Source organism: Salvelinus sp. IW2-2015, linkage group LG37, assembly GCF_002910315.2.
Source record: "Salvelinus sp. IW2-2015 linkage group LG37, ASM291031v2, whole genome shotgun sequence".
Lineage (NCBI taxonomy): Eukaryota > Metazoa > Chordata > Actinopteri > Salmoniformes > Salmonidae > Salvelinus > Salvelinus sp. IW2-2015.
In genome coordinates, this window is record NC_036876.1 from 2,595,113 (window position 1) to 2,667,201 (window position 72,089).

The 72,089-nt window shown below is 42.5% G+C and overlaps 1 protein-coding gene across 2 annotated transcripts; it reads right to left on the reverse strand.

Annotated features, from left to right (window-relative positions):
• Positions 1 to 5,760: 5,760 nt before the first annotated feature.
• On the reverse strand, positions 5,761 to 54,875 carry LOC111960233 (asialoglycoprotein receptor 1-like). 2 transcript variants are annotated; one of them, XM_070437832.1, is made up of 10 exons: positions 54,559 to 54,875; positions 44,794 to 44,880; positions 22,255 to 22,401; positions 21,911 to 21,979; positions 21,576 to 21,618; positions 21,162 to 21,181; positions 13,903 to 13,986; positions 7,161 to 7,330; positions 6,735 to 6,862; positions 5,761 to 6,534 (listed from the first exon to the last, which is right to left on the reverse strand). In XM_070437832.1, the coding sequence occupies exons 1-10, from the start codon at positions 54,641 to 54,643 to the stop codon at positions 6,342 to 6,344; spliced, it is 1,026 nt and encodes a 341-aa protein (XP_070293933.1). In that variant the 5' UTR covers positions 54,644 to 54,875; the 3' UTR covers positions 5,761 to 6,341. The 2 variants fall into 2 exon arrangements, with proteins under 2 accessions (XP_070293933.1, XP_070293934.1); XM_070437833.1 differs by lacking the exon at positions 21,162 to 21,181 and adding an exon at positions 21,399 to 21,418.
• Positions 54,876 to 72,089: the final 17,214 nt, after the last annotated feature.

A 72,089-nucleotide genomic window follows, 5' to 3' on the forward strand; every position in this document is an offset into this window, starting at 1 on the left:
CACCCCTGGATCTGAGGTGACATCTATCTACGTTACTGCAGGGAGACCAGAACCACAGAACACCCCTGGATCTGAGGTGACATCTATCTACGTTACTGCAGGGAGACCAGGAGCAGTACCAGCAGCAGCAGAAGGAGAAGAGGGGCATCCAGGGGACAAGGAGTACACTTCACCAGAAGAGAGGAAAGAACCACAGTCCCCCCCACAGGCAGAGACATTCTACAACACCCTACAGATACCAGCTGCAGCACAGCGCCACCCAGTGGGCAAAGGAAATAATCTAAAGAAACCAGACACGGTGTACTGGACAAAAGGAGATAAACTACCCTACTAAACTACCCCTCCATCCCTCTCAGAGACCCCTGATGTTACATTGACTAAGACTTGACCCATAGACTCAGATACCGAACAGCAAACACAGGGGAAGTTACAAAGAAGAGAGAATTATGATAATTTATTGTTTATTTTGTTTTGGTCTAATTTCATCCATGTTTGAAGTGGCAATTTGCGATTGCTACATACTTTTAAATGAGTGGTATATAACTATTGATTCATGTAGAATACAACATATGCTTGTTTAACTCTATTGTTTGTAAACATTGCAATTGTAAAAACAAAATGGTGGCAGGGTGGAGGCATTGTTATTATTTGAACAGCAGATTTCCCCTTTAGCGGTAGAACGTTTTGCATACTGTCCTATTTTCTGTAAATGAATGTGAAAACATGCAGATGAATACAGTAGCACTGTACATGCTTTAAAATAAAATGTGTAAACAAAACAGCTGAATTGAAAATGGGAAACCCATCCAATCAATCAAATTGACCAATCAATAAGTAAATACATAAACCAATCATTCAATTAATAAATAAATCAAGCAAGCAAGCAACAACCAACAGTATGTAATAATGTTTCTTTTTTTTATACATACTGTATGTCAAATTATTAATACGCTGAGAATTCATATTTCCAAATATAACTATAAAACGTATCTGTCACTTCCAGCTGGTTATGTGGAGGAACTACAGAGATTTGGCAGTCAATTATGGCTAAAAGCAAAAGAGTTTGACCTCTGGAAAAAAGCTCAAATATTGGAGTGGCTGCAGTTCTGGATTTTCTGGAAACCCGATTTGCCATGGCTAAAGATTTCTGTGCATGTGAAGATTTGTGAAGATTTTTATTTAGCTGCCCGCTCCACTGCCTACGTAGCTGCTGCTCAGCACTCCACCTCCTTGGTTGGCCACGATTGCCTTTGTCTGGTATAGCCATAGAGATAGATATAGTGCTTCCTCCTTTAAAGGTTGTGTCATACTGCGGCACACCTTGCGGGTTGCTGCAGCATTCTGTGGCACGTAATCTATTTGTCAGCCATTTTATCTGTTAATACAAGTTATTGCTAATGTAACAGTGTAGCTTCCGTCCCTCTCCTCGCTGGGCTTGAACCAGGGACCCTCTGCACACATCAACAACTGCCTCCAACGAAGCATCGTTACCCATCTCTCCACAAAAGCCAGGGCCCTTGCAGAGCAAGGGAAACAACTAGTTCAAGGTCTCAGAGCGAGTGACGTCACTGATTGGAACGCAATTAGCGCGCACCCCGCTAACTAGCTAGCAATTTCACACCGGTTACACTAGTTTGACCACCAGAGGGCATCTTTGAGAAGCATTTGATAGTATTCCATATTGGCATTACCAGATAATTTAAAACCTTATTTGTAATAACATAGTATATGGGATTGATTTTAAGAAATGTGGCTTAATTAATTTGATTAATATTATGGTGTTTCTATTCATAGAAAAAGAAAATTGAAACCCTCAGGGTTTCCGTTCGGAAGGAGTGGAACAACGTAACGGTCGGGAGTAGGCTACAGGATTAGAGGATTGGCCACCCTGCCACTTGTTGTGGTATACAGCTGAGGAATGTTGCTATCCCCAGGGGAATTCATTCATGTACATTGTTTGTTTACACTGACATTGTTAACAAACACTGTCATAAAATAACAGTATATTTTGTGTTATTTTTTGTGTTTATTTAGCGCTTTTCTACCAACTGAGGTAGTCAAAGCACTTTACATAGTAGGGGGAAACTCACCTCTTCCACCAGCAATGTGTTGCACCCACCTGAGTGATGCAAGACAACCAGTTGTGTGTCAGAACGCTCACCACACATCAGCTATTAGGTGGAGAGGTGAGGAGTGATAGAGTGCCTTCAGAAAGTATTCATACCCCTTGACTAATTCCACATTTTGTTGTGTTACAGCCTGAATTCAAAATGTATTAAAATATGAATTTTTCCTCCCCATCTACACACAATACCCATAATGAGAAAGTGAAAACGTTTTTAGAAGTGTTTGCAAGTGTATTGAGAATTAAAAGTATTCACACCCCTGAGTCATTACTATAGAATCAACTTTGATAGTGATAACAGCTGTGAGTTTTTCTTGGTAAGTCTCTAAGAGCTTTCCACACCTGGACTGCGCAATATTTGCCCATTATTATTTTTTTAAATGAGTCAAGCTCTGTCAAATTGGTTGTTGATCATTGCTAGACAACCATTTTCAGGTCTTGCCATTTATTTTCAAGTAAAGTCAAAACTGTATCTCAGCCAATCAAGAACATTGACTATCCTCGTGGTAAGCAACTCCATTGTAGATTTGGCCTTGTGTTTTAGGTTATTGTCCTGCTGGAAGGTGAATTTCTCTCCCAGTGTCTGATGGAAAGCAGACAACCAGGTTTTCTCTAGGATTTTGCCTGTGCTTAACTCTGTTTCTTTTTTATCCAGAAAAAATCCCCAGTCCTCGATTGCAAGCATACCCATAACATGATGCTGTCACCACCTGAAAATATGAAGAGTGGTACTCATTATTAATGTATTGTATTGTATTTGCTTCAACCATAACACTCTGTATTCAGTACAAAAAGTGTATTGCTTTGCCATACTTCAGTGCGTTGTTGCAAACAGGATGCATGTTTTGGAATATTTGTATTCTGTACAGGCTTCCTTCTTTTCACTCTGTCAATTAGGTTAGTATTGTGGAGTAACTACAATGTTGTTGATCGATCCTCAGTTTTCTCCTATCACAGCCATTTAACTCCAACTGTTTTAAAAAGTCTCCATTGGCATGGTGAAATCCCTGAGAAGTTTTCTTCCTCTCAGGCAGTTAGTGAGGAGGGACACTGTGACGCACTTAAGCATAGTGGGTGCGGGGTCAGGCGCAGGAGGCAGAAAGTACTGAGTAGTGCTTTATTTAGGCACGGGAAAAATCGTGCGCGCCAAAAACTCACGGGCGCAACAAACACGATACCCAAAACCAGGACGTAACAAGTCCAGAGTGTAAACCCCAAACGAAATACGCTACCAATACACTACCACACACAAACACAGTGGGAAAAATAAGCCCACACAAAGAGCAGGCGGGCCGACCAGCTTAAATAGCCTAACTCAGCTTAAACAAGAAACAGGTGTAACTAATTAGACAAAACCAACAGAAAAGGGAAAAGGGATCGTGGCAGCTAGTAGACCGGTGACGACAACCGCCGAGCACCGCCCGAACAGGAAGAGGAGCCACCTTCGTTAGGAGTCGTGACAGACACCTGTATCATTCTAGTGACTGGGAATATTGATACACCATCCAAGGTGTAGTTACCAACTTCACCAAGCTCAAACCGATACTCAAGTCTGCTTCTTTTTATTTTGCCTACCAATGGGTGCCCATCTTTGAGAGTCATTGGAAACCTGGTCTTTCGGGTTGAATCTGTGTTTGAAATTCACTTCTCAATTGAGGGACCTTGGAGATAATTGTTTATCGGGGTACAGAGATGAGGTAGTCATTCAAAAATCATGTTAAAAACTATCATTGCACACAGAGTGAGTCCATGCAATGTATTACTTGTTAAGCACAATTCACTCCTGAACTTATTAAGCTTGCCATAACAAAGGGGTTGACTCAAGAAATGTCTGCTTTCCATTTTATATTAATTTGTAAACATTTTGAAAAACATAATTCCATTTTACATTATGGGGTATTGTGTTTAGGCCAGTGACAAAGTGACAAAGCATCTCAATTTAATCAATTTGAAGTTCAGACTGTAATGCAACAGAATGTGGAAAAGTCAAGGGGTGTGAATACTTTCTGAAGACACTGTATTATGCCAATTAGTAATGAGGGGGATATGATGGAAGGGGGACAGGTTGGGAATGTTGCCATGACACCAGGGTTAACATCCCTAGTCTTACAATAGGTGCCATTGGATTTTTAATAACCACTGTTTAACTTCCTATCCAAAAGACAGCACCCTAAGCAGGGAATTGTCACCTAGACTGCCCTGGGATCTCCTTAGACCAGAGGGAAGAGTGGCCCCTACTGACCCTCCAACACCACTTCCAGCAGTCTCCCATCCAGAGACAGACCAGGCCCGACCCTGCTCAGCTTCAGAGGCAAGCCAGCAGTGGGATGAAGGGTGGTATGCTGCTGGCATGTGACAACATGTAAAAGCGACATGTGATAACATTCAACTAGACATGTGAAACTATTTTAGCATGTGAAAACATGATCTTGTGAAATAAATGTGACAACATGGGGATACAACATTTCAATGTGATACCATGAAACTACACGTGAAAACATTTTCACAACTAAAACAGCATATTTTGAAATGTGTTTTTTTTTTCAAGTGTGAAAATGCAATTCTATTTTCACGTGAGGTGGAACCGTGATTTTTGTGAAAAGGTAGTGTTAACGTGCATTTAATACATGTGAACATATGGGTTCAAGATGTGAWAATGTCAGCTTAACATGTGAAAACAGCTATTTCACATGTGAAAATGTGATTTTCATGTGAAATCGCACATTTCACATGACTCTTTTTTGCAAGGGATGTAATTAAATGGTGTAAGAGTTTTAAGGTGAGTGACATGCTGTATATTTGACGTGATCACTTCAATATGACCCCACCTGGGATTTGAAACTCACAACCTCTACATTTGGGGTACGCTGATCTTTCTGCTGCGCCAACAAGTCTGTACAGTCGCATTCTCAGAAGTCCCCCACAGATGAATTACCTATACATCTACGCACATTGCAAAATAATGCCATCTGCACTTCTATTTTAGTTATCAGTTAATCTGACTATTCTGTCATCATTGATTTCATTTACTGGATTCAGCAATTTGAGTGTTTTCTGTATAATTGTCTAATGTTGGTAGGGCATATTATTCTGTTTTAATGTTACTCCTGAATATCTGAATATAACTGAATAACTTAGCACTTAATGGCCGGCGAGTTGAGGACTTGTGAAGCGTCTGTTTCTCAAACTAGACACTAATGTACTTGTCCTCTTTCTCAGTTGTGCACTGGGGTCTCCCACTCTTCTCTTTCTATTCTGGTTAGGGCCCGTTTGCACTGTTCTGTGAAGGGAGTAGTACACTGCGTTGTACGAGATCTTCAGTTTCTTGGCATTTTCTCGCATGGAATAGCCTCCTTAAAATCCTTAAGAACTTTTAAATAGTATGCGCGAAACACCAGTCTTAACGTCAAAAGTGAAGAGGTGACTCCGGGATGCTGGCCTTCCAGGCAGAGTTCCTCTGTCCAGTGTCTGTGTTTTTTTGCCTATTTTAATCTTTTATTTTTAATTGGCAAGTCTGAGATATGTTTTTTTCTTTGCAACTCTATGATTTCTTTTTGATGTCACTTCGTAAAACCACTTCATTTAGTGTAGATAAAGAGGAGGAGACAGGTTAAAGAAGGATTTTTAAGCCTTGAGACAATTGAGACATGGATTGTTTATGTGTGCCATTCAGAGGGTGAATGGGCAAGACAAAATGTTTAAGTGTCTTTTAACAGGGTATGGTAGTACGTGCCAGGCACACTGGATTGTGTCAGGAAATGCAAAGCTGCTGTTTTTTTTCTTGTTTGTATTAACAATGGTCCACCACCCAATGGACATCCAGCCAACTTGACACAACTTTGGGAAGCTTTGTAGTCAACATGGGCCAACATCCCTGTGGAACGCTTTCGACACCTTGTAGAGTCCACACCCTGATGAATTGAGGCTGTTCTGAGGGCAAAAGGGGGGATGGGGGGTGCAACTCCAGTGCTTGGTATATTCATTGTATGGCTAGTACTCTCCATGAATCCAAATGAGACATTACAGGTCGGTTTCCTGGACACATATTAATCGCTAGTCCTGGACTAAGAAACACTTTGAATGGAGAATCTCTATTGAATATGCTTCTTAGTCCAGGACTAGGTTTAATCTGTGTCTGGGAAACTGGCCCTTTATACTGCCCAACAATGCAGTACCTTGTGCTGGTTACTAATTCAATACATTCCATTTGGCAGCACTATGAAGTGGCTGCAGGTCTCTCACAGACTGCACGACTCTCACAAATTCTCCTACATGGTTGGTCACATGCAAAGTCAAACCAACATCTGTTTCGACTGGAACAGCTTTGACCCATTCGGGCACAGTCTTCACCTGGGTTCCAGTCATTTGGTTCTGGAGGATTCAATGATCCAGTGTTCTGGTCCCAGAACCTAGAACAGGGAGGAGGGAAACCATTACTCCATACTGTATGTCCCCAAAGAAGGAAACACATGGCTTGCAAAACCATATAGACTATTATTCTATGGTCCCGAAAATGTTTTTGTTATAGTGTACTTGAGTATACAACTGTGTGTGTAGATGTGTGTGTGTGTGTGTGCGTGTGTGTGTTGTACATGTTGTATGTCCTTACTTAATGCTGTCATCAAGAGTTGCATTGTCCATCCAGACCCACACTCCCTCTTGCTTCTTGTCTGTCAGTCCAATCCAGGGGCTGTTATCAAAATCAGTGCTTCTCACAATTTTTTCTATTATAAACTCCTATGAAGGAGACAACTTATGTTAGTCAAACAATAGACTGAGATGATGCAGAAAGAGACACACCAGTAGAATATCTTTCAAATATTAGATCTAGATAATTAAAACTACAGCTGGATCTTTAACTCCAAGCTTAAAGGGGAATGGAAACACTTTAGAACACCAGCTAACTGTAAATCTCCATATTTGCAAGTCTGCTTAATCTGTAGGCTTATTTATCACACAAAACTATGTCCTAACCTGAAGTCTGCACTTTATTTGAGAGTCATGTAGCAATTCATTACTGCACCTCCAATCTTACCTGCTCCTGCTGACTCTCTATGATGACCAGGTGTCCTCCGTCACGGATGCAGGTATACTGACTCTGTTCCCAGGTCCGTTTGCCTTGAGAGAAGTAGTAGCATGATCCATTGTAGAACTCCCAGCCAGCAGAACATGGTTTTGTATCAGCATTACATTCCTTCGGATTGCCTAGAAGAGAGAAGCGATAACATCATTGAAATGTGATAACGTCACTTCTATATCCTGTGATGTTCTTGTTAAATGTGTGTGTGCCCCTTTAAGAGAGCACAAGAGTTGTGAGCTAAAGGGAGAGTTAACCAAAAGAGAAAGGAGATAACTGGAATGAGAATCAATGACATACTGCGTTTACACAGTCAGCCCAATTATTATCTTTTGCCCAATTATTGGTATTTATGAGCAATCAGATCTTTGACAGCAATTTAGCTTAATATCAGAATTGGGCTGCCTGTATAAACATGGCCTTAGAGACAGAAGTGAATAAATGAACCCAGAGTTCACATATTCCACTGGAATCCCCTCTTTCACACAGGCTGTATTTACACAGGCAGCACATTTCTGATCTTCTGCCCAATTATCAGCAAAAGAGCTGATCTGATTGGTCAAAAGCAGTGGAAGCTGCTGAGGGGAGGATGGCTCATAATAATGGCTGGAACGGAGTAAATGGAATGACATCAAACACGTGGTCCATGTGTTTGATGCCATTCCATTCCATTCATTCTTTCTCTTTCTGATGAAATATCAGTATACTGTTGCTGGTATGCATAGACGCTGCTTCACAATGCTAGCCAAATCAATATGTAGGTACACAAACAGTAGTGTATAATGTATGTAATAATATACATCCTATCCTATCATGTAATCGTGCTTCCCACATTCTGGTGGAGATACAGTAGGAAATAAACTACATTATACAACGGGTGGGTCTAATCCTGATTGGTTAAAACCACATTCCAGCCGATGTCTATTCAACAAGTTAAAACTGGCTAAATCTATGACGTTAAAATACCTATTTACTCTGTTCCATCTGACTGCGCAATCCACTGTCTCATCAGCCCAGCCAACCAATTGATAAACTTGATCTCCACTATCTAAATCATCTAGACATTATCTCACATTTCCTTTAGACTGAAATGTTGTTTTCAACAGCTGAGATTTATATAAACCTTGCTGTCTGTCTCTCCAACATTTGCAACATTGTTTCAATAAAATAAATGTATCTCCAGCTGTCCCATAGTAATGAAAGTGTCGGGACAAGACAGACAGGCAGGCAGGCAACGTTTCTCAGCCTGTCGAAATCATGAATCCGCTGGCATAATTGTTATGGATATATACAAAGAAATGTCAATTGAAAAAATGTAAAACAAAACAAAGTGCAGTCTATCCAGCTTCAGTTGGAAATTGTGTTAGCTGTGATTGTGTTAGCTATGTTGTTGGCTAGCGCCTCTGAACAAATCACTAGTGATCACATTTTCTATGCCAGGTGAAATCACGCCTAATTATTTAATTGTTATGAATGTATCCAAATGCATGTCTCTAGAAAACAGCTTAAACATATACAAATGTATCTACTTTGCTGTTATTCTGGCTTTTTGACGTGACTGTAAGTTAGCCATAATTGGCTTGCTAGCAAGCAAGGGATAAGAACGTTGCCAGGCAGTATGGCAATGGAACATTTAGAACGAACGACTGACTGACTGACTGGGTAGTATCTATGGAAACACTGGGTAGTGTTTCCATAGATACAGAAACAAAAGACTGAACGACCGAATGACTGGGTAGTGTCTCTAGCAACTGAACCAATATAACGAACAGCCAGCCGACTTGGGTAGCAACCCCAGGTTTGTGTCGAGACTATATCTTGTGGAAGGATGAAATGGTATGAATAATAGTTAAAATAATGTTTTTTATGAAAATCTGTCAATCATTATTTGAATATGTTGGTAACCCGTTGTATGAAGGAAAAGGAAACCGCACACTGCTCTTGATAGTATCACCGATATTTAATAAGCTTACGTATCGGCCACACGGCCTTCGTCAGAGCTTTTGGGATTTTTTGAAAGTTGCACCCTTATGTAGACCTGGCTCCACCCACATCCGTTCTACACATCGAAGGGGGTTGGAGGCAAAGGAAAATAAATAAGTGCTACCAAATATAACAATGTGCATTTCATAAATATTACAAAAGTGTATAAATAAGGCGTATTGAACACTTCTGTATAATCTCAATGAGGACATAGCAAGTTCATTAGTCATTGGGTACATCATATGAAAAACGTCAGAATAATCTACAAGAGAAACACATTTCATGTTCCAATTCACAGCATAACATACAAAGGCATTTCATCATTAAGTCCTTTTGGAAACAATGTCTGGAGGGTGAAAATCCCAAAACATTCTCTTTTACTCAGAGTATTATTAATATCACCTCCCCTGTCTGATATCTTAACTTTCTCTATGCCACAAAATCTAAAGGTGGAAATGTCATGCTTCATGTCATTGAAATGTACAGCGACTGGATAATCCCTGTCGTTTCTCCTGATTGAACTTTTATGTTCACTAATTCTCTGTTTGAGAGAGCGGGTGGTTTTACCGACATAACAGAGCCCACATGGACATTTAATAATGTAAATAACATGGGTGGTGGAACACGTAATAATGTCATTTATTTTGAACCTTTTTCCTGTGTGTGGGTGACAGAAATATTGACACTTCATCATATTGTTGCACTGTGCGCATCCTCTGCATTTATAGCTACCATTTGGTAGAGGGCGTAAAAGTGCTTGGCTAATTTTCTTAAGTGGCTGGCAGTTGGCATGAACCAATTTATCGCGTAAATTGCGACCTCTCCTATACACAATACGTGGTGGATATTTAAATTCAGCCGGCAAAGCTGGGTCCGATGATAAAATATGCCAGTGTTTCTTGACCACCTCTCCCACTTTTCGCGAATTCAAAGTATATGTAGTTGTGAACATTACGGAATGTTCTGTAGCTTTAGCGGGTCTTTTTTGTAGCAGTTCATCTAGTGTTTTTTCCAATGCCAAGTTATGAGCTTCATCCACACATTGTGACGAATAGCCTCTTTTTAGAAACCTCATGCGCATCTCCGCTGCTTTTTCTAGATAATCATCTGTGGAGTGGCATATACGGCGCAGTCTAAAAAATTGGCTTCTTGGAAGTCCTCTTTTTAATGGCTCAGGGTGGAAGCTGTCACCCTGTAATAGAGTATTTCTGTCCGTTTCTTTTCTATATAGACTTGTAAACAAGGTTCCATTTGATTTCTCAATCCACATATCGAGATAATGAACACGTTTAGTGTCAGTTTCAATAGTGAATTTGAGATTGGGTGCAATGTCATTGAGTAGTGCCATAAAATCTGACAGTTCTTCTTCAGTTCCTACCCATATACAAAAAATGTCATCAATATATCGATACCACTTAAGGACTTTATTCAAAAATGGATTCTCGTTTTCATTATTAACAAAACGTTCTTCAAAAAGACCCATATAGAGGTTGGCATAGCTCGGAGCAAATGTAGAGCCCATCGATGTTCCATTCGTTTGGAGATAGTATTCATCATCAAACCTGAAATAGTTGTACGTCAAAACATATTCAGCCAACTCTAGAATGAAGTTTGTTGGTGGATATTCATTAGTATCTCTGTCTCCCAAATAGTGTGCTAGTGCTGCCAGCCCCCCCACATGGGGAATGCTGGTATAAAGACTCTCGACATCTAATGTGACCAAAATACAGTCTTCTTTTAAACCCGTTATTGGTGAGATCTTGTTTAGAAGTCTATAGAGTCCTTTACATATGATGGCAATGATTGCACATGAGATTTAATAAAAAAGTCTACAAAGTTTGACAATGGCTCTAGCATTGAGCCTATTCCTGCAACCACTGGTCTGCCTGGATAGTTGCCTTGTTGTGTTTTAAGTTTGTGTAATTTCGGTAAATGTATAAGCATGACGTATGGCACATTTGCAAACAAAGATATTCATATTCAGGTTTTGAGATAAGGTTGTTTAATAGGGCTTGCTCCAAATTAGAGCAAAATACCTTTGGAACACCTGTGTGGGATCAACACCAGTTTCTATTGAAACGTTCATTGCTGAGTTGTCTCTGAATTTCTTCTTTATATTTGTCATAGTCTAAAACAACACAGCACCACCCTTGTCTGCAGGTTTTATAACCAAAGATGAATCTTTCATTAATTCTTTGAGTGCCAGTTCTTCTGTTCTCTGAGATTCTTCTGAATATGTTTGTTTGTCTTGTATATACTGACATGGCTTCTTGTTCGACTAACCTACAATAGGTATTAATCGAGGAGTTGTTAACCATAGGACAGAATTTGCTTTTGGGCTAAAATGGGTGCCAGTTCCTTGATGTGTTACTAGGCCCGAATCAGTGTTTTGCGAAAACACATGCTTAAGTTTAATCTTGCGAAAGAATTTAAACAGATCTACTTTCGTATCGAATGGTTTATCTGTACATGTAGGTACAAAAGAGAGGCCCTTAGATAAGACTGAGACTTGAGCGTCAGTAAGGTCTTTTTTGGAGAGGTTAATTACCGCGTCCGCTGTAGCTCCGTGTCCACGGCCTGTGTTCCTGGTCTCCTCTTCGACCGTTACCTCTCCTGCATCGTTTCTTTTCTTTCGTGGAGCCCTCTGTTGCTTCCGGGCTAAAAAAACGGACTGTGCCATGGAAGCTGAGTCACTGTCTGTAGGAATTCGCTCTCGGTGGATGCCTCTGTGTCCAAGTTTCCATGTCCTCCCGCTGCTGCGTATCTGTGTCCCCCGATCAGCGGTGCGTCCCTCCGTCGGCCTCTGCGTGCTCCTGTCCTTGGGCCTTCCCATGCGTACACCTGGTTGAGCTGGTAATCCTCTGTGTCTCGCTGGTATTCCTGATTTTTGTTGCTTGTAGAGAGTCTCTGTATTTCCCAATGGACTGCTTGATCGTGTCGTCTATGGTTGAAAAATTAGGGCCTAGAATCTCCTTCATTATTGCCTCATGTTCGCTAATCTTAACTTCAACTTCTTTCACTTCCTTCGACACATGTTCCACGATAAGTAGCATTAAATCTAATGAGCATTTATTGAGTATTTCACCCCATTGCTGAACGAAAGTTTTGTCGTTATTACCTATAGTAGGCTCCTTCTGTATTCTCAGTCCTCTTGGAATGCGCTTGTTGCGCCAATACTCACTAAGAGTGGTGCCATGCAGGAACAAACGTGTTTCTTCTCTCGAAGTCCTGAAGTTGGATTTTGAGTTCGACAGTCGAGCGTGGAACTGGGTTGTCCATGTTAGAGGTAGGAAAAAGAATCTTGTTTGCGTCTTCTTGTGTGAATGAAAGGGTACTCGCACAATGCGTGGTAAGTGAGTTGATCTCTCGTAGTGGATCCATTGTAACTTGGTACGTCTTTAACTAGTGTGTATACTTACAGATTTAAGAGTGCGGAGTGAAAGATAGTTATACAAATACAAAAAGGCACTCGCACATCTGAGCAATCTTATTTGCAGGTGCATGGCATCAATTGAACAAGATGAAGGAAAAGGAAACCGCACACTGCTCTTGATAGTATCACCGATATTTAATAAGCTTACGTATCGGCCACACGGCCTTCGTCAGAGCGAGAAAGTTAGAGAAAGTTAAGATATCAGACAGGGGAGGTGATATTAATAATACTCTGAGTAAAAGAGAATGTTTTTGGATTTTCACCCTCCAGACATTGTTTCCAAAAGGACTTAATGATGAAATGCCTTTGTATGTTATGCTGTGAATTGGAACATGAAATGTGTGTCTCTTGTAGATTATTCTGACGTTTTTCATATGATGTACCCAATGACTAATGAACTTGCTATGTCCTCATTGAGATTATACAGAAGTGTTCAATACGCCTTATTTATACACTTTTGTAATATTTATGAAATGCACATTGTTATATTTGGTAGCACTTATTTATTTTCCTTTGCCTCCAACCCCCTTCGATGTGTAGAACGGATGTGGGTGGAGCCAGGTCTACATAAGGGTGCAACTTTCAAAAAATCCCAAAAGTTCTGACGAAGGCCGTGTGGCCGATACGTAAGCTTATTAAATATCGGTGATACTATCAAGAGCAGTGTGCGGTTTCCTTTTCCTTCATCTTGTTCAATTGATGCCATGCACCTGCAAATAAGATTGCTCAGATGTGCGAGTGCCTTTTTGTATTTGGTAACCCGTTGTATAAAAGTGATAATGTCCTCAAAGTCAATGATTGGAGGATATATTGGCAAAGTTTGCTAGCCCTCGAATTCGTCTCAGGCCTCACAACACCAGTGCCAATATATCCCCCAAACACCGGCTTCCCGGACATTAGCACTTAAATGTATAAAATGAATTGCCAGAGCACAGATACAACAAAACCAAGCCAATTTGTCACGCTAAATGCCAATGCATCCAAAATGTGGTCTTTTCCAATTAAAACTCTGTACCTATTGACCACCCGCTATCGGCACATTGCTTTCCTACCTTTAGCTAGCCTCTAGCTAGCCATCACATAGCAACAAAAAGTTAGGTCTGAATCTGAGTCACATCTGGCTTCAAAACCTAAGTCGAAACTCTTGCAGTAGTTCAATGGTATTCCATGAATCCATGATTCATTCTATTCTACGATTACATTCTTATTTTTTATGGGTAAATCTCATTGGTAGCTGTAATCCATCTAGTCACAACCACAGTACATGGGAATGATTGAACTGACCTTGGATGGTTGCCAGGAGATCTTTGACCCTAGTCAGGTTGGCCTTACAGTCTCGAAGACCTGAGGAGAACAGCTCTTCCTGGACTAAGAACAGAAGAGATTTACATCAAATTAGAAGACAGTGTATTACTGTTGAATTAAGGCCATATTACAAAGGAATGAAATGGCAAACAAAACATTTGAAGTACAAAATTACTTTCCAAGGCACTTCACCAAACTCATATGACAAATTTTCCATTAGGGCCAGGACTTTTTCCTGGTCAAGAAAAGGCCCTGTCCTTCCTCATATACAGTACAATGATAGCACATACAATATTCAAACAACATGTTTTGGGGAACAATACTACTGCAGTGTAAATCCTAATCTTGATAACGTTTATATTGAAATGAGAAGTTTGAGTTAAAACTTCCCATTTAACACTTCACATTAGTTTGTCAAATGAAATCAAATGTTATGTGTCACATGTGCCGAATACAACTGGTGCAGACGTTACCATGAAATGCTTGCTTAGGAGCCCTTCCCTGAAATGCAGAGTTTAAATAGCAGCACAAGAGGAATAAAATAAAATACACAAGAATGGAGCTATATACAAGGAGTACCAGTACCAGATCAATGTGAGGCTATATACAAGGAGTACCAGTACCAGATCAATGTGAGGCTATATACAAGGAGTACCAGTACCAGAGCAATGTGAGGCTATATACAGGGAGTACCAGTACCAGATCAATGTGAGGCTATATACAGGGAGTACCAGTACCAGATCAATGTGAGGCTATATACAGGGACTACCAGTACCAGATCAATGTGAGGCTGTATACAGGGAGTACCAGTACCAGATCACTGTGAGGCTGTATACAGGGAGTACCAGTACCAGATCAATGTGCAGAGGTATTTGAGGTAGATAGGAAGGCAGGGTAAAGTGACTAGGCATCGGGATAGATCATAATAAGAGTTAAATAAAGGACAGAGTAACAGTAGCAAATTATTAGAATAAAAGTGTGTGTGTGTGTGTGTGTGTGTGTGTGTGTGTGTGTGTCACGATCGTCTTGTGAAGAGAGAGAGGACCAAAACGCAGCATGTGAAAAATAAGACATCTTCTTTTTATTTTAAGAAGGAAAAACAAAACAAAACACTTTACAAACTAACAAAACAACAAACGAGCGTGAAGCTACAAAACGAAAGTGCACACACAAGCTACTAACGTTTAGACATAGACAATTACCCACAAACACCTAAAGCCTATGGCTACCTTAAATATGGCTCCCAATCAGAGACAACAATAACTCAGCTTGTCTCTGATTGAGAACCAAATCAGGCAACCATAGACTTTCCTAAACAACTACACTCAACCATAGACAATTCAAAACACCTACACTGAACACAACCCCATCTACGCTATGAAACCCCCTCAACCATACAAACCACACTAGACAATACAAAAACACATACTAACCCATGTCACACCCTGACCTAACTAAAATACTAATGAAAACAAAGATAACTAAGGCCAGGGTGTGACATAACCCCCCCTTAAGGTGCGAACTCCGGACGCACCAGCATAAAGTCTTGGGGGGGTCTGGGTGGGCGTCTGTCCATGGTGGCGGCTCTGGTACTGGTCGTGGTCCCCACCCACACTAGTCACTACCCGCTTTCGTAGCCTCCAAATGACCACCCTCCAACTTAACCCCACTGGATTCAGGGCAGCACCGGACTAAGTGGCAGCACGGACTAAGAGCAGCACCGGACTAAGGGCAGCACAGGATAAGGGGCAGCACCAGGATAAGGGCAGCACCAGGAATAAGGGGCAGCACCAGGATAAGGGGCAGCTCCGGACTGAGGAACGGATCCTGGCTGGACGGCTCTGGCGGATCCTGGCTGTACGGCTCATGGCTGGCTGACGGATCTGGCTGCTCATGGCAGGCTGACGGATCTGGCTGCTCATGGCTGGCTAACGGATCTGGCTGCTCATGGCTGGCTGACGGATCTGGCTGCTCATGGCTGGCTGACGGCTCTGGACGCTCATGGCTGGCTGACGGCTCTGGACGCTCATGGTGGCTGACGGCTCTGGACGGCTCATGGCTGGCTGACGGCTCTGGACGATCTGTCTGGTTGGCGGCTCTGGCAGTCCTGTCTGGTTGGCGGCTCTGGCAGATCCTGTCTGGTTGGCGGCTCTGGCAGATCCTGTCTGGTTGGCGGCTCTGGCAGATCCTGTCTGGTTGGGCGGCTCTGGCAGATCCTGTCTGGTTGGCGGCTCTGGCAGATCCTGTCTGGTTGGCGGCTCTGGCAGATCCTGTCTGGTTGGCGGCTCTGGCAGATCCTGTCTGGTTGAGGCTCTGGCAGATCCTGTCTGGTTGGCGGCTCTGTCAGATCCTGACTGACGAATGCTCTAGCGGCTCTGACTGACGATCGGCTCTGACGGCTCGGGACAGACGGGCGGCTCTAATGGCACTGGGCAACGGATGGCTCAGATGGCGCTGGGGAGACGGATGGCTCAGATGGCGCTGGGAGACGGATGGCTCAGATGGCGCTGGGGAGACGGATGGCTCAGATGGCGCTGGGGAGACGGATGGCTCAGATGGCGCTGGGGAGACGGATGGCTCAGAAGGCGCTGGAGAGACGGATGGCTCAGATGGCGCTGGAGAGACGGATGGCTCTGACCGATAAGGCGCACTGTAGACCTGGTGCGTGGTGCCGGAACTGGAGAGGCACCGGGCTAAGGACACGCACCTTCAGGCTAGTGCGGGGGAGAAGGAACAGGGCATACTGGACCCTGGATACGCACATTAGGCCTAGTGCGTGGTGCCGGCACTGGTGGTACCGGGCTGGGGACACGCACTTCAAGGCTAGTGCGGGGAGCAGGAACAGGGCATACTGGACCCTGGATACGCACATTAGGCCTAGTGCGTGTGCCGGCACTGGTGTACCGGGCTGGGGACACGCACTTCAAGGCTAGTGCGGGGAGCAGCAACAGACGCACAGGACTCTGGGGACACACAGGAGGCTTGGTGCGTGGTGTAGGCACTGGTGGTATGGGCTGGAGACACGCACCATTGGACGAGTGCGTGGAGGAGGAACAGGGCTCTGGAGACACACTGGAAGCCTGGTGCGTGGTGTTGGCACTGGTGGAACAGGACTGGGGCGGGAGGTGGCGCCGGAAATACCGGACCGTGCAGGCGTACTGGCTCCTTGAGCACCGAGCCTGCCCAACCTTACCTGGTTGAATGCTCCCCGTCGCCCGACCAGTGCGGGGAGGTGGAATAACCGCACCGGGCTATGTAGGCGACCGGGGACACCATGCGTAAGGCTGGTGCCATGTAAGCCGGCCCGAGGAGACGCACTGGTGGCCAGATAGGTAGAGCCGGCTTCATGGCACTTGGCTCAATGCTCAATCTAGCCCTACCAGTGCGGGGAGGTGGAATACCCGCACTGGGCTATGCACACGTACAGGAGACACCGTGCGCTCTACTGCGTAACACGGTGTCTGCCCGTACTCTCGCTCTCCACGGTAAGTACAGGGTATGCGCAGGTCTCCTACCTGACTTCGCCACACTCCCTTTAAGCCCCCCCCCAAGAATTTTTTTGGGCTGACTCACAGGCTTCCTACCGCATCGTTTAGCTGCCTCCATTCGCCGGTATCCCTCCTCGCACTGCGCCAGAGAATCCCAGGCGGGCTCCGGCATTCGCCCTGGGTCGATCGCCCACCTGTCAATCTCCTCCCACGTAGTGTAGTCCAGATACGCTCCCATTGCCATTCCCTCTTGCGTTGCTCCTGTTGCCGCTGATCACGCTGCTTGATCCGTTGGTGGGTAATTCTGTCACGATCGTCTTGTGAAGAGAGAGAGGACCAAAACACAGCATGTGAAAAATAAGACACTCTTCTTTTTATTTTAAGAAGGAAAAACAAACAAAACACTTTACAAACTAAACAAAACAACAAACGACCGTGAAGCTACAAAACGAAAGTGCGCACACACAAGCTACTAACGTTAGACATAGACAATTACCCACAAACACCTAAAGCCTATGGCTACCTTATATGGCTCCCAATCAGAGACAACAATAACCAGCTGTCTCTGATTGAGAACCAAATCAGGCAACCATAGACTTTCCTAAACAACTACACTCAACCATAGACAATTCTAAACACTCACTGACACAACCCATCTACTCTATGAAACCCCTCAACCATACAAACCACACTAGACAATACAAAAACACATACTAACCCATGTCACACCCTGACCTAACTAAAAATACTAATGAAAACAAAGATAACTAAGGCCAGGGTGTGACAGTGTGTGTGTGTGTGGTGTGTGTGGTGTGTGTGTGTGTGTGTGTGTGTGTGTGTGTGTGGTGTGTGTGTGTGTGTGTGTGTGGTGTGGTGTGTGTGGTGTGTGTGTGTGTGTGTGTGTGTGTGTGTGTGTGTGTGTGGTGTGTTGTGTGTGTGTATATGTAGCGTATGTGAATGTGTGTGGGTTTTGTGTAGGAGTGTCAATGTAGTATGTGTGAGTGGTGTGTGTATATGATATGTATATATAGTCTGGTGAGTGTATATATGGTTGTATATATAGTCTGGTGAGTGTGCGTAGGGTCAGTGCAAGATATAGTCAGTGCAGATAGCTTTGGGTACCATTAAGTGACTATTTAGCAGTCAGACTATTTATCAGTCTTTGGCCGATGCTCCGGTACCGTTTGCGAGATTGTAGAGGAGAAGACATGGCTTGGGTGGCTGGAGTCTTTGGCATTTTTTGGGGCCATTCTCTGACCGACTGATATAAAGGTCCTGGATGGCAGGGAGCTCTGCCCCAATGATGTACTGGGCTGTCCGCAACACCTCTGTAGCGCTTTGCGGTAAAGGGTGGTGTAACGGCGTTCCTCCTCCTCTTCATCCGAAGAGGAGGAGCGGGATTGAACCAAAACTGCAGCGTTGTGATATGACATAATTTATTTAAAGAAAAGACGAAAACACGAACTTCACTTGAAACTAAACAAAACAACAAACGGAGTAGACAAACCTGAACAAAAGAACTTACATAACACGAAGAACTCACGACAGGAAAATGACTACAACAAAACGACGACCGAACAAAACAGTCCCGTATGGTGCAAACAGACACTGACACAGGAGACAACCACCCACAAACAAACAATGTGCCACCACCTACCTTAATATGATTCTCAATCAGAGGAGATGAAAACCACCTGCCTCTAATTGAGAACCATACTAGGTACCCATTAACCAACATAGAAACAGAAACATAGACTGCCACACCACACTCACGTCCTGACCAACTAACCAATACAAACTAACAGAAAACAGGTCAGGAACGTACATAACCCCCCTTTAAGGTGCGAACTCCGGGCGCACCAGCACAAAGTCTAGGGGAGGGTCTGGGTGGGCATCTGACCACGGTGGTGGCTCAGGCTCTGGGCGAGGTCCCCACCCACCACCTAGTCAATCCCAGCTTACGTCTCCCCTCAGAATGACCACCCTCTTACTCACCCACACCTAATATACCGGGTAACATCAAAATAAGGGACAGCTCCGGGACAAGGTAGCTCAGGACAGATAGGTAGGTCAGGATAGAGAGGTAGCTCAGGATAGGAGGTAGCTCAGGATAGAGAGGTAGCTCAGGATAGAGGGGCAACTCCGGACTGAAGGGCAGCTCCGGACAGAGAGACAGCTCTGGACTGAGGGGCAGTTCTGGATACATGGCAGCTCTGGGCTGAGGGCAGCTCATGGTTGGCTGACGGCTCTGGACGCTCAAGGCTAGCTGACGGCTCTGGACGCTCATGGCTAGCTGACGGCTCTGGACGCTCATGGCTCGCTGACGGCTCTGGACGCTCATGGCTTCTGACGGCTCTGGCTGCTCATGGCTGGCTGACGGCGCTGGACGCTCATGGCTGGCTGACGGCTCTGGACGCTCATGGCTCGCTGACGGCTCTGGACGCTCATGGCTCTCTGGCGGCTCTAGCAGATCCTGTCTGGTTGGCGGCTCTGGCAGATCCTGTCTGGTTGGCGGCTCTGGCAGATCCTGTCTGGTTGGCGCTCTGGCAGATCCTGTCTGGTTGGCGGCTCTGGCAGATCCTGACTGGCGAATGGCTCTAGCGGCTCCTGACTGACTATCGGCTCTGACGGCTCGGGACAGACGGGGCGGCTCTAATGGCTCGGGACAGACGGATGGCTCAGACGGCACTGGGCAGACGGATGGCGCTGGGGAGACGGATGGCTCAGATGGCGCTGGGGATACGGATGGCTCAGATGGCGCTGGGAGACGGATGGCTCAGATGGCGCTGGGGAGACGGATGGCTCAGATGGCGCTGGGAGACGATGGCTCTGTCGGATAAGGCAATAAAAACAGGTCAGGAACGTGACAGGTGGTGCATTTGCCATGCCAAGTGGTGATCCAGTAAGTCAAGATGCTCTCTGGTGCAGCTGTAGAACTTTTCGAGGATCCGAGGGACCATGAAAAATCTTTTCAAGCTCAAGAGGGGGAAGAGGCGCTGCCTTGCCATCCTCACAACTGTGCTGAGGTGTGTGGACCATGTTAAATCCTTAGTGATGTGGACGCCAAGGAACTTGGAGCTCTCGACCAACTCCACAACAGCCCTGTCGATGTTGATGGGGGCGTGCTCTCCCCTCTTTCACCTATAGCCCACGATCAGCTCACTGGTCTTACGGATGTTAAGGGAGAGGTTGTTGTCCTGGCACCACACTGCTATGTCCTCTGACCTCCTCCCTCCCTGAGGCCTAGCACCGTCGTTTCATCAGCAAACTTGATGATGGTGTTGAAGTCGTGCATGGCCACGCAGTCGTGGGTGAACAGGGAGTACACGAGGGGACTAAGCACACACCCCTGAGGGGCCTACGTGTTGAATGTCAGCGTGTAAAGGATCCGGTTGCAGAGAGAGGTGTTCAGACCCAGGGTCCTTAGCTTGGTGATGATCTTGGAGGGGACTATGGTGTTGAACGCTGAGCTGTAGTCTATGTATAGCAATTTCACCTACTTATTTCACCTCTTGTCAAGGTGGGAGAGGGCAGTGTGAAATGCATTTGAGTTGTGTCATCTGTGATCTGCAGTTTATGTGAATTGGAGAGGGTCTAGGCTGTCTGGGATGATGGTGTTGATGTGTGTCATGACCAGCCTTTCAAAGCACTTCAATAATTACAGACATGTTATGACCTTATTCTGATATGAATAGGAGTACAGCAGCCAGTCAGTCCCAGTTCAGTTGAGTCCTGCTCTATACTACCTACCTGTTATGATGTGGGTCTCATTCTGTAGTCTGTTATAGCTGTCTTGTAGTTCAGTTGAGTTCTGTTCTAGACTACCTACCTGTTATGATGAGGGTCTCATTCTGTAGTCTCTTTATAGCTGTCTTGTAGTTCAGTTGAGTCCTGTTCTAGACTACCTACTGTTATGATGAGGGTCTCATTCTGTAGTCTCTTATAGCTGTCTTGTAGTTCAGTTGAGTCCTGTTCTAGACTACCTACCTGTTATGATGTGGGTCTCATTCTGTAGTCTCTTTAGCTGTCTTGTAGTTCAGTTGAGTCCTGTTCTAGACTACCTACCTGTATGATGTGGGTCTCATTCTGTAGTCTCTTATAGCTGTCTTGTAGTTCAGTTGAGTCCTGTTCTAGACTACCTACCTGTTATGATGAGGGTCCTCCTTCTGTAGTCTCTTATAGCTGTCTTGCAGGTCATGCAGTTTCCCTGTTATTAAAGAGCAAATAATATGGAGGAATAACATGAATGTATTTACATATCTAACCATAAAGTAAGTAAGTAAACCTTGTCCAATCTAGAATGACCTATTATCTAACCATAGTCCTATTAAAATTAAACAACATTTTATTCATCTATTACAATGGAACTGCAGTATTTTAATCTGAGCCATTCCCCCATATGCAAACTGCATCTTAATGATTTATATGACGGATTCTCTGCAATATTTTTTATAAGGTGTTGATCATGGTGAAGATCTCTGGATCATTGATATTCTCACCTGTTAGATTCTCTTTCATCTGGGCAAAGCGAGCCCCTTCAGCTTGAAGACTAGTCATGTTGGAAGCATCTGGAACAGAGACAAGGAGACAAGATGGAGGGTTGTTGTTTTTCTCTGGTGTTTGTCACTATCGTACCAACCTTAAATGTACTGGTCTGGGCTGGAATGGATATTTTCTTTGCACATTGTCATTTTCAGCAAAGGGTTCAGTAGTGTACAAGGGTTCAGTAGTGTACAAGGGTTCAGTAGTGTACAAGGGTTCAGTAGTGGAAAAGGGTTCAGTAGTGGAAAAGGGTTCAGTAGTGTACAAGGGTCAGGGTTCAGTATAATGGTTCTATACTCACAGAGGACTCCCAGAGTGATAGCCAGGCCCAGCAGTAGAACACAGAGACACACCAGGGTCGCCACGGGAACTCTCCCAGACCCTCCATCAGGGATTGTAGCCTTTGACCCCACTGGGGGAGTGGGGTCACTATTGCCAGGGTCCCTTCCTGTAAAAGGAGTGGGTTTCAGAGGTTAAAAGGTCAAAAGGTTTGTTAGATTCTGGGTAAACTTTGAACATTGAGATATTAAAGACATGATCAGATCAGACACATAGTGTATAAGGAGTGAAAGCGACTGGGTTTTATGTCAGGAGGTAGTGGGTCTCTGTAGAAAGACAGATGGCTTTGGAATGTGTTGGGTGGATGGGAGGAGATCACAGGATTGCTATAGGGGAAGCAGATGGACATCTGTGGATTAGGCAAGTAGGGGTTGAGGTCAGGTCAGGTCAGATCCCCTGAAGTGAGAAATAAGGGTTTATTATCCTAGTACCCTCTTCCTGTGGAAGCATAAGATGTACTGTAAGTTTTTTTTTTTTTTTAATTCCAAGGGGTGGATCAGCTTAATATTGTGGAAAGATTGTTGCTTCCATCAATGTAATTGTCTGCATCATTTCCAATCCCAAATATATATTTTTGATTGCAAATCAATTTATAATATAATCAATTTATGCAAATCAATTTATAACATTTTTGACATGTGTTTTTCTGGATTTTTTTGTTGTTATTCTGTCTCTCACTGTTCAAATAAACCTACCATTAAAATTATAGACTGATAATTTCTTTGTTAGTGGGCAAACGTACAAAATCAGCAGGGGATCAAATACTTTTTTCCCTCACTGTATAAACATACCTACTTCTTTTCGAAAATACCTTTATTATTCCCCGCAAACCCTACCACCCTTCCCCCAATTGGAGTAAACTAAATAATAACACTTAGGCTTCTACCTTCAGTTTTTACATCTTATACACATTTTACAGACACAATCTATTTTACAATAGGTACATTTGTTTTGTTTTTAGTCGTTCCTCTATTTCTGATGTCCATCCAGTTGGATTTCTATTTGTAACTGTGCTATTTCACAACATTTCTGAACCTATATACATTTTACAGACCCTGTATGTTTTACATTGGTTATCTTGTTATTAGTCCTACCCTTCAGCTCCATTCAACCCCTCCCATCTATCTCTCAACATCATCCATTTTGGATTTCTATTTGCCATATATTTTTTAACTGTGCTGTGATGCTTGACAAAAGTACTGAACCTTTCTATTCTCATAGCTTCTACAGATTGTAAATTAAAAATAAACATTTTTGCTAAAATAATCATTATATTATTGATTGATTGACTATGGCTTTTCAAATCACGCCAGTATTGCTATCTGCAGCGTTAGTTCTAGGCAAATGTTGCAATTCTTCAGCCATTCCTGGATCTGTGACCAAAAATGAGCTACATATGGACAATACCAAAATAAATGATCTAATGACTCTGCCTCCTCACAGCAGAATCTGCAGAGCTGGGAAGATTGTATCCCCCATATACTGTATATAACATTCTATTGGTTGCAAGAATTTTGTATAGTACTTTAAATTGAAAAATGTGAAGTTTTGAATCCGGCGTTGTTTTGTGTATCAATTCATAAATCATGTGCCATGGAATGGGTACATCAAAAATCTCTTCCCAACTATTTTGCAATTTATATGGCACAGCTGACAGTTTTTTGGTCCTTAAATCAAATTGGCATATGTTTTTATTTATCACACTTTTCTTTAATCATTTATGTTCTTTAATATAAGTTCCTTAGTTTTTCCCCTTCTACTTGCCTCTTCCATTTTTGTGGTAATGCTGCAAACAGTTGGTTGTAATTTTGGGTAGAGTAGACATTTCCATATGTCTGTGTTAGCTGCATGTGTGACCTAACTCTGAAAGAATAAAACAATTATTCGAAAAATACGTTTTTTTTAATCAATTAGTATATTTGTGTTTAACCACAATATTTGTTGTATTATTTGTTCTATCTTTTCAGGTGGATTAAACTGAAATTGCAAACAACTTTCTAAGGCTTGTTTAAAAAATAACTATATTTTGGAGATTATTTCCTTTTCAATCAACCGAAAGTGAGCAGGTGTAATCTGAATAAAGGGAAAAAGGCCATTCTTGAACATAGGATGAGACATTCCTACCAATTTACTAGAGAACCAGTTTGGATTTAAGTATAACTTTTGTATGATTGATGCCTTTAGTGAGAGGTCTAATGCTTTAACTTCTCTGGGATAGGTGGCAGTGTTTTCACGTGCGGATGAAAAGCGTGTCCAAAGTAAACTGCCTGCTACTCAGGCCCAGAAGCTAAGATATACATATTATTAGTAGATTTGGATAGAAAACACTCTGAAGTTTCTAAAACTGTTTGAATCATGTCTGTGAGCATAACATAACTTATTTGGCAGGCGAAACCCCGAGGACAAACCATTAGGATTTTTTCTCTTTTCAATGGTTTTCATTGGGAATCCAGATTTCTAAGGGACCTTCTTGCRGTTCCTATCGCTTTCACTGGATGTCAACAGTCTTTAGAAATTGGTTGAGGTTTTTCCTTTGAGAAATGAAGAAGTAGCACTGTTCAGAATGAGGGTAGAGAGAAGTGTACTCTTTGTTAGAGGCGCGTGACCTGAAAGCTCGCTACACTTTGTTTTCCTCCGGTATTGAACACAGATCATCCTGTTTTAAATTTTATCGATTATTTACGTAAAAAAATACCTAAAGTTGTATTAGGAAAGTAGTTTAAAATGTTTGGACAAAGCTTACAGGTAACTTATGAGATATTTTGTAGTCACGTTGCGCGAGTTGGAACCAGTGTTTTTCTGGATCAAACGCGCCAAACAAATGGACATTTTGGATATATATCGATTGAATTAATCGAACAAAAGGACCATTTGTGATGTTTATGGGACATATTGGAGTGCCAACAGAAGAGGCTCGTAAAAGGTAAGGCATGAATTATATCTTTATTTCTGCGTTTTGTATCGCGCCTGGAGGGTTGAAATAGGATTGTCTGTGTTTGTTTGCTGGGGTGCTATCCTCAGATAATAGCATCGTTTGCTTTCGCCGTAAAGCCTTTTTGAAATCTGACACATTGGCTGGATTCACAACAAGTGTAGCTTTAATTTGGTGTATTGCATGTGTGATTTCATGAAAGTTACATTTTTATAGTAATTTATTTGAATTTGGCGCTCCTCATTTTCACTGGATGTTGGCCGGTGGGACGCTAGTCCCACATATCCCAGATAGGTTAATATTTAATCATTTTTGCCCCCGCCGAATTAATATTCGTCATATAAATAGGCCTTTTTAATTTTGTCTGGCTTGTCATTCCAAATAAAATGGAATATTTTTTGTTCATATAATTTAAAAAGCAAGGTTTAGGCAAAACCATAAGCAAATAGGTCAACTTTGATATGACTAAAGAGTTAATCAGGGTGGTTTTTCCACAAATAGACAGGTATTTTCCTTTCTATGGTAACAAGATCTTATCTGTTTTTGCCAACTTTCTCTAAAAATGTATTGGAGTGAGATCATTTCTTTCTTTTGGGATTTGAATACAGAGTATGTCCACATCTCCGTCAGACCATTTAATTGGTAAACTACACGGTAATGTAAAATGTGCTTTTTTTTGTGATCCAATACGTAATATGGTACACTTATCATAATTTGGTTTTAACCCAGTGAGGATACCAAAAGTATCTAGATCCTCTATAAGGCCGTGGAGAGATTCTAATTGTGGTTTTAAAAGAAAACATGAATCATCAGCGTACAATGACACCTTAGTTTTTAAGGCACGGATTTCTAATCCCTTAATATTATTGTTTGATCTAGTTTTAACATCTAACATTTCGATGGCAATAAAAATAGATATGCAGATAGTGGACAACCTTGTTTACTCTTCTAGATAGTTTAAAACTTTCTGAGATGTAGCCATTATTTACTTTTTTACACTTAGGGTTACTATACATAACTTTAACCCATTTTATAAGAGATTCCCCAAACTGGAAATATTCTAGGCATTTGTATACAATCTCCAGTCGTACTTTATCAAAAGCCTTTTCAAAATCAGCTATGAAAACCAGGCCTGGTGTCCCCGATATTTCATAGTATTCTATTGTTTCCAGTACTTGTCTTATATTATCTCCAATGTATCGTCAATGTAAAAAACCTGTCTGATGAGGATGAATAATATCTGACAATCATTTTTGTATTCTATGCGCTAAGCATTTTGCTACGATTTTTGCATCACAATACTGAAGTGTAAGAGGTCTCCCATTTTTTAAATGGTCTGGATCTTTATATATACCACTTGGGTCCTGTTTCAGTAATATTGATATCAGACCTTCGTGTTGCGTGTCTGATAATCTACCATTTATATAGGAGTGGTAAAAAATTGCTAATAATGGTCCACTGACTAAATCAAAAAAAGTTTTGTATACTTCCACTGGTTTGCCATCCAACCCTGGAGTTTTCCCAGCCTTAATAACCTGTTGAGGACCAGGGGGTGCTATTTTCACTTTTGGGGAAAATCGTATGATATTTAAACGGCCTCGTACTCAGTTCTTGCTAGTACAATATGCATATTATTATTACTATTGGATAGAAAACAGTCTCTAGTTTCTAAAAACGTTTGAATTATTTCTCTAAGTGAAACAGAACTCTTTTTACAGACCATTTCCTAACCGGAAGTGAGATTTCCAAAAGCGAAGTCTCTCTTCAAGAGCTTGTCTATAAAAGGGCATGTCACTTATGACTGTAGAAACACGTCATACGCCTTCCCCTGGGTGTCATGCGGAAGTGAGAGAAGAAATCACTTGATTATCTCGTCCTGGGATTGAACACAACCTCTTGGACTGAGACGTGCGCACTTTATATCTTTTTCCTGGGCGCGAAGTTGGACCTGTATCTCGGCTCCATGAAGAACTTGTAAAGGTGAATATGATCTCTGGCTTCGATTTTATTTGATACATGTCACAATATCATCCTAAAGTATGTTTTTTCAATATAGTTAATTATTATTGAAATTTATTCTGGACTTTAGACGTGATGCGACGCAAGAATTGGTTCAAGAATGAGAGGTTAGCATCGCACGGCCAGTGTGCTTGCTAATTCAGAGAGGGAAATTGTTCGTTCTGGATCGAAATAAAGACGTTTCTGAACAAGGACCCTTGGAGAACATTCTGATGGAAGATCAACAAAGATAAGGACCCAATTTGGGTGCTTTTTCATATATCTGTCGAACTGTGCTATCGCTACCGTTTGACTAGAATCAATGCTGCTGTGTGCTAGCTATTGTAGTAAGCTAATATACCGATATATTGTGTTTTCGCTGTAAAACACTTCAACAATCGGAAATATTGTCTGTATTCACAAGATATTTGTCTTTCATTAGCTATCCACCATATATTTGTCTGAAATGTTTATGATGAGTAATTAGGTAGTTGACGTTGGTGTCTGTATTTTCTCTGGCTACCCGTGCGATTTCTGACTGTAGCTGTGATTGTGGCTATGATGGTAGCAGTAATGTAAAACTGATTTATAGCTAAAATATCAAATTTTCGAACAAAACATAGATTTATTGTGTACATGTTATAGGACTGTCATCTGAGGGAGTTTTTTCTAGGTTATTTAGGTTGGTTCTAGGTTGGTTCTAGGTTAGTTAGGTTAGCTACTTGCATGCTACCGTTGCTGTGAAAAATGTCTGTCTGTCTTTTGTATTTGGTGGTGAACTAACATAAATATATGTGGTGTTTTCGCTGTATAAACACTTCAACAATCGGAAATATTGTCTGTATTTCACAAGATATTTGTCTTTCATTAGCTATCCACCATATATTTTTCTGAATGTTTTATGATGTGTAATTAGGTAGTTGACGTTGGTGTCTGTATTTTCTCTGGCTACTCCCGTGCGATTTCTGACTGTAGCTATGATGGTAGCAGTAATGTAAAACTAGCAGCATACCACCCTGCATACCACTGCTGCTTGCTTCTGAAGCAAGCAGGGTTGGTCTGGTCATCCTGGATGGGAGACCAGGTGCTGCTGGAAGTGGTGTTGGAGGCCAGTAGGAGGCACTCTTTCCTCTGGTCTAAACAAAGATCCCAATGCCCAGGGCAGTGATTGGGGCACTGCTCTGTGTAGGGGTGCCGTCTTTCGGATGGGATGTAAACGGGTGTCCTGACTCTCTGAGGTCATTAAAGATCCCATGGCACTTATCGTAAGAGTAGGGTGTTAACCCCGGTGTCCTGGCTAAATTCCCAATCTGGCCCTCAACCATCACGGTCACCTAATAATCCCCATTTTACAAATTGCTCATTCATCCCCCTCCTCTCCCTGTAACTATTCCCCAGGTTGTTGCTGCAAATGAGAACGTGTTCTCAGTCAACTTACCTGGTAAAATAACGGTAAAATAACTAAAATAAATAAATAAAAAACTGATTTATAGCTAAAATATGCAAATTTTTTGACAAAACATAGATTTATTGTGAACATGTTATGAACGGACTGTCATCTGAGGTAGTTTTTTCTTGGTTATTTAGGTTGGTTCTAGGTTAGTTAGGTTGGCTTGTGCATGATGCAGGTGCATGCTACCTGCTGTGAAAAATGTCTGTCTGTCTTTTTTTATTTGGTGGTGACCTAACATAAATATATGTGGTGTTTTCTCTGTAAAACATTTAAAAAATCGGACATGTTGGCTGGATTCACAAGATGTTTATCTTTCAAATGCTGTATTGGACTTGTTAATGTGTGAAAGTTAAATATTTCAAAAAATAATAATTTGGATTTTGCCGCTCTGCCTTTTCAGTGGAATGTGGGAGGAGTTCCGCTAGCGGAACCCCTGTCCTAGACAGGTTTTAAAGGCTTTAATTGCATCACAAAATTCCTCCTCTGAAAGTACCTGAAAGTTCCTCCCCTTCACATGAGTCTTTCTGTACAGATGTTAATTTTACATTATTATTAGGAGAAAAATCCATACAATTAGTTTCAGTTAGTGGAGATGGAGGAGAMCGAAAAAAAAACATATTCTTAAAGTACTTTACTTCCTCTTTCAAAATATAATTCGGTGAATCATGCGTGACTCCATCATTTGTAACAAGTTTCAATAAAACTTTTTTTGTAGCATTTCTATGTTGAAGATTGAAAAATAATTTGGTGCATTTTTGCCCATATTCCATCCAGTTCGCTTTATTTTTATAATATGTTACACTGCATCTTTCTTGAATAAGTTCCTCCATTTCTTTTTGTTTTTCCTCTAACTTATTCTGTGCCTCTATGGTACAGTTTTTATTGCTATCTAACTGTACGGTTAGTCCTTCAATTTCCTTTGTTAATATGGACTCTTGATCTAAATTGCTTTTGTTATATAGAAGAAAACTGATTTGCATGGCCTCTAAAGGCACATTTAAAGTGTCCCATACAATAAGGGGATCTGCTGTACCTATGTTATGTCCGAAAAGTCAGTTATAAATTATTCTTTCCTAGTTCTAAACAATTTATCATCTAGTAGGCTTTGATAAAATGTCCAATATCCTCGCCCATGTGGAAATTCTGTAAGAGTAATATATATGCCAATTATGTGATGATCCGACCGCATTCTGTCCCCTATCAACACTTTTTAACCTTTTCTCAATAGGGGGTGCTGTTTACACTTTGTAAAAATTTCGTTCCCAAATTAAACTGCCTCGTACTCAATTCTTGCTCGTACAATATGCATATTATTATTACCATTGGATAGAAAACACTCTCTAGTTTCTAAAACCGTTTGAATTATATCTGTGAGTTAAACAGAACTCGAGTTGGAGCAATTGTCCTGTGAGGAAGTGAGAAGTGTGAAATCATGCAGGCTGTTCTGAGGTCGGTTTATTAATTTGCCTGTCTTCTATTGGTTGAGATGCACTGCATACGCCTTCCCCTGGATGTCAGCAAATAGTGAGAATTGGAATGGAGTTGCTMGGCAGATCTGAGGCCTTATAAATAGGCTCGGAACGTGAGGTCCCCTCTTTCCTTCGTCCGCCATGACGCAAAGCAGACCTCAGGATGGCGTTCTAGAATGCTCCCGTTATAGCCCTTAGATATATCMGGCTCTGATTTTATTCGATATAGGTGTTAGAAACATCATAACGTAGTTATTTTAAACCGAGTTATTTCAGTTTATGTGAGTATATTGCGATTTTCGAAATGTTCTTTGTGCTGCGCAATAGTGAGTTGGGCACGTCTTCACCACATGGCTAATGTTTACAGCTAATTCCAAAGTTGAAGGCGACAATCTACAACCGAGCAACGATTCTTTTGGACAAAGCACAACTTGCCCAAGATTCTGATGGAAGCTCATCAAAAAGTAAGAACTATTTATGATGTTAATTCGTTGTTCTGTTGAAAAATGTAAAACTCCCATTCCGCCATTAATTTCGGCACGGTCTCGCTGTAACGCACGCTGTATGTCTAGTAACGTTAATTTTAAAAATCTAACACAGCGGTTGCATTAAGAACTAATGTATCTTTCAATTGCTGTCCAACCTGTATTTTTTTAGTCAAGTTGATGATTAGTTATCGATTAGATTAGGTGCCTCTCTAAGATGGCGCCGGACAGATTGCTTTAAATTTGACTACTAATCACATTGTATAACCACGATTTGTGCCGCTACATATGCATATTTTCGAACAAACCCTATATGCATTGTGTAATATGATGTTACAGGACTGTCATCTGAAGAAGTTTATGAAGGTTATTAAAACCTGTTATGGCTGCAGCCCGACACCGGTACACCTATGACAACATCCAGCTCAAATGCAGGGCGCGAAATTCAAAATCTATTTTTTTTTAATATTTAACTTTCACACATTAACAAGTCCAATACAGCATTTGAAAGATAAACATCTTGTCAATCCAGCCAACATGTCCGATTTTTTTAATGTTTTACAGAGAAAACACCACATATATTTATGTTAGCTCACCACCAAATAAAAAAGAGGACAGACATTTTTCACAGCACAAGTAGGATGCAAGTAGCATGCACAAGCCAACCTAACTAACCTAGAACCAACCTAAATAACCTAGAAAAAACTACCTCAGATGACAGTCCTATAACATGTTCACAATAAATCTATGTTTTGTTCAAAAAAATTGCATATTTTGCTATAAATCAGTTTACATTACTGCACCATCATAGCTACAGTCAGAATCGCACGGAGTACAGCCAGAGAAACATAGCCACCAACGTCAACTACCTAATTACTCATCATAAATCATTTCAGACAAGCTATATGGGATAGCTAATGAAAGACAAATATCTTGTGAATCCAGACAATATTTCCGATTGTTGAAGTGTTTTACAGCGAAACACAATATATCTTATATTAGCATTACTACAATAGCTAGCACACCAGCCACATTGATTTCTAGTCAAACTGTAGCGTTAGAGCACAGTTCGACAAGATATAATGAAAAAGCATCCCAAATGGGTCCTTATCTTTGTGGATCTTCCATCAGAATGTTCTCCAAGGGTTCCGTTTGTTCAGAAACGTCTTTATTTGATCCAGAACTAACAAATACCCTCTTTGAATTAGCAAGCACACTGGCAGTGCGACGCTAACCTCTCCTTGAAAAATTCTTGCGTCGCATCACGTCTAAAGTCCAGAAAACACTTTCAATAATATAATTAAAGTATATTGAAATAACATACTTTAGGATGATATTGTGACATGTATCAAATAAAATCTAAGCCAGAGATCATATTCACCTTTACAGAGTGTTTCCAGGAGCCGAGTCCAGGTGCTACTTCGCGCCCAGAAAGAAAACCTAAACGCGCAAACACTCAATCAAAGAGGCTGTGTTCAAATACAGGACGAGATAATCAACTGATTTCAACTCTCACTTCCGCATGACACACAGAGGAAGGCGTATGACGTGTTTCTACAGTCCTAAGTGACATGCCCTTTTATAGACAAGGGCTCGAAGAGCGACATCGATTTTTGGAAATCTCACTTCCGGATAGGAAATGGACTGTAAAAATAGTTCTGTTCCACTTAGAGAAATAATTAAAACGGTTTTAGAAACTAGAGACTGTTTCCTATCCAATAGTAATAACAATATGCATATTGTACGAGCAAAAATTGATTAAGAGGCCGTTTGAAAATGTGCACATATTTTCCAGTTTTTCAATACGCCCCCTGCAGCCATAACAAGTTAGTCAAAAATGATATATCTTTTGCTGGCTTGTTACGATCGCTAACCTTTGCTGCTGGTAAATGGCTTGTGTTTCTGGCTATTGTGGTAAGCTAATATAATGCTATATTGTGTTTTCGCTGTAAAACACTTAAAAAATCTGAAATATTGGCTGGATTCACAAGATGTTGGTCTTTCATTTGCTGTATGCTGTGTACTTTTCAGAAATGTTTTATGATGAGTATTTAGGTATTTGACGTTGGTCTCTGTAATTATTCTGGCTGCTTCGGCACTATTTCAGATTGCAGCTGCAATGTAGAACTGTGATTTATACCTGAAATAGGCACATTTTTCTAACAAAACATATGCTATACAATAAATATGTTATCAGACTGTCATCTGATGAATTTGTTTCTTGGTTAGTGGCTATTTATATCTTTATTTGGTCGAAATTGTGATAGCTACCCATGCAGGAAAAAAATGATGGGAAAAGAAGTTGTGTCTTTTGTTATTGTGGTTAGCTAATAGATTTACATATTGTGTCTTCCCTGTAAAACATTTTAAAAATCAGAAATGATGGCTGATTTCACAAGATGTGTATCTTTCATCTGGTGTCTTGGACTTGTGATTTCATGATATTTAGATGCTAGTATTTACTTGTGGCGCTATGCTAGGCTATGCTAGTCAGCTTTTTTACTGATGAGGGTGCTCCCGGATCCGGGATTTGGACCAATTAGAAGTTAAACTATTGGTGCCAGAGAGAATGGCATAAGAAAGCATTCAAGACGACTAGCTTGATTAAGCCTCCGCCATGTATATCTCACTAGGTCAGGGTATTTGAGTCTGAGAGTGATAGTGCCTGAGAGTGATAGTTGTAGTGTGATTTCCTTTCAGGTCCATGGAGGTATTTAAGACCGTATTGAAATCTCCCACCATAATAATAGAGTCTAGTGTTGCTTGTAGAGATGATAAATTCTTATATATATTTTCAAAGAAGCTTGGATCGCATATTTAAAATAATCCATCTACCTTGATGATCTGTTTGGACAATTTGCACATTTGGATCAAAATGACTTTTAATTAAAACCATCACCCCTTTTGAATTTCTTTGCCCATGGGAGAAATATATTTCGCCCCCAGTCCCTTTTCCACAAAACTTAATCTAAAATTGTTGAATGAGTTTCCTGTAAACAATAGATATTATATTCCTTCTCTTTTAGCCAGGTAAATACTGATCGGCTTTTCTTATTATCTGCTAAGCCATTACAGTAGTAACTGGCTATACTTATTTCACCACATACCATGAGACACAACTTTCAATTCTATTTATCAAAATATATGTTTGTAAATGTACCATTAAAAAGTATCATGATGATTGAGTGTCTATATAGCTGTACCATGATATTTGCATTGCTACTAAGTAAACCTCTGTCACGACTTCTGCCCGAAGTCGGCTCCTCTCCTTGTTTGGGCGCGTTCGGCGATCAACGTCACCGGCTTTCTAGCCATCGCCGCTCCATGTTTCATATGTCCATTTGTTTTGTCTTGTTACATGTATTTAGTCCTCTGTTCCCCGTCATGTCTTTGTGTGTAATTGTTCATTGTAAATGGTGTATGTTCACGCGTGATACTTGTATAGTTTATGTTTCGTGTTTTGGGGCACTTATGTCATTTTTTATGCCTATTGTTGAATGGAATAAAAGTGCTCTCCTGCACCTGACTTCATCTCCCATACACAGCTTTTACAGAATTACACACCCAATGATGGAATCAGCAGGAGCAGGTACCCCGGTTAGAGGAGTTGAGGAGCGCGTCCAGGAACATTCAGCTATGTTAAATCATCTTGGTGCCATGATGGAGACAGGAGGTGTCCCCAGTGCCTCGACCAGTGCAACCGGGGTTCCCTCTACCCGTCCCGTCCGGAACCAGTCCCAGTGGGATACGCCTCTCCCTTCCCAGGGAGTATGATGGGACGGCAGCACAGTGCCAGGGATTCCTATTACAACTGGACCTCTACCTGGCCACTGTGCACCCAGCTGCCTCGGGAAGGGAGAGAGTTTCTGCCCTCGTCTCATGCCTCTCAGGAAGAGCTCTGGAGTGGGCAAACGCCGTGTGGGGAGAAGGAGATGCGGTGTTGGACCACTTCAAGGAGTTCACCCGTCGCTTCCGGGCCTTCTTCGACCCTCCGCACCGAGGGTAGAGCGGCGGGGGAACGGCTCTTCCATTTAAGGCAGGGGACGAGGAGCGCCCAGGATTTTGCTCTGGAATGTCAGACCTTGGCCGCCGGAGCAGGCTGGTATGACAGTGCCCTCATCGACTACTATCGGTGCAGCCTGCGTGAGGACGTCTGACGTGAGCTGGCCTGCAGGGATGCCACCATCTCTTTTGACCAACTGGTGGATTTGTCCATCCGGTTGGATAACCTGCTGGTCACCCGCGGACGTCCAGAGGGAGCTCTGTTGGTGCCATCTTCCAGCACCCCCGTTCTGGTGGCCATGGAGTTGGGAGGGGCTACTCGTAGGGAGACTGGAGGAGCCATCACGTGCACCATCTGTGGCCGCAGAGGGCACACTGCCGGTCGGTGCCCTGTTGGTTCCTCTGGGAGTCGAGGCAACAGGCAGGGCACTCTGGCGTCACCCCAGGTGAGTTCGCACCACACTCATCCAGAGTCCTCTGTTGATCACCTGTTTGTATCTGTTTGTTTCCCTGATTTTTCCCTGCATTCCCAGCATATTCCGCTCGTCGATTCAGGCACAGTTGGGAATTTTATTGACAGAGCGTTAGCCCTTAGTTTAGGGATCCCATTATTCCTGTCGTCAGACCTTTCCTGGTTCACGCTCTGGATAGTCGACCATTAGGATCCGGACTAATCAGGGAAACCACCATCTCCCTGACCATGGAGACGCAGGGGGGTCACGAGGAGAAATTCAGTCTCTTTCTCATTGACTGTCCTGCATTTCCCGTGGTACTAGGCCGTCCCTGGTTAGCTCCTCATAACCCCACTATTTCCTGGCAACAGAGGGCTCTCACGGGGTGGTCGCGAGAGTGCTCGGGGAGGTGTGTAGGGGTTTCCGTTGGTGCTACCACGGTGGAAAGTCCAGACCAGGTCTCCACCATGCGCATCCCCCCAGAATATGCCGATTTGGCTCTCGCCTTCTGTAAAAAGAAGGCGACTCAATTACCACCTCATCGACGTGGGGATTGTGCGATAAATCTCCTGGCAGACGCTGCGCTTCCCAGGAGTCATGTGTACCCTCTGTCGCAAGCGGAGATGGTGGCTATGGAGACATATGTTTCTGAATCCCTGCGTCAGGGGTACATTCGGTCCTCCACTTCACCTGCCTCCTCAAGTTTCTTTTTTGTGAAGAAGAAGGATGGAGGTCTACGCCCGTGCATTGACTATGGAGGTCTCAATCAAATTACGGTGAGGTACAGTTACCCGCTACTTCTTATCGCCACGTCGATTGAGTCAATGCATGGGGCGCGCTTCTTCACAAAACTGGATCTCAGGAGTGCGTATAACCTGGTTCGTATCCGGGAGGGAGACGAGTGGAAGACAGCGTTTAGTACCACCTCAGGGCATTATGAGTACTTAGTCATGCCGTACAGGTTGATGAATGCTTGATCAGTTTTCCAATCCTTTGTAGACAATATTTTCAGGGACCTGCACGGGCAGGGTGTAGTGGTGTATATCGGTGACATTCTGATATACTCCGCTACACGTGCCGAGCATGTGTCCTTGGTTCGCAGGGTACCTGGACGACTGTTGGAGCATGACCTCTATGTCAAGGCTGAGAAATGCCTGTTCTTTCAGCAGGCCATCTTCTTCCTAGGGTATCGCATTTCCACATCAGGGGTGAAGATGGAGAGTGACCGCATTGCAGCCATGCGTAATTGGCTGACTCCCACCATGGTAAAGGAGGTGCAACGATTTTTAGGGTTTGCCAATTACTACCGGAGATTTATCCAGGGTTTTGGCCAGGTGGCTGCTCCCATTACCTCACTGCTGAAGGGGGGTCCCGTACGGTTGCAGTGGTCGGCTGAGGCGGACAGGGCTTTTGGGCAGCTTACTTCAAAACTCCGCCCCTGTGCTTTCTTCTCGAAGAAGCTCAGCCCAGCGGAGCGTAACTATGTTGTGGGGAACCGGTAGCTGTTGGCTGTGGTTAAAGCGTTGAAGGCGTGGAGACATTGGCTTGAGGGGGCTAAACACCCTTTCCTCATCTGGACTGACCACCGCAACCTGGAGTACATCCGGGCAGCGAGGAGACTGAATCCTTGTCAGGCAAGGTGGGCCATGTTCTTTACCCGTTTTGTGTTTACCTTGTCCTATAGACCACGTTCCCAGAATACGAAGGCAGACACACTGTCCCGGCTGTATGAAACAGAGGAGCGGCCCATGGATCAGACTCCCATACTCCCGGCTTCTTGCCTGGTAGCGCCGGTCGTGTGGGAGTTGGATGAGGACATTGAGCAGGTGTTGCATACAGAACCCGCTCCCCTCCAGTGTCCGGTAGGGCGTATGTACGTTCCGTCTGCTGTCCGTGACCAGTTGATCTATTGGGCCCACACGTCACCCTCCTCTGGTCATCCGGAGTCATGCTCTGTCTAACTGGGAAGTACTGGTGGCCCTCCTTGGCTAAGGACGTCAGGATCTATGTTTCCTCCTGCTCGGTGTGTGCCCAGTGTAAGGCTCCGAGACACCTGCCCAGAGGTAAGCTACACCTCTTACCCATTCCACAACGACCTTGGTCACACCTGTCTGTGGATTTTTTAACTGATCTACCTCTTTCACAGGGAAACACTACGATCCTGGTCGTTGTGGATCGTTTCTCTAAGTCCTGTCGTCTCCTTCCTATGCCCGGTCTTCCTACGGCCCTACAGACTGCGGAAGCCCTGTTTACTCACGTCTTTCGGCATTAACGGGTGCTTGAGGATATAGTGTCTGATCGGGGTGCCCAGTTCACGTCTAGAGTCTGGAAGGCGTTCATGGAACGTCTGGGTTTTCACCCCGAGAGTAACGGGCAGGTAGAGAGAGTCAACCAGGATGTGGACAGGTTTCTGCGGTCCTATTGCCAGGACCGGCCGGGGGAGTTGCCGGCGTTCGTGCCTTGGGCCGATATGGCACAGAACTCGCTTCGCCACTCCTCCACTAACCTCTCCCCCTTTCAGTGCGTATTGGGGTACCAGCTGGTTCTGGCGCCGTGGCATCAGAGTCAGACCGAGGCTCCTGCGGTGGACGACTGGTTCAGGCGCGAGGAGGAGACATGGGAGGCCGCCCATGTACACCTCCAGCGAGCCGCGCTTCACCAGAAAACCAGCGCGCACCGTCACCGCAGTGAGACCCCAGTGTTCGCACCGGGGAACTGGGTGTGGCTCTCGATCCGAAACCTGATGGAGGTCAAATGTACACCTTTTCCCTGAAACACCCACAACATGGTCCCCTGTATTGACCATTTTCCCAAGCATCTCCATGCAGTCAGACTTTTGATTTTGTGCCACCAGGGCCACAATAATATACCCCCTCTCTGAATGTCCGAGTGTGACCCTCTCCCCATGGGTTACTGCAGCTAGTGTTTCCAGCACTGCTACTGCCTGGGTGGGGGCGCCCCACCGGAATCCCCACCGGCTAGGTTCAAGGTCATCAATGTTCTCATTAGCTGCTTTGAGAATTTCTTTGTGTAGTATGCTCTCCCTTTAGGGTGCTTTGGCTTTGCAGGATCAACCCTGCCAAGCAGGCTCAGAATCCTGAGGGGGCAGTGCTGCTCTAGGTCTCTGACCGCATTTTGGCTGCATACTGACTGCTTACAGCAGGCCCATAAAACAGTTTGGAACTACTCCTTAGTATCTGGTTCATTCAGGTGGGTGTCTAGGGTATAGGGTTGTTGACAGTTCCATCAATATAGGACAATAAATAAATTAAATGTATAATTTATTTTAAACACTGTTCCACCATGATAGGACAAGAAATAAAATAAAAAATAAGACGTATAATTCATTATAAAAAGTATATCCATCATCTGAACAACATTGAAAGCTCTCTCACACCCCCGCTCACAGCAATACATTGGTTCTGGGATATGCAACCATTTCCTTTCTCACTCAACGCCACTTTCCCAAACATAACAAAACACACACCATCCACACATACTGTGCCTTCTGTTTACTGAGTTTTTTTCTTCACCATGTTGAATTAGTGCTTTTGTGTTCCAATTAGTTATATTTGAAGATATATAGAAAAGCTATATTTTTTATTGTATTATTACAATCCATAACCAGGCTAGAAATGTGTTTCATTATTTTCCTCGTCTATAAGAACTTTGTAATTTTTAAAATAGCCATGGAGTAGTCTGTGACTCTGAACAAGTGGTTATCAATATATAGTTTATCGACGACGAGAGCCACTCGTTTCCCTTTTAATCTATTTTCCTTGAAAATTGGATACAGCACTTTACGCTGTTCTGCAATTTCCTTCGGGAACTAGTCATTCATGCCAATTTTTGTCACAGCAAGTCTTTTACCCAGGCTTTTAACCATTTTTTAATCTTTAAATTAAGCAAATTTAGCAACTTTATTTTTTATTTATTTATTTAACCTTTATTTAACCAGGTAGGCAAATTGAGAACACGTTCTCATTTACAATTGCGACCTGGCCAAGATAAAGCAAAGCAGTTCGACACATACAACAACACATAGTTACACATGGAGTAAAACAAACATATAGTCAATAATACAGTGAAAAAAAAATAAGTCTATATACAATGTGAGCAAGTGAGGTGAGATAAGGGAGGTGAAGGCAAACAAATATATGTATAAATAAATAAAATAAAATAAATAAAAAATAAAAATATAAAAGGCCATGGAGGTGAAGTGAATACAACACAGCAAGTAAAAAAAAACTAAAAAAAACCCTGGAATGGTTGGTTTGCAGCGGAAGAAAGTGCAAAGTAGAGACAGAAAATAATGGGGTGCAAAGGAGCAAAATAAATTAATAAAATAAATACAGTAGGTAAAGAGGTAGTTGTTTGGGCTAAATTGTAGATGGGTTATGTACAGGTGCAGTAATCTATGAGCTGCTCTGACAGCTGGTGCTTAAAGCTAGTGAGGGAGATAGGTGTTTCCAATTTCAGAGATTTTTGTAGTTCGTTCCAGTCATTGGCAGCAGAGAACTGGAAGGAGAGGCGTCCAAAGGAAGAATTGGTTTTGGGGTGACTAGAGAGATATACCTGCTGGAGCGCGTGCTACAGATAGGTGCTGCTATGGTGACCAGCGAGCAGAGATAAGGGGGGCTTTACCTAGCAGGGTCTTGTAGATGACCTGGAACCAGTGGGTTTGGCGACGAGTATGAAGCGAGGGCCAGCCAACGAGAGTGTACAGGTCGCAGTGGTGGGTAGTATATGGGGCTTTGGTGACAAAACGGATGGCACTGTGATAGACTGCATCCAATTTATTGAGTAGGGTTTTGGAGGCTATTTTGTAAATGACATCACCGAAGTCGAGGATTGGTAGGATGGTCAGTTTTACAAGGGTATGTTTGGCAGCATGAGTAAAGGATGCTTTGTTGCGGAATAGGAAGCCAATTCTAGATTTGACTTTGGATTGGAGATGTTTGATGTGAGTCTGGAAGGAGAGTTTACAGTCTAACCAGACACCTAGGTATTTGTAGTTGTCCACATATTCTAAGTCAGAACCGTCCAAAGTAGTGATGTTGGACAAGCGGGCAGGGGCAGGCAGCGATCGGTTGAAGAGCATGCATTTGGTTTTACTATTTAAGAGCAGTTGGAGGCCACGGAAGGAGAGTTTGTATGGCATTGAAGCTCGCTGGAGAGTTGTTAACACCAGTGTCAAAAGAAGGCCAGAAGTATACAGAATAGTGTCGTCTGCGTAGAGGTGGATCAGAGAATCACCAGCAGCAAGAGCGACATCATTGATGTATACAGAGAAGAGAGTCGGTCCAAGAATTGAACCCTGTGGCACCCCATAGAGACTGCCAGAGGCCCGGACAACAGACCCTCCGATTTGACACACTGAACTCGATCAGAGAAGTAGTTGGTGAACAGGCGAGGCAATCATTAGAGAAACCAAGGCTGTCGAGCTGCCATGAGATGTGGTGATTGACAGAGTCAAAAAGCCTTGGCAGGTCAATGAATACGGCTGCACAGTATTGTTCCTATCGATGGCGGTTACGATGTCGTTTATGACTTGAGCGTGGCTGAGGTGCACCCATGACCAGCTCTGAAACCAGATTGCATACGCGGAGAAAGGTGTGGGGGATTCAAATGGTCGGTAATCTGTTGTGACTTGGCCTTCGAAGCACGCTTAGAAGGCAGGTAGGATAGATATAGGTCTGTAGCAGCAGGCGTCAAGGGTGTCCCCCCCTTTGGAAGAGGGGGATAACCGCAGCTGCTTTCCAATCTTTGGGGATCTCGGACGACACGAAAGAGAGTTGAAGAGGCTAGTAAATAGGGGTGGCACAATTCAGCAGATAGTTTTAGAAAGAAAGGGTCCAGATTATCTAGCCCGGCTGATTTGTAAGGGTCCCAGATTTTGCAAGCTCATTTAGACATCAGCTGACTGTATTTGGGAGAAAGAGAAATGGCGGAAGCTTGGGCGGTAGCGAGGGGGGGCAGTGCTGTTGTCCGGGGTAGGGCAGCCAGATGGAAAGCATGGCCAGCCGTGGAAAAATGCTTATTGAAATTCTCAATTATAGTGGATTTGTCGGTGGTGACGTGTTCCTATCTTCAGAGCGGTTTGGAAGCTGGGGGAGGTGTTCTTATTCTCCATGGACTTTACGGTGTCCCAGAACTTTTTTGAATTTGTGTTGCAGGAACAAATTCCTGCTTGAAAAAGCTAGCCTTGGCTGTTCCTAACTGCCTGTGTATATTGTTTCTGGCTTCCCTGAAAAGTTGCATATCACGGGGCTGTTCGATGCTAATGCAGAACGCCATAGATGTTTTTTCTGTTGGTTAAGGGCAGTCAGGTCAGGAGAGAACCAGGGGCTATATCTGTTCCTGGTTCTAAATTTCTTGAATGGGGCATGCTTATTCAAGATGGTGAGGAAGGCATTTTAAAAAAATGACCAGGCATCCTCTACTGACGGTGAGATCGATATCCTTCCAGGATACCCGGCCAGGTCGATTAGAAAGGTCCTTGCTCGCTGAGGTGTTTTCAGGGAGGCGTTTTGACAGTGGATGAGTGGAGTCGTTGACCGCTGGACCATTACGGATTAACAGGCAATGAGGCAGTGATCGCTGAAGATCTTGGTTGGGAAAACAGCAGAGGTTGTATTTGGGAGGGCAAGTTTGTTAGGAGATAATCTATGAGGGTTACCCGAGTTTACGGAATGGGTGGTACCTGGTAGGTTCATTGATAATTTGTGAGATTGAGGGCATCAAGCTAAGATTGTAGGGTGGCTGGGTTTTGAGCATGTTCAAATTTAGGTCGCCTAGCGCACGAACTCTGAAGATAGATGGGGGGCAATCAGTTCACATATAGTGTCCAGAGCACAGCTGGGGGCAGAGGGTGGTCTATAGCAGGCGGCAACGGTGAGAGACTTGTTTTTAGAGAGGTGGATTTTAAAGTAGAAGTTCAAATTGTTTGGGACAGACCTGGTAGTAAGACAGAACTCTGCAGGCAGTCTCTTTGCAGTAGATTGCAACACCACCCTTTGGCCGTTCTATCTTGTCTGAAAATCTTGTAATTGGGGATGAAAATATCTGAGTTTTTGGTGGTCTTTCTAAGCCAGGATTCAGACACGGCTAAAACATCCGGGTTGGCAGAGTGTGCTAAGCAGTGAACAAACAAAACATTAGGGAGGAGGCTTCTAATGTTAACATGCATGAAGCCAAGGCTATTACGGTTACAGAAGTCATCAAAGAGAGCGCCTGGGAATAGGAGTGGAGCCAGGTACTGCAGGGCTGGATTCACCTCTTACATTCACCAGAGGAACAGAGGAGGAGTAGGATAAGGGTACGGCTTAAAAGCTATGAGAATTGGTCGCCTAAGCTACTGGAGCACTAGAGAGTAAGAGGAGGTTTCTGGGGGCATAAAATAGTTTTAAGGAATAATGTACAGACAAAGGTATGGTAGATGTGAATACAGTGGAGGTAAGACCTAGGTATTGAGTGATGATGAGAGAGATATTGTTCTAGAACATCATTGAAACCAGGTGATGTCATCGGCATATGTGGGTGGTGGAACATGAGAGGTTGGATATGGTATAGTGAACAGGGCTAGAATCTCTACAGTGAAATAAGTCCAATAAACATTAACCAGAACAGCAATGGACAAGGCATATTTACATTAAGGAGAGGCATGCTTAATCGGGTGATCAATAAGGGTCCAGTGAGTAGAGGTTGTTGGGGTCGTGGCGATCCAGACAGCTGGCCGGGTATGTGGCTGTCGGTAGCACATGGGATGGAGGTCTGTTTGTAGATACCTCGTGCGTTCCGTCGGTAAGTTAGTGGGGTTCCGTGTAGTGGGTTCCGTGTGGAAGAGGGGATCAATCCAAATTGGCAGAATAGATATAGTGACCCAAGGAGAAAAAAAAAATTAATAAAAAATAAAATAAAAATAAATAATAGTTGTCCGGTATGCTTATTCAGGTAGCAGCCGATAAGACAGCTAACGATTAGCGGGCCTCAGGTGAGCGTTCAGGTAACGTCGGGACGGAGGTGCAGTTGGATAAATCCCTCGGGCAGATAACGTCGGCAGTCAGACGTGAAGGCCCGGGGGTTCCGTATCTGCAGCAGCACAAAAAGAAACGTGTCCGGATGGTGATGGAACTCCTCAGCTGGCTAGCTCCAGGATGATTTGAGTTTGCTCCGGGGTCGACGTAAGCCAATCGTCACACGGTTTGCAGCTAGCTAGCTGCGAAGTCAAGGTGCAAGTGACCAGAGCCTGCGGCTGGAATCGGGGAAACTGAGGAGAAGAAGAAGTCCCGGAATGCTCTCGGTCCGAGTCGCGTTGCACAAAAGTGCCGGTAGATTTATCGAGCTAGAGGAATAGCTGATGACCACAACACGAGGGCAGCTGAAAACCACGCGTAGCCAGCAAACCGGCTAATTCGGGGCAGCTACAGATTAGCTTCTGGCTAGCTATCGGAGTAGCTACTGGTTAGCTTTCAGGCTAGCTTCTGAATTAGCCCCTGGCTGGCTTCCACGATGGATTTTCAGTTTGAGGTAAATATTACTTTTTAGTAATTGGTGAAGCGGGGTTGCAGGAAAGCTTTTGCAGGAAAGCTTTTGTAGTTGAAGTTCTTGGATGATAAAATAAATAAAAGATAAGTGAAGAGAGGTGTAAATATATATACAGGACACAAACAATACGGAACAGAAAAAGACGTCTGAACTGCTAAGCAACCTTGGGAAATGATTGGCCGTTCATACCTCTGCCCTCTCTGTCCGAAGCGGTGTACACGTTTGAGTTGGATTTTGTCGATAGCTTCGCGTGGAATCTTCGCGTGGTACTCTCTAACTACAGATTCAGGAACTTCTCCTTCTTTCTCTTGGATACCTGTAAGTACCAGATTCTCTCTCATGGATCTAGTTTGTATGTCCAGTAAGGCTTCCCTCAGAACGGTGTTCTCCTTTTTAAGTTCATTCACTTCGGTTTCAGTCTAATTGACTGTCACTTTTAGCTTGTTTGTTTCCTTCTCCAATGTCACAGCTTTTTCATCACTCATGTCGAGGCTTGCCTTCAACTCTTTTATATCCTTACTGACTAATTCAAGTATACCCAGTTTGTCATTTATTGATTTTAACAGATCGGTTTCGACCTTTACCATTCCCGGTGGTGAAAATATTAAATTGTCTGTGTCTGTAGAAGAGTCAGATTTTCGTTTTGAAATCGGTTCCCTTGTCTTACGCTCCGTCATGTTTGGGTGTTAATTGTTTCGTGTTGTTTCGTGATATTTGTCGATAAATTTCTCTAGTCTTAAGATTTGTTTTGTGTTATTATCCAGATTGAAGGTTATCATCACCAGATTGTGTAGTGCTAATAATTAGTCTAACTTGCCGATATTGAATACTACGTTTTTATCTTAAGGTGCTCCACATAACTACGTTCAGTCCGCCATTACCTGTCTCAGTGCCGCCCTCAGGAGGATTCTCAGGAGAACAAAATTCCTGATGTAAGGATTGGAGAGAAGGAGGAGTGTCCAAAGTGGAGTATATCTACTCGTGATGGTGAGAACATGTTTTTGACTGAACTACAGCTGTAACGACCCTTTGGGAAGAATTTAACTTGGTTAAAGCTTCTCTAGTGTCCATGAGTTATTTACTCTGAACAATTAGAACCTAACAGGTTAAATAAGGGGTACTTAATGTAACCCTTAGCTAACTGTAACACACACACACCTCACCTTTCCCAGGATCCTCCTGCTCACTAGCTCTACCTCCTGGTCTTCTAACCTCAGAGTATGTGACATCTTCTTCACGTTCGGCTACTCCTATGGTTACAGAGAGAGGAAGAAAGAGATGGTTCCTTTTTTTCACTTATTTTATACATATTGCACCCCATGCGTGATTATATTGTTTCCTTAAAACCAACCTCATGGTGATTACCTCCTATTAGAATTGTGCCATTCTAGATCCTCTCTCACAATCCACTATCTCCACATTCTGATAGAATTGTACCATTCCCTGTTTTTCTCTCACAACCCACTATCTCCACATTCTGTTAGAATTGTACCATTCTAGTTTTTCTCACAATCCACTATCTCCACACTCTGACGAATTGTACCATTCTGTTTCTCTCTCACAATCCATATCTCAATTCCTGTTAGATTGTAACATTCTAGTTTTTCTCACAATCCACTATCAACATTCTGTTAGAAATTGTACATTCTAGTTTTCTCACAATCCACTATCTCAACATTCTGTTAGAATTGTACATTCTAGTTTTTTCTCACAATCCACTATCTCAACATTCTGACTTAGAATTGTACCATTCTAGTTTTTCTCACAATCCACTATCTCAACATTCTGTTAGAATTGTACCATTCTAGTTCTCTCTAAGAATCCACTATCTCAACATTCTGAAGAATTGTCATTCTAGTTCTCTCTCACAATCCACTTCTCAACATTCTGTTAGAATTGTACCATTCTAGTTCCTCTCTAAGAATCCACTATCTCAACATTCTGTTAGAATTGTACCATCTAGTTTTCTCATCTAAATCCACTATCTCAACATTCTGTAGAATTGTACCATTCTAGTCCTCTCTCAAACCCACTAAATCTCAACATTCTGTTAGAATTGTACCATTCTAGTTCCCTCTAAGATCCACTATCTCAACATTCTGTTTAATTGTACATTATAGTTTTTCTCTCACAACCCACTATCTCAACATTCTGTTAGAATTGTACCATTCTATGTTCCTCTCAAAATCCCATATCTCAACATTTCTGTTAGAATTGTACCATTCTAGTTTTTCTCACAATCCACTATCTCAACATTCTGACAGAATTGTACCATTCTAGTTGTTCTCAATCCACTATCTCAACATTCTGACAGATGTAGTACATTCTAGTTTTTCTCACAATCCACTATCTCCACATTCTGTTAGAATTGTACCATTCTAGTTTTTCTCACAATCACTATCCAACATTCTGTTTTAGAATTGTACCATTCTAGTTTTTCTCAAAATCCACTATCTCAACATTCTGACAGAATTGTACCATTCTAGTTTTTCTCACAATCCACTATCTCAACATTCTGTTAGAATTGTAAATTCTATTTTTTTCTCTCACAATCCACTGTCTCAACATTCTGTTAGAATTGTAACATTCTAGTTTTTCTCTCACAATCCACTATCTCAACATTCTGTTAGAATTGTACATTCTAGTTTTTCTCACATCCACTATCTCAACATTCTGACAGAATTGTACCATTCTAGTTCCTCTCTAAGAACCACTATCTCCACATTCTGTTAGAATTGTACCATTCTAGTTTTTCTCTCACAATCCACTATCTAACATTCTGTTAGAATTGTACCATTCTAGTTTTCTCACAATCATTATCTAACATTCTGTTAGAATTGTACCATCTTAGTTTTTTCTCACAATCCACTATCTCAACATTCTGACAGAATTGTACATTCTAGTTTTTCTCACAATCCACTATCTCAACATTCTGACAGAATTGTACCATTCTAGTTTTTTTTTCACAATCCACTATCTCAACATTCTGACAGAATTGTACGATTCTAGTTTTTTTCTCACAATCCACTATCTCCACATTCTGTTAGAATTGTACCATTCTAGTTTTTCTCACAATCACTATCTCAACATTCTGTTAGAATTGTACCATTCTAGTTTTTCTCACAATCCCTATCTCAACATTCTGACAGAATTGTACATTCTAGTTTTTCTACAATCCACTATCTCAACATTCTGTTAGAATTGTAACATTCAATTTTTTCTCGCAAAATCCACTGTCTCAACATTCTGTTAGAATTGTAACATTCTAGTTTTCTCTCACAATCCACTATCTCACATTCTGTTAGAATTGTACCATTCTAGTTTTTCTCACAATCCACTATCTCAACATTCTGACAGAATTGTACCATTCTAGTTCTTCTCTAAGAAAATCCACTATCTCACATTCTGTTAGAATTGTACCATTCTAGTTTTTTCTCTCACAATCACTTCTCAACATTCTGTTAGAATTGTACCATTCTAGTTCCTCTCTAAGATCCACTATCTCAACATTCTGTTAGAATTGTACCATTCTAGTTTTTCTCTCACAACCCACTATCTCAACATTCTGTTGAAATTGTACCATTCTAGTTCCTCTTCTAAAGAATCCACTATCTCAACATTCTGTTAGAATTGTACCATTCTAGTTTTTCTCTCACAATCCACTATCTCAACATTCTGTTAGAATGTACCATTCTCGTTTTTCTCTCACAACCACTATCTCAACATTCTGTTAGAATTGTACATTCTAGTTCCTCTCTAAGAATCCACTTCTCAACATTCTGTTAGAATTGAACCATTCTAGTTTTTCTCTCACAACCCACTATCTCAACATTCTGTAGAATTGTACCATTCTAGTTCCTCTCTAAGAATCCACTATCTCAACATTCTGTTAGAATTTACCATTCTAGTTTTTCTCACAATCCACTATCTCAACATTCTGACAGAATTGTACCAGTCTAGTTTTTTCTCACAATCCACTATCTCAACATTCTGACGAATTGTACAATTCTAGTTTTCTCAAAATCCACTATCTCCACATTCTGTTAGAATTGTACCATTCTAGTTTTTGCTCACAATTCCACTATCTCAACATTCTGTTAGAATTGTACCATTCTAGTTTCTCTTACAATCCACTGTTCTCAACATTCTGTTAGAATGTACATTCTAGTTTTCTCTCACAATCCACTATCTCAACATTCTGTTAGAATTGTACCATTCTAGTTTTTCTCACAATCCACTATCTCAACATTCTGACAGAATTGTACCATTCTGTTCTCTCTAAAATCCACTATCTCCACATTCTGTTAGAATTGTACCATTCTAGTTTTTTCTCTCACAATCCACTATCTCAACATTCTGTTAGAATTGTACCATTCTAGTTCCTCTCTCACAATCCCATATCTCAACATTCTGTTAGAATTGTACCATTCTAGTTCTCTCTAAGAATCCACTATCTCAACATTCTGTTAGAATTGTACCATTATAGTTTTTCTCTCACAACCCCACTATCTCAACATTCTGTTAGAATTGTACCATTCTAGTTCCTCCTAAGAATCCACTATCTCAACATTCTGTTAGAATTGTACCATTTCTAGTTTTCTCCACAATCCACTATCTCAACATTCTGACAGAATTGTACCATTTACGTTTTTTCTCACAATCCACTATCTCAACATTCTGATCAGAATTGTACCATTCTAGTTTTTCCTCACAATCCACTATCTCACATTCTGTTAGAATTGTACCATTTATGTTTTTCACAATCCACTATCTCAACATTCTGTTAGACATGTACCAGTTTCTAGTTTTCTCCACAATCCATTATCTCATTCTGACAGAAATTGTACCATTCTAGTTTTTCTCACAATCCACTATCTCAACATTCTGTTAGAATTGTAAATTCTATTTTTTCTCTCACAATCCACTGTCTCAACATTCTGTTAGAATTGTAACATTCTAGTTTTTCTCTCACAATCCACTATCTCAACATTCTGTTAGAATTGTACCATTCTAGTTTTCTCACAATCACTATCTCAACATTCTGACAGAATTGTACCATTCTAGTTCCTCTCTAAGAATCCACTATCTCCACATTCTGTTAGAATTGTACATTCTAGTTTTTCTCTCACAATTCCACTATCTCACATTCTGTTAGAATTGTACCATTCTAGTTTTCTCACAATCCATTATTCAACATTCTGTTAGAATTGTACCATTCTAGTTTTTCTCACAATCCACTATCTCAACATTCTGACAGAATTGTACCATTCTAGTTTTCTTCACATCCACTATCTCAACATTCTGACAGAATTGTACCATTCTAGTTTTCTCACAATCCACTATCTCAACATTCTGAAGAATTGTACCATTCTAGTTTTTCTCACAATCCACTATCTCCACATTCGTAGAATTGTACCATTCTAGTTTTTCTCACAATCCACTATTCAACATTCTGTTAGAATTGTACCATTCTATGTTTTTCTCACAATCCACTATCTCAACATTCTGACAGAATTGTACCATTCTAGTTTTCTCACAATCCCACTATCATCAACATTCTGTTAGAATTGTAACCATTCTATTTTTTCTCGCAACAATCCACTGTCTCAACATTCTGTAGAATTGTAACATTCTAGTTTTTCTCTCACAATCCACTATCTCAACATTCTGTTAGAATGTTACATTCTAGTTTTTCTCACAATCCACTATCTCAACATTCTGACAGAATTGTACATTCTAGTTCTCTCTAAGAATCACTATCTCCACAATTCTGTTAGAATTGTACCATTCTAGTTTTTCTCTCACAATCCACTATCTCAAATTCTGTTAGAATTGTACCATTCTAGTTCCTCTCTAAGAATCCACTATCTCAACATTCTGTTAGAATTGTACCATTCTAGTTTTTCTCTCACAACCACTTCTCAACATTCTGTTAGAATTGGTACCATCTAGTTCCTCTCTAAGAATCCACTATCTCAACATTCGTTAGAATTGTACCATTCTAGTTTTTCTCACAATCCATATCTCAACATTCTGACAAGATTGTACCATTCTAGTTCCTCTCTAAGAATCCACTATCTCCACATTCTGTTAGAATTGTACCATTCTAGTTTTTCTCTCACAATCCACTATCTCAACATTCTGTTAGAATTGTACCATTCTAGTTTTTTCTCACAATCCATTATCTCAACATTCTGTTAGATTGTACCATTCTATGTTTTCTCACAATCCACTATCTCAACATTCTGACAGAATTGTACCATTCTAGTTTTTTCTCACAATCCACTATCTCAACATTCTGACAGAATTGTACCATTCTAGTTTTTTCACAATCCACTATCTCAACATTCTGACAGAATGTACCATTCTAGTTTTTCTCACAATCCTATCTCCACATTCTGTTAGAATTGTACCATTCTAGTTTTTCTCACAATCCACTATCTCAACATTCTGTTAGAATTGTACCATTCTAGTTTTTCTCACAATCCACTATCTCAACTATTCTGACAGAATTGTACCATTCTAGTTTTTCTCACAATCCACTATCTCAACATTCTGTTAGAATTGTAACATTCTATTTTTTCTCGACAAATCCACTGTCTCAACATTCTGTTAGAATTGTAACATTCTAGTTTTCTCTCACAATCCACTATCTCAACATTCTGTTAGAATTGTACCATTCTAGTTTTTCTCACAATCCACTATCTCAACATTCTGACAGAATTGTACCATTCTAGTTCCTCTCTAAGAATCCACTATCTCCACATTCTGTTAGAATTGTACCATTCTAGTTTTCTCTCACAATCCACTATCTCAACATTCTGTTAGAATTGTACCATTCTAGTTCCTCTCTAAGAATCCACTATCTCAACATTCTGTTAGAATTGTACCATTCTAGTTTTTTCTCTCAAACCACTATCTCAACATTCTGTTAGAATTGTACCATTCTAGTTCCTCTCTAAGAATCCACTATCTCAACATTCTGTTAGAATTGTACCATTCTAGTTTTTCTCTCACAATCCACTATCTCAACATTCTGTTAGAATTGTACCATTCTCGTTTTTCTCTCACAACCCACTATCTCAACATTCTGTTAGAATTGTACATTCTAGTTCCTCTCTAAGAATCCACTATCTCAACATTCTGTTAGAATTGTACCATTCTAGTTTTTCTCTCACAACCCACTATCTCAACATTCTGTTAGAATTGTACCATTCTAGTTCCTCTCTAAGAATCCACTATCTCAACATTCTGTTAGAATTGTACCATTCTAGTTTTCTCACAATCCACTATCTCAACATTCTGACAGAATTGTACCATTCTAGTTTTTCTCACAATCCACTATCTCAACATTCTGACAGAATTGTACCATTCTAGTTTTTCTCACAATCCACTATCTCCACATTCTGTTAGAATGTACCATTCTAGTTTTTCTCACAATCCACTATCTCAACATTCTGTTTAGAATTGTACCATTCTAGTTTTTCTCACAATCCACTATCTCAACATTCTGACAGAATTGTACCATTCTAGTTTTTCTCACAATCCACTATCTCAACATTCTGTTAGAATTGTAACATTCTATTTTTTCTCTCAAATCCACTGTCTCAACATTCTGTTAGAATTGTAACATTCTAGTTTTTCTCTCACAATCCACTATCTCAACATTCTGTTAGAATTGTACCATTCTAGTTTTCTCACAATCCACTATCTCAACATTCTGACAGAATTGTACCATTCTAGTTTCCTCTCTAAGAATCCACTATCTCCACATTCTGTTAGAATTGTACCATTCTAGTTTTTCTCTCACAATCCACTATCTCAACATTCTGTTGAATTGTACCATTCTAGTTCCTCTCTAAGAATCCACTATCTCAACATTCTGATAGAATTGTACCATTCTAGTTCTCTCTAAGAATCCACTATCTCAACATTCTGATAGAATTGTACCATTCTAGTTTTTCTCACAATCCACTATCTCCACATTCTGTTAGAATTGTACCATTCAAATTTTTCTCTCACAATCCACTATCTCCACATTCTGATAGAATTGTACCATTCTTTTTCTCTCACAATCCACTATCTCCACATTCTGTTAGAATTGTACCATTCTAGTTTTTTCTCACAATCCACTATCTCCACATTCTGTTAGAATTGTACCATTCTAGTTTTTCTCACAATCCACTATCTCAACATTCTGACAGAATTGTACCATTCTAGTTTCTCTCTAGAATCCACTATCTCCACATTCTGTTAGAATTGTACCATTCTAGTTTTCTCTCACAATCCACTATCTCAACATTCTGTTAGAATTTGTACCATTCTAGTTCCTCTCTAAAATCCACTATCTCCACATTCTGTAGAATTGTACCATTCTTATTTCCTCTCTCACAATCCACTATCTCAACATTCTGATAGAATTGTACCATTCTAGTTTTCTCTCACAATCCACTATCTCCACATTCTGATAGAATTGTACCATTCTAGTTTTTTCTCACAATCCACTATCTCCACATTCTGTTAGAATTGTACCATTCTAGTTTTCTCTCACAATCCACTATCTCCACATTCTGTTAGAATTGTACCATTCTAGTTCCTCTCTTCACAATCCACTATCTCAACATTCTGATAGAATTGTACCATTCTAGTTTTTCTCTCACAATCCACTATCTCCCATTCTGTTTAGAAAGTACCATTCTAGTTCCTCTCTCACAACCCACTATCTCAACATTCTGTTAGAATTGTACCATTCTAGTTCCTCTCTAACCACTATCTCAACATTCTGTTAGAATTGGTACCATTCTAGTTCCTCTCTAAGAATCCACTATCTCAACATTATTTTAGAAATGTATCGGTCTACACAGAACAAAAATATAAATTCAACATGTAAAGTGTTGGTCCCATGTTTCATGAGCTGAAATAAAAGATCCCAGAAATGTTCCGTACACACAAAAAGCTTATTGATCTCAAATTTTGTGCACAAAATTACATCGCTGTCTGTGAGCATTTCTACTTTGCAAAGATAATCCATCCACCTGACAGGTGTGGCACATCAAGAAGTGGATTAAAAAGCATGATGATTACACAAGTGCAGGGGACAATATAAGTCCACTCTAAAATGTGCAGTTTTGTCACCCATCACAATGCCACAGATGTGTCAAGTTTTGTGGGAGCATACAATTGGAATTCTGACTGCAGGAATGACACCAGAGCTGTTGCCAGAGAATTCAATGTTTTAGAGAATTTTGCAACTGGACTCACAACCGCAGTTGTATGGCGTTGTGTGGGCAAGCAGTTGGGCAAGCAGTGGGGCAAGCAGTGGGGCAAGCAGTTTGCTGATGTCAACATTGTGAACAGAGTGCCCCGTGTTGGTGGAGGAGTTATGGTATGAGCAGGAATAAGCTACGGACAATGAACACAATTACATTTTATCGATTAGCCATTTGAATGTACAAAAATACGGTAACGAGATCCTGAGGCCCATTGTGAGAGACATTTTTTTTTAGGTATCTGTGACAAACAGATGCATATCTGCATTCCCAGTCATGTGAAATCCATTGATTCGAGCCTAATGAATTTATTTCAATTGACTGATTTTCTCATATTAACTGTAACTCAGTAAACTCTTTCAAAGTGTTGCATGTTGCATTTATATGTTTGTTCAGTATACTTCCTCTCTCACAATCAACTATATCAACATTCTTTTATAAATATACCAGTATGCTTCCTCTCTCACAATCAACTATCTCAACATTCTATTAGAATTGCACCATTCTAGTTCCTCTTTCACAATCAACTATCTCAACATTCTGTTAGAAAGATACTGTTCTCATTCCTCTCTCACAATCCGCTATCTCAATATTATTTTAGAAATATACCATTCTAGTAGCTCTCGTACAATCCACTATATCAACATTCTTTCCATTGAGCTCTACTAGGTTACAGTCCCTTGACTGGAAGGTCCAACATGCAAAACACTTTATTAGCTGTTAGGGTAACGAACCAAAATCTACAATATCTAATATTCTAATTCAACATATCTGAAGAAAGCGGACATTGTTATGAGAAATGAGGAAACACTTTTGGCCATAAACCAAATGTTACAGGTTGATGCTCTGTCTGTCTGTCTGTCTGTCTGTCTGTCTGTCTGTCTGTCTGTCTGTCTGTCTGTCTGTCTGTCTGTCTGTCTGTCTGTCTGTCTGTCTGTCTTGGTCTTTCTGTCTGTCTGTCTGTCTGTCTGTTGTCTGCGTCGTCTGTCTGTCTGTCGTCTGCATTGTCTTCTGCGCTGTGGTCTTGTTCTGTGTGTCTGTGTGTCTGTCTGTAAGATGGTTGACAGTGTGAAATCCAACAGATATGTCCAGAGTGTGACGAGTAACAACTCATTTAGATCGAACTGTCATATTCTCATACCCTTTATATTGCACTAATACTGTACATATCCTTCAAATAGGATTCTATACGGAGAACCATTGTTGAGGCCGTGTGGAATGTACTCAAAAGGAAATGAACATGTCTGAAAGTCATAAATAAAACACAAACATTGCACAATACAACATTTTGCTATAGTACATTCTAAAAGAGATGCCCAGTGTCTCATACAATACCACATGTTAAACATATAGTACTAATTCATATGAATAAGTACAGTTACAAATACACTTCAGAAAAGCTCATATTGGTCCCAACCAAGATACTGTCTTCTTTTCCCTATAGCCCCTTGGTTTACACAGTGTTCGTGACACAACCACACAGTAAATCATCATCACTATAATTATAACCAGTTAACAACAGTCTATACAGCCTTCTTCTGTTACTAAGTCCTTGTTGAATTATGACATCTCCACCCTCGCCCCCCAAAGTGATGAAATGTCGTGTTGTAAACTTCTGCTTGAAAACGAATAAAGCGATATAAATGAGCGGGAACTCACCATTAGAAACTTCACTTTCTGCTCCAGTATCTTGGTTCTGATGCCGAGTGAATGTAACATTGGAGTAGATGATTTCACCAGACATTATTACTGCTCTAAGTTCTCTTTCAGAGTGGAGACCAGAAGAGGAAGAAGGCCCTCAACACACATACTCACTCATTCAAATCCCATAAACACTCACACACTCAACTACACACACACTAGCAGTACACAAACACAACTGTTACGGAATGTTATGCAAATAACATTCAGACACACACACACAAACACGTACGCATGAATGCCCACTCACACACTCACCCGTCCCAGGAGAATGATGAGGAACTGCAGTGGGGTAGAGAGGTGCAATGAAAAAATCATGTTCAGTTCCTATTTACCGCTGGGCTTCATTTGAATATGTTGTAAACTACCAACCCTGTGATTGATCTGTATCACTGATATCATTTTTAAAGGCAGTACCAAGACAGTTCACTTGTCATCGTCATTCAAACATGGCCTGTAGAATTTACTGTGGGTAGGATTCTAGCTATCTGTAATTATATACCGATATAAAATATTATCTTTCAGATAAGTTTAATTTATGATAGATCGTTAAAGAGAGACAGCAGATAATACATTATTTATATAATCTTAATATAATATAGAACATCATATATCATCAAATAATGTGTTATAATAATCATTTCATAATGACAGCTCCTGTCAATTTGACTCTTTTTGAGGGCTCTCTTGGAGCTCGATGCTGACAGCTGTGGAAACAACTGTTGTTTTCTGTGAATCTATTTATATAACCGGTGACAGTGACACTATTCTCATATTTACACACTCTGCTTCATGTTGTCAAACGCAGGTAAATGATGGGGTGAGGTGTATGAAAAACTAAATTACTGCTACTACTACTACTGCTACTACTACCACTACTACTACTACTGCTACTACTACTACTGCTACTACTACCACTACTACTACTGCTACTACTACCACCACCACCACCACCACTGCTGCCGCCGCCGCCACCACCCCTAATACTACTACTACTACTACTACTACTACTACTACTACTACTACCACCATGACCTACAGTACATTCTACAAATTTCCTTATATCCCACTGTGTTATTCTAGCATGACTCAACAAAGAGAGATGTGTGTCAGTGCATCAATGTGTTGTTGTCAGATACTGTGACAGATCTCTGTAATGTGTTACATGGAGAAGACATGTTGATCTCCAGAACCTTCTTTCTGAATAGTGTTTTTTTTCAAAGGTTCCGGGACATCACGTGTCCTACTGACCTTAGTACACTCATAACAACCTAATCATTACGAAACTTCTATTTGATCAAACAAGCCACAAGTTGCAAATAAGCCATTCAAATGTTTTTTTAACCACATTTGACACTCTCTTATTGACCTCCATACAAAAACTATTCTCTTGGTAAGTGAAAAGAACTGAAAACGCCACATGATGGAGAAGACCGATGTTTGGGCCAGTTTTCCGTCTCGTTTCAACTCTTCCACTCAGGTTTGTCTCAGTCTTGCCCTCTACCTGTAGATAGGACAGGTTAAGCCTCTTCATGTATAGAGGATAGGTTAAGCCTCTTCTTGTAGAGAGGACAGGTTAAGCCTCTTCATGTAGATAGGACAGGTTAAGCCTCTTCATGTAGAGAGGATAGGTTAAGCTCTTCATGTAGAGAGGATAGGTTAAGCCTCTTCATGTAGATAGGACAGGTTAAGCCTCTTCATGTAGAGAGGATAGGTTAAGCCTCTTCATGTAGATAGAACAGGTAAAGCCTCTTCATGTAGAGAGGATAGGTTAAGCCTCTTCATGTAGAGAGGATAGGTTAAGCCTCTTCATGTAGATAGGAAGGTTAAGCCTCTTCATGTAGAGAGGACAGGTTAAGCCTCTTCATGTAGAGAGGAAAGGTTAAGCTCTTCATGTAAGAGGACAGGTTAAGCCTCTTCATGTAGATAGGACAGGTTAAGCCTCTTCATGTAGAGAGGACAGGTTAAGCCTCTTCATTAAGAGAGGAAAGGTTAACCTCTTCATGTAGAGAGGATAGGTTAAGCCTCTTCATGTAGAGAGGACGGTTAAGCCTCTTCATGTAGAGAGGACAGGTTAAGCCTCTTCATGTAGAGAGGACAGGTTAAGCCTCTTCATGTAGAGAGGACAGGTTAAGCCTCTTCATGTAGAGAGGACAGGTTAAGCCTCTTCATGTAGAGGGATAGGTTAAGCCTCTTCAGTAGAGAGGACGGTTAAGCCTCTTCATGTAGAGATGACAGGTTAAGCCTTTCTTCATGTAGAGGACAGGTTAAGCCTCTTCATGTAGAGAGGACAGGTTAAGCCTCTTCATGTAGAAGAGGCGCAGGTTAAGCCTCTTCATGTAGATAGCGAAGGTTAAGCCTCTTCATGTAGAGAGGACAGGTTAAGCCTCTTCATGTAGAGAGGACAGGTTAAGCCTCTTCATGTAGATAGGACAGGTTAAGCCTCTCATGTAGATAGGACAGGTTTAAGCCTCTTCATGTAGATAGGAACAGGTTAGGCCGTTTCATGTAGAGAGGATAGGTTAAGCCTTTCATGTAGATAGGATAGGTTAAGCCTCTTCATGTAGATAGGAACAGGTATACGCCTCTTCATGTAGATAGGACAGGTTAAGCCTCTTCATGTAGATAGGACAGGTTAAGCCTCTTCATGTAGATTGGACAGGTTAAGCCTGATACAGAAGCTTTTCCTTTTGAGCTGTTGCCTGTGTATAATTTGTAAATCCAGGCTACATACTTGATATTTTGTACTTCATGGCGTTTTCACCTACTCTCTCTCTCACAGAGAGTAGGTCCCTATTCCACATACGTTTGTCACCTTTTTTTTTCTTTTCTTATTCTGACAAAAAGCCAGAGTTGTGTCACAGCCACAGGAACTGTAGGGGACACTGGACACTATCTTTGGAACGCTATGTCCGAGTTGCAACTCTCAACTTGACAGAGTGTTATGTGGTAGGTAGTTCAGTGTTAGGCAACACACTAAGACACAGGCCGAGGGCATGAGACTTGAAACAAACTGCCCCAGCTCGCAGTCGGCTCTGTAGGCAAACAGTCTTGAGAAACTGCTGACAGTGTTTGCGAGATGCCAGACAAAAGGCATTTTTTATACCGTCCCTCGACTCCTGCCATGTCTACAGACATCCCCCAAACAAAGAAAACAGATTCTCAGAGAATGATCGAGTGCACAACTGGTAAATAGTCGCTTATAGACATGTCAGTCATGTGGCTAGCTGCCGGCTGTGACATCTATTGCAGTAACGTTGAAGGGGCTCTGGCTAGTATTACTTAGCCCACTATAGAAGGATGAAGTAAGAAGCTAACAATAAATAAAGTCTGCCTCATCAGGAGAAAAAAATAAACTAAGTTCTCATGATAACTTTTTTTCACAGACTGGCGACTGAGAAAGACAGTGCTGTGGCGCTCAGTGGTGAGGCTGAGGCAGGCTGTAATGCATGCAGGAAGAAGCAGAGGAGAGAGAGAGACCGCAGCAAGCAGAGAGATAGATTAGAATAATGGTTAGCAAACTTGTGGTCGATGCCCAATGTTGGGTCCCCTGAGAAAATGTAAGCTCTGCTATTGACCCCCCTCTGCTCCCAGCTGTGCCCTGGACACCATTTGTGAATTGATCGCCCCCCCCATCTAGCTTCAGAGTTCGTTCTGTTAGGTGACCTAAACTGGGATATGCTTAACACCCCGGCAGTCCAACAATCTAAGCTAGATGCCCTCAATCTCATACAAATCATCAAGGAACCCACCAGGTACAACCCTAAATCTGTAAACATGGGCACCCTCATAGACATTATCCTGACCAACTTGCCCTCCAAATAAACCTCCGCTGTTTTCAATCAGGATCTCAGCGATCACTGCCTCATTGCCTATATCCGCTTTGGGTCGGCGGTCAAACGACCACCCCTCATCACTGTCAAACGCTCCCTAAAACACTTCTGCGAGCAGGCCTTTCTAATCGACCTGGCCCGGGTATCCTGGAAGGATATCGACCTCATCCCGTCAGTCGAGGATGCCTGGTCATTCTTTAAAAGTAATTTCCTCACCATCTTAGATAAGCATGCCCCGTTCAAAAAATGCAGAACTAAGAACAGATATAGCCCTTAGTTCACTCCAGACCTGACTGCCCTTGACCAGCACAAAAACATCCTGTGGCGGACTGCAACAGCATCGAATAGTCCCCATGATATGCAACTGTTCAGGGAAGTCAGGAACCAATACACGCAGTCAGTCAGGAAAGCAAAGGCTAGCTTTTTCAAGCAGAAATTTGCATCCTGTAGCTCTAACTCCAAAAAGTTTTGGGACACTGTAAAGTCCATGGAGAACAAGAGCACCTCCTCCCAGCTGCCAACTGCACTGAGGCTAGGTAACACGGTCACCACTGATAAATCCATGATAATCGAAAATTTCAATAAGCATTTCTCAATGGCTGGCCATGCCTTCCTCCTGGCTACTCCTGTCATGTTTTGTCATTGATTATCATGTCTTGTCCCTGTGCTTCCCTCTGCTGGTCTTATTAGGTTCTTTCTCTTTCTCTCTCTCTCTCCTCCTCCCTCTCTCCCTCTCCCGCTCTCTCTCTCTCTATCGTTCCGTTCCTGCTCCCAGCTGTTTCTCATTCTCCTAACGACCCTCATTTTGCTCTTTCACAGCCTGTCCCTATTTTGCCCTCTGATTAGAGTCCCTATTTCTCTCCCTCTGTTTTTCCGCTTCTGTTCCTTGTCGGATTCTTGTTTGATGTTTGCTGTTCCTGTGTCCTTGTTCCGCCCTGTCGTGTTTCTTTGCCTTCTTCAGATGCTGCGTGTGAGCAGGTGTCTATGTCAGCTACGGCCAGTGCCTTCCGAAGCGACCTGCAGTCTTGTGGTCGCGTCTCCAGTCGTTTCCTCTCTATTGACGAGAGGATTTCAGTTTCCTGTTTTGGATTTACTATTGATTATATCCAGAAGAATCATTATTTGTTTAATACTGGAATAAAGACTCTGTTACTATTACGTCGTTTTTGGGTCCTCATTCACACAGCATAACAGAAAGAATCCGACCAAGATGGACCCAGCGACTACGGATTCCCTCAACTGCCGTCAGGTTCCAGGGAGCAATGCTCGGCAGACACGAGCAGGAATTGTCTGCTGTCGTCATGCGTTGAGACCCTGGCCACTCAGGTCTCCGACCTGTCAGGACAGTTTCAGAGTCTTCGCCTCGTGCCACCAGCTACTTCCTGGTCTTCCGAGTCTCCGGAACCTAGGGTTAATAACCCACCATGTTACTCTGTGGCAGCCCACTGAGTGTCGCTCCTTTCTCACCCAGTGTGATATTGTGTTCTCTCTCAGCCCAACACATACTCAAGAGAGAGAGCTCGGATCGCTTACGTCATATCACTCCTTACTGGTCGGGCTCGGGAGTGGGGCACAGCTATCTGGGAGGCAAGGGCTGAGTGTTCTAACGTTTATCAGAACTTTAAAGAGGAGATGATACGGGTTTTTGATCGTTCAGTTTTTGGGAAGGAGGCTTCCAGGGCCCTGGCTTCCCTATGTCAAGGTGATCGATCCATTAACGGATTACTCTATAGAGTTTCGCACTCCTGGCTGCATCCAGTGACTGGAACGAGCCGGCGTTGCTCGCTCGTTTCTGGAGGGACTCCACGCTGAGGTTAAGGATGAGATTCTCTCCCGGGAGGTTTTCCTTCCAGCGTGGACTCTTTGATTGCACTCGCCATCCGCATAGAACGACGGGTAGATCTTCGTCACCGAGCTCGTGAAGAGAAGCTCGCGTTAACGGTGTTTTCCCCTCTCCGCATCTCAACCATCTCCTCCCACCGGCTCAGAGACTGAGCCCATGCAGCTGGGGGGTATTCGCATCTCGCTAAGGAGAGGGAACGGGAAATCACCAACCGCCTTTGCCTCTATTGCGGTTCTGCTGGACATTTTTGTCATGTCATGTCCCGTAAAGGGCCAGAGCTCATCAGTAAGCGGAGGGCTACTGTGTGAGCGCTACTACTCAGGTTCTCCATCAAAGATCCTGTACTACCTTGTCGGTCCATCTACGCTGGACCGGTTCGGCTGCTTCCTGCAGTGCCTTGATAGACTCTGGGGCTGAGGGTTGTTTTATGGACGAAGCATGGGCTCCGGAAACATGACATTCCTCTCAGAACAGTTAGGGAAGCCCACGCCCATGTTCGCCTTAGATGGTAGTCTTCTCCCCAGTATCAGATGTGAGACACTACCTTTAACCCTCACAGTTATCTGGTAACCACAGTGAGACCATTTCCTTTTGATTTTTCGTTCACCTTTTACACCTGTTGTTTTGGGTCATCCCTGGCTAGTATGTCATAATCCTTCCTAATTAATTTGGTCTAGTAATTCTATTCTATCCTGGAACGTTTCTTGTCATGTGAAGTGTTTAATGTCCTGCTATCCTCCTCCTGTGTCTTCTGTCCCCTCTACTCAGGAGGAACCTGGTAATTTGACAGGATGCCGGAGGAATTCCATGATCTGCGCACGGTCTTCAGTCGGTCCAGAGCCAGCTCCTTCCTCCTCACCGGTCGTATGATTGTTGTATTGATCTCCTTCGCGGGACCACTCCCCTCGGGGTAGACTATACTCTCTGTCGGCTCCCGAACGTAAGGCTCTCGGGATTATCTGTCTGTTTCTCTCGACGCCGGTACCGTGGTGCCTTCTTCCTCTCCCGCCGGAGCGGGATTTTTCTTTGTTAAGAAGAAGGACGGTATCTGCGCCTCTGCGTGGATTATCGAGGGGCTGAATGACATAACGGTTAAGAATCGTTATCCGCTTCCCTTATGTTCGTCAGCCTTCGAGATTTTGCAGGGAGCCCAGGTGCTTTACTAAGTTGGACCTTCGTAACGCTTACATCTCGTACGCATCAGAGAGGGGGACGAGTGGAAAACGGCGTTTAAACACTCCGTTAGGGCATTTTGAATACGGTTCTGCCGTTCGGTCTCGCTAATGCTCCAGCTGTCTTTCAGGCATTAGTTAATGATGTACTGAGAGACATGCTGAACATTTTTGTTTTCGTTTACCTTGACGATATCCTGATTTTTTCACCGTCACTCGAGATTCATGTTCAGCACGTTCGATCTGTACTCCAGCGCCTTTTAGAGAATTGTCTCTACGTGAAGGCTGAGAAGTGCGCCTTTCAGTCTCCTCTGTCACATTTCTCGGTTCTGTTATTTCCGCTGAAGGCATTCAGATGGATCCCGCTAAGGTCCAGGCTGTCAGCGATTTGCCCGTCCTAAGTCACGTGTCCGAGTTGCAGCGCTTCCTCGTTTTTCGCTAATTTCTATCTGCGTTTCATTCGTAATTTCGGTCAAGTGGCTGCCCCTCTCAAGCTCTGACTTCTGTCAAGACTTGCTTTAAGTGGTCCGGTTCCGCCCAGGGAGGCTTTTTGATCTCCTCAAGAAGCGTTTTACTTCCGCCCTATCCTTGTTACTCCTGACGTCACTAGACATTCATTGTCGAGTTGACGCTTCAGAGGTGGGCGTGGGAGCCATTCTGTCTCAGCGCTTCAGTCTGACGTAAGGTCCATCCTTGCGCTTACTTTCTCAAGCCTGTCGCCCATCGGAACGCAACTATGATGTGGGTAATCCGCGAACTGCTCGCCATCCGCTTAGCCATAGGCGAATGGCGACAGTGGTTGGAGGGGGCGACCGTCCCTTTTGTCGTTTGGACTGACCATAAGAACCTTGAGTACTCCGTTCGGACCAAACGACTTAATGCACGTCAAGCTCGTTGGAGCGTTGTTTTTCGCTCGTTTCGAGTTCGTGATTTCCTATCGTCCGGGAAATAAGAACACCAAGCCTGATGCCTTATCCGGTCTCTTTAGTTCTTCTGTTGGCTTCTACGACCCCGAGGGGATTCTCCCTGAAGGGCGTGTTGTCCGGGTTGACTGTCTGGTGGATTGAAGAGACAGGTAAAGCACAGCACTCACTCACACTGCGGTCGCCGCGCGCTTGTCCTAGTAACCTTCTCTTTCGTTTCCTGTCCTTAACTCGGTCTGGCTGTTCTTCAGTGGGCCTCACCTCTGCCAAATTACGATGGCCACACCGCGCGTTCGGGGTACGCTTGCTTCTATTTCGCCAGCGGTTTTGGTGGCTACTCAGGAGCGGGACATGCGTCCGTTTCGTGGCTGCTTGTTCGGACTGCGCGCAGACTAAGTCAGGTAACTCTCCTCCTGCCGGTCGTCTCAGACCGCTTCCCCATTCCTTCTCGACCATGGTCTCACATCGCCTTAGACTTTATTACCGGTCTGCTTCCGTCTGCGGGAAAGACTGTGAGAAGCCGCCAATAAACGTAGAAATTAAGAGTCCTAGGTATTAGCTCCGGTCATGAGGAGTGTGGCTTCTTCCACTCGTAACCTTCCCCTTTACGTACAGCTTCTCGCAACGTTGACTCCGCGGTTCTATGGTACCGTTCCGTGTCTCCTCGGTCGTCAATCCTGTCGCCTGTTGCGACTGCTTCTTCCGGCGACATCTTCGTCGCGTATCCACCCTGTCTTCTCCATTCTTGTGGGTCAAGCCTTTTCTCGCGCCCTCCGTTCGTCCTTCCCTCCTCCCCACCCGCTCACCTTGATTCGAGGGCGACTCTATTTACAAGGTACGGAAGATGTTCATGGAACTGCCCGTCCTTCCGGTGCGACTGTGGTCACCGCAGTATTAGGGGATTGGGAGGGGTTATGGTCCCTGAGGAGAGGAGTTTGGCCGTTCCATCTCGTTGGACCGTGCTGACCGTTCTCGATTGATTTGATGATTTCTTCGTTGTCCTCGCAGGGTTCCTCCTCGAGACTGCGCCCAGGAGGCCGCGTCCGGTGAGATGGGGGGGTACTGTCATGTTTTGTCATTGATTATCATGGTCCTTGTCCCTGTTGCTCTCCTCTGCTGTCTTATTAGGTCTTTCTCTTTCTCTCTCTCTTTCTCCTTCCTCCCTCTTCCTCTCTCCCGGCTCTCTCTCTCTCTATCGTTCAGTTCGTCTCTGTTGGCCTCCTGCTCCCGTGTATTCTCCATTCCGCTCTTAACGACCTCAGTTTGCTCTTTGCAACACTGTCCCCTTATTTTGCCCTCATCGTGATAGAGTCCCTATTTACTTTCCCTCTGTTTGTCGCTTCCTGTCCCTGTAGTCGGATTCTGTTTGATTGTTTGCTGTTCCTGTTGTCTTGGTTCGCCCCTGGTCGTGTTTCTTTTGCTCTTCAGATGCTGTCGTGTGAGAGTCGGTGTCTATGTCAGCTACGCGGCAGTGCCTTCCCGAAGCGACCTGCAGGTCTGTGGTCGCGTCTCAGTTCCGTTCCTCTGCGTATTGACGAGAGGATTTCAGTTTCCCTGTTTTGGATTTACTATGATTATATTCCAGAGAATCATTATTTGTTTAATACTGGATAAAAGACTCTGTTTACTATTACGTCGCTTTTTTGGGTCCTCATTCACCAGCATAACAACTCCAACCCACAGCCCACTAGCTCCGCTTCCCAGCCAGCTACTCGCCCAAGCCTCCCCGCTTCTCATTCACCCAATCCAGACAGCAAGCTTGTTCCTGAAGAGCTGCAAACCGGAACGTCGTACAAATCAGCTGGGGCTAGAACAATCTGGACCCTCCTCTTTCTAAAACTAGTCCGCCGCCATTGTTGCAACCCCTATTACTAGCCTGTTCAAAACCTCTTTTTCGCTATCGCCCGAGAGCCCTAAAGATTTGGAAAGGTGCCGCGGTCCCCCTCCCCCTCTTCAAGGGGGTGACACCCTAGACCAAACTGTTACACGACCTATATCATCTGCCGCTGCCTATTCAAGTCTTGAAAGCCAGTTAATAAACAGATCATACTATGGACCATTTTTCCGAATCAACCGTACGTTCTCCGATGTGCAATCCAGCTTCCAAGCCGGTCCCGGGAGAACCTAAGCCACGCTCAAGTTACTAAACGAATTTCATAACCGCCATAGTAAAAGCAGCGACTGTGAAGTCGTCTTCTCAAACCTGCCAAGGCTTGACTCTGTTAATCACCATATTCTGATCGGCAAGGCTCATAGCCTTGGTTTTTCTAATGACTGCCTCGCCTGGTTTCACCCACTTTGCAGAAGAGGTTCATAGTGTGATCAAATCGGAGGGAATGTTGTTCCGACCTACTTGCGTCTCTATGGGTACCAACAGGGTTTAAAGTCCTCGTGGCCGACTCTTTTCCTTCTTATATCTATGATTTGCTCTTGCTGCGAGGCAGTTTCCCTGATTCCCCTCCTACGCAGCAGACACCCATTTCTTATACTTTCTTGGCCTCTTCCTTGGACACTGTGCTAACTACTCCAACAAGCTCAATGCCTTTACACACTTCTTCCGTGGCCACAATGCTCTTAAACGCTAGTAAACCAAATGCATGCTTTTCAACCAACCGTTCGCTGCCCGCACCCGCCGCCGCGACTAGCATCACCACCCTAAGCGGTTCCGAGCCTAGAGATAGTGACAACCTATAAATACTAGGGGTCTGGCTAACTGGTAAGCTCTCCTTCCAGACTCATATAAACTCCTAATCCAAATCAAATCTAGAACGGCCTTTCTATTTCGCAACAAAGCCTCTCACTCACGCCGCCAAACTTACCTATGTAAAACTGACTATCCTACCGATCCTCGACTTCGGCGATGTCATCTACAAAATAGCTTCCAACACTCTACTCAGCAAACTGGATGCAGTCTATCACAGTGCCATCCGTTTTGTTACCAAATCACCTTATACCACCCACCACTGCGACCTGTATGCTCTAGTCGGCTGGCCCTCGCTACATATTCGTTGCCAGAACCACTGGCTCCAGGTCATCTATAAGTCTATGCTAGGTAAAGCTCCACCTTATCTCAGTTCACTGATCACGATAACAACACCCACCCGTAGCACACGTTCCAGCAGGTATTTCTCACTGATCATCCCCAAAGCCAACACCTCATTTGGCCGCCTTTCCTTCCAGTTCTCTGCTGCCAGTGACTGGAATGAATTGAAAAAAATCGCTGAAGTTGGAGACTTTTATTTCCCCCAACTTTAAAAATCAACTATCTGAGCAGCTAACCGATTGCTGCAGCTGTGCATAGTCCATCTGTAAGTAGCCCACCCAATCTACCTACCTCATCCCATACTGTTTTTATTTTATTTACTTTTCTGCTCTTTTTATCACCAGTATTTCTACTTGCACATCATCATCTGCTCATTTATCACTCCAGTGTTAATCTGCTGAATTGTAATTATTCGCTCCTATGGCCTATTTATTGCCTACCTCCTCATGCCTTTTGCACACACTGTATATAGACTTTCTTTTTTCTACTGTGTCATTGACTTGTTTATTGTTTTATTGGCTTGTTTATTGTTTACTTCATGTGTAACTCTGTGTTGTTGTCTGTGTCACACTGCTTTGCTTTATCTTGGCCAGGTCGCAGTTGCAAATGAGAACTTGTTCTCAACTAGCCTATCTGGTTAAATAAAGATAAAATAAATAAATACATTTCTGAACTACAGTTCTTCTGACAAACCGCTCTACTTCCTGTATGATGAGTCTGATTACATCACACTGAGAAAAGAGAGACAAGATTCTGCAGAAATGTATAAAGACTGAACAAAAGAACAGTAACTGTTATTTTCTGAGAAATGTATTTTTATGGTTGGCTACATTAGCTACATGGCCCCAAACTCTTTATTGGAGGAAAGGAGGATGGAACTAGAATAGAGATCTGAGAACAGATCTTGTGGTTTGACATCAGAATGTGCAGATGTTTGTTTCATGTTGCACTATGCACAGATAGATGGATACAGACGGACAGACGGACGGACGGACAGACGGACAGACGGACAGACGGACAGACGGACAGACGGACAGACGGACAGACGGACAGACGGACAGACGGACAGGACAACAGACAGACAGACAGACAGACAGACAGACAGACAGACAGACAGACAGACAGACAGACAGACAGACAGACAGACAGACAGACAGACAGACAGAACTCTAACGCTGCTGGGTTTTTCACGCTGAACAGTTTCCCGTGTGAATCAAGAATGGTCCACCACCCGAACACTTTCGACACCTTGTAGAGTGCATGCCCCAGCGATTTGAGGCTGTTCTGAGGGTAAAATGGGTGGGAGGTGCAACTCCATATAAGGAAGGTGTCCTTAATGTTCTGTACTCTCAGCGTATATTGAGTCCATCATGGTCTGTGTGTCAGTATTCTTAGTTATAATAACAAAAATATAATCCTTTATTTTTTTCTAATTTCATAATATGATCACCATCCTTCTTTAATTATTATATTATAATGATGAAATATGGTGATCATATTTTGAAAAGATTTGAACGTTAACTGCATTGGCCTTAATGTTTGTGTTTTTCTACAGCTCTGCCCAGAGCCTCAGTGAGTGTCTCTCCTCAGGGTCTCCTCTACCCTGGAGATACAGTCAGTCTGCAGTGTGTCATACCAGACTACACAGACTGGACGTACCTCTGGTTCAGAGACCATAGTGTGCCTTCACAGCAGCAAGAGTTGTGACCTGCTGCCACAAGAAAAGGGCAACCAGTGAAGAACAAAAACCATTGTAAATACAACCCATATTTATGTTAGTTTATTTTCCTTTTTGTACTTTAACCATTTGCACATCGTTACAACACTGTATATATACATAATATTACATTTGTAATGTCTTTATTCTTTTGGAACTTCTGTGAGTGTAAAAATGAACAGTCATTCATTTTTATAGTTTATTTCACTTTTGTATATTATATACTTCACTTGCTTTGGCAATGTTAGCATTTGTTTCCCATGCCAATAAAGCCCCTTGAATTGAATTGAATTGAATAGACACTGTTGTTTTTGAGTCAATCATGTAGACATTTTCTGTGTGTCTGTAGACTTTTCTGCCTCACTGAATTTATGATCAGTTACCCATCAAGAGGACATGTCATGCAGCAGATCAGATCCATGTTTTCCAGATGCATCAAACACTTTTCTTGATTCCAACAGATAGTCGTCCGACAGCTACACTGAATTCTGACAAAGAGGACGTGTTCACAGGAGACAGTGTGACACTGAGTTCTGACAAAAAGGACGTGTTCACAGGAGACAGTGTGACACTGAGCTGTACTGTAGAGTCTTCTGGATGGAAGTTTTACTGGTACAGACACAGACCAGACTCTACACCAGTAACCACAACCTCTGTACACTCCTACACACTCAGCTGGGTCAGTGACTGATGGAGGACAGTACTTGTGCAGAGCTGGGAGAGGAGACCCAGTCTACTACACCCTGTACAGTGACCCAGTCCAGATTAACATTACTGGTGAGATTAAAGGGCTGTTATTGTGGATAGAAAGTAATCTAGGGTATAATATTTTGTCTGCTATTATTTAAGTAGTATGTGTTCAGGAAGTGGAAATTAGTCTAAGCTATAAGTAGTTTGTTAATGGATATTTATATTTTGTGTTTTAAGTTATCATTTCAGTTTTACTTGGTGTTATCACTGTTACACACAGTATCACAACAATTATAGCTAACTTGAAGCTATATTCCTGAGTAGACCTATTGATAAATTAATACATTTCAAATTGTGCAACTGTTTATTTAGTTAGTTGTCTGTGTTACAGTATAACTTTAGACCGTCCCCTCGCCCCGACACGGGCGCGAACCAGGGACCTTCTGCACACATCAACAACAGTCACCCTCGAAGCGTTGTTACCCATCGCTCCACAAAAGCCGCGGCCCTTGCAGAGCAAGGGGCAACACTACTTCTAGGTTTCAGAGCAAGTGACGTAACTGATTGAAACGCTAGCAGCGCATACCCGCTACTAGCTAGCCATTTTCACATGCCGTCTACACTTCACGCACCCTTAAACCTCCTCCTACGTGCCTTTCCGCAGCAAACCATGATCCGGGGTCACGCACCAATGTCTAACAGTATATAGACTTTAGACCGTACCCCTCGCCCTCTGCACAACAATGCAACGGTCGCCCCAAGGAAGCATCGTTACCCATCGCTCCACAAAGCCACGGCCCTTGCCAGAGCAAGGGGCAACACTACTTCAGGTTTCAGAGCAAGTGACGTAACTGATTGGAAAACGCTAAGCGCGCTACCCGCTAAAATCGCAATTACAACTGGCATAGCCATTTCACATCCGTTACATCTGTGCAGAGAGACCTGATGCTGTTCTTCTATCCCTCCAACCCAACTGAACCCAGATATTCATCTACGAAGACTGCTACTAGAAGATGTGACATACAGGGGAGGAGAGAAGAGTCTCTGGAAATAAACAGATCGGTCATATGATAGCCGTTCAGTGATCCCCTTTAACACAAAGCCTGGAGTACAGAATCATACTTGTTAACAGGGCTAAACAGTGATTCAATACCGGTGTGAGGGTGTAAAGGGAAACAAAGCTTTTCCAAGATCAGTGATGATGTAGCAGGCTGACTGGTGCGGTTAAGTCTATCTAATCATGTAAACATCTCCATGTGTAATTAGAATCATTGCTAAGACTGAAAGTTAGAAAACTGAAACATGTCCTCTGACTGATCACAGATCAACCCAAGGCTGTCCTGAGTATCTCTCCTCAGTGGCTGAACCCTGGAGCCTCTGTGATTCTGAGCTGTGGGGTTAAAGAGTTGTCTACAGACTGGAGGATCTCCTGGTACAGGACTGTTCCCACTTTAACTGAGCAGTCATACTCTTTTGAGCTTCTACCAGACAGAGGAAATTTGACTACTGAAGACTCCTACACTCTGATCCCTGCTGGTCCTACTCCCACAGGAGGATATGTGTGTAGAGCTGGGAGAGGAGACCCAGTCTATGAYACACTCTACAGTGAACCTCAGTTTCTCTGGTCAGGAGGTAACTAACTGCATTGAAACTGTATTGAATTATATTTAAGTCACCCTCATGTGTCTATATAACTATAGGTTTGACTGTCTCTCTTTGTTTCAGATCTGCAGCCTTCAGTGTCTCTTACAGTAAATCCCAACAGAACTCAGCATTTTATATGGACATCTCTCTCACTGAGCTGTGAGCTGAAGGGGAACTCTACTGGATGGAGACTGAAGAGATACACAGAGACAGCATGGACATCAGAGTGTCCATCTACCTGGAGATCAATAACAGAATCCACATGCACCATCACATCATTGGACACATGGTACAGTGGAGTGTTCTGGTGTGAGTCTGGATCAGGAGAGTACAGTAATGCTGTCAACATCACAGTGAACGGTACGTCTATTGTACAACCTTCACTAACATTTTTATATTTCAATGCACAATGTTATAATTCATTCTGTAACTGAATGATTGCATGTCATAAAATAAAATACAAGCTCATAAGATGTTGATGTATTGTGAGTGATGATTCCAGAATTACAGTATTATTTATATTATGTTACACAGATGGTGATGTGATCCTGGAGAGCCCTGTCCATCCTGTGACTGAAGGAGACTCTGTGACTCTGAGCTGTACATTTAGATATCAGGAAACAAATCCTAAACCCAAGACTGATTTCTACAAAGATGGAGAACTCATCAAGAATGAGACCACAGGAGAGATGACCATCCCTACAGTATCCAAGTCAGATGAAGGATTCTATAAGTGTAAATCTGGTCAAGGAGAATCACCAGAGAGCTGGGTGACAGTGAGAAGTGACAAAACATTTATGATCACAAGTTAGTTACCGTTTTATTATCTGTGTGAAAAACATGTGATTTAAGTGTTGATGTTAATGTAGTTTGGGATTTCCACTCCCCTAGAAAATATGATCTGTCAACTAAATTGTCAAAAGACGGGCCAGCCTGCTTTCTTTTCATGTCTATACTGTAAACCTATATAACCTCTCTGAGTCTGTGCTGTTCTCTCTCCAGTCTCAGATACATACAGGAATTGAACTACTTTATGTATTTTCCACCTCAGAGTCTGATGGTGTTGTGCTGTTCTCTCTCCAGTCTTAGATACATACAGGAATTGAACTACTTTATGTATTTTCCACCTCAGAGTCTGATGGTGTTGTGCTGTTCTCTCTCCAGTCTTAGATACATACAGGAATTGAACTACTTTATGTATTTTCCACCTCAGAGTCTGATGGTGTTGTGCTGTTCTCTCTCCAGTCTTAGATACATACAGGAATTGAACTACTTTATGTATTTTCCACCTCAGAGTCTGATGGTGTTGTGCTGTTCTCTCTCCAGTCTTAGATACATACAGGAATTGAACTACTTTATGTATTTTCCACCTCAGAGTCTGATGGTGTTGTGCTGTTCTCTCTCCAGTCTTAGATACATACAGGAATTGAACTACTTTATGTATTTTCCACCTCAGAGTCTGATGGTGTTGTCCTGTTCTCTCTCCAGTCTCTCCAGTCGTAGCTCCTGGATCCTCTACATCAGTCCTAGTAGGAGTGGTTGTGGGTCTGGTTGTTGCTGGTGTTCTACTGGTCATTCTCCTGGTCCTGCTGGTGAGATATCAAAACAGCAAAGGTGAGACTTTTACTATTTCTCAATTAATGTTTAATTCATGTTTAGGAGCGAAATTTCGAAATAAAAATAAAAATAGTTGAAGAAAGTTCAGTTCATAACACAATGTTTTTGTCATTACAGGTTCCTGTTTCAACAGAACATTCTGGTGAGTACACCTGTCTCTCGACTATATTGATACACAGTATTCTCTGTGCTTCTTAAGCTGCGTATCTCTCTCCCTGTAGGCCCACTCAGACCCAGAGCACCAACCAGGACCCCCAACAGGAACAAGGATCTACCCAGGGCCAGGCTCCTGATATTGTGTACACATGTCTGCAGCATGGTCAGTCTCTCATCCCAGACCTCTACCACTCCTCTCTATGTAACCTCATACACTGACTCATCAACATCCACTTTGTATAACAACATGTTACCATATTCTTTGTCCGTAGACAAGCTGAGGGAGAACCAACCAACCTAAGATTTCTCTCTCTTCTCTGACCAACAGGTGACACTAACATCTATGATACAATCAATTCCTCAGACCACCATGGTAATGGTAGTGTAATGTAATGTTTTCAGTATGAATGTGTAGTAGTCTGCTGCTCTTCATTTAATATGACATGTAGTTTGACTAAGTGGAGGTGTTTGTGTATTATSTBTCAGATGCTGCTGGTGCTTCTGCTGCTGGACCAAGTCATGTGACTTACGCACAGATTCAACTGAAAAAGTTGGACAAGAAAAAGAAAGGTGACTCTCAACTGTGACATATATCGATACAAAAAAATGTAGCAGTGTATCTAAGATGAGTTAAAATATGCACATACATACAGTACCAGTTTGGACACACCTACTCATTCAAGTTTTTTTTCTTCTATTTTCTACATTGTATAATAATAGTGAAGACATCAAAACTATGAAATAACACATATGGAATCAAACGCATTAAGAAGGAAGTAAATTCCACAAATTAACTTTTAACAAGGCACACCAGTTAATTGAAATGCATTCCAGGTGTCTACTTCATGAAG

Coding starts and splice junctions, on each gene's coding strand:
- LOC111960233 (XM_070437832.1), bottom strand. CDS start 54,643: ATGTCTGGTGAAATCATCTACTCCAATGTTACATTCACTCGGCATCAG. Junction 44,881..54,558: donor AGAAAGTGAAGTTTCTAATG/GTGAGTTCCCGC, acceptor CTGTAACCATAG/GAGTAGCCGAACGTGAAGAA. Junction 22,402..44,793: donor GCAGGAGGATCCTGGGAAAG/GTGAGGTGTGTG, acceptor CTCCTTTTACAG/GAAGGGACCCTGGCAATAGT.